Source organism: Hermetia illucens, chromosome 3 (genome assembly GCF_905115235.1).
Source record: "Hermetia illucens chromosome 3, iHerIll2.2.curated.20191125, whole genome shotgun sequence".
NCBI classification, from domain to species: Eukaryota; Metazoa; Arthropoda; class Insecta; order Diptera; family Stratiomyidae; genus Hermetia; species Hermetia illucens.
The window spans coordinates 103,229,276-103,280,012 of NC_051851.1; the positions used below are offsets into that span (position 1 = coordinate 103,229,276).

A 50,737-nucleotide genomic window follows, 5' to 3' on the forward strand; every position below is an offset into this window, starting at 1 on the left:
GTGGATCCAACCTAGGAGGAAAAAGCGAATAGCTTCCACACCTGAAGCGCTAAGTTCCTGTTTCCGACTTGTTTCTGTTCAAGGGAATGAATACTTCCTTAATTCATTCTATAAAAAACACAGATGTTTTGTGGTGTATTCTATTAAGTGAGCTTCCAATATGGTTGAAATTGACAATGGATAACAATGAATAAATATAGCAGGTACAATGAAAATACATCGTTTAGAGTCGTTTCAATAATTTATTCACTGTAAATAGAGTATTTTATGTTTGGTTTTAATGAAATTTAACTTTCGACTTGCATTCAATATACTATATACTGTAATAAATTAAAATCTTTATGATTGTGATAAACATTTTTGTACAATATTTAAAATGAGTTATTTATTCTAGGTTCACGTCACAACAACAGCTTTGAAAATGCATTTGTTTTGTTGAAAAAGTGCTGGCCAAAGAAAGGATCTTATTACATCGGACCGCCAATTGGAAACAGGATGTCGTTCATGCTTTTCGGGCCGTAGGAAACCTGCAAAAATCCCGGAAATATGAATATTAAAAATATAATTGGGTACTATAAATTGCTAGTCTGATGGGGAAAATACACTCAAAATTAGGAAGAATAGAATTTAAACAAAATATTTTCGAGCATATATAAAAAAGAAGCTACAGTTTCCTTATGTCATAGGTAGGCCAACTAGGAAGGGCTCACGGTCATGATTCTTTGCCACAGTAAAGCCATTTGCATGAAAGTGCGATAGTGATAAGTCATAACAAGTTAACATTGTAATTAGTCCAGGCAGACACTTGAACATGGTCTATATAGTCTTTGTTTAAGTGAAACTTCTTGAATATCACGGGTTTAATAATAATAATAATCGTTGGCGCAGCAATCCATATTGGATCAGGGCCTTGAAGTGTGTTAGAGCACTTCATTCAAGACCGTAATGGTACACTACAGTATACTGTAGGAGGCAATGTGGTCAGCATTGCGCGCGCCCGAGATTATTACCCTGATTTGACTCGGTACTCATTCACAGCTGAGTCCACTGGTATCCGACGTCAAATCACGATACAAATCCCACTGTCACCAGGCCTTCCGTACGACAGCCTTGCGCTCTAACCACTCAGCTATCCGGACACATTCGGGTTTAGAAACTTCAAATAATAGATAATTTGAATGAAAATGCAAGTTGCGAAAAGCGTAAGCTTCCTCCTTATTTGCTGCACTATTAAAAAACACTTCATCCTATTATTATTTATGCGAGTTATCACAATCTCGGCAGATGCCGGATTTTACCTAATACTAGCACTAAGTGCCAAGCATTTAGGCTCGGACGATCCTACCTACTGAAAAACTAAAAGGGGCACTGGTGTTGGTGGCCGGTGGTAGGTCAGTGGGAGAATCCGTCGAGTACTCCCCGCAACATCGAGCACGTATGCAGAATGGTGTACTTCTGCATGGTTTGAACCAGACTGTGCGAAAGTCCCAGGACATCAAGGGAAGCCGTCAGGGATTTAGGTACAATACCTGTAGCAGACAATATTATAGGAACTACAACCACCCGCTCGAGACGCCAAATTTCTTTGATTTCCCGAGCCAATGGCTCATAATTCACCTTCTTCTCCACGTATTTCCGTTCAATGTTGCTATTATGGGGGATAGCAACATCAATAATATACGGGGAGCGACCCGTCTTGTCAACTAACAGTACGTCAGGCTTGGTGTGTGCGGTATGGCGATCAGTCAGAACTTGCCGGTCCCAATACATGCTGTAAGCAGAACTATCAAGTACTGCTTGCGGCTCATATCGGTAAACCGGACATGTTCCCGTGATCAGCCCATGCTTATATGCAAGGTTTTGATGGATAACCTTACATACAGCATTATGCCTGGTGATGTATTGCACCGGTGCCATAAGAGTACAGCCAGAAATGAGATGGTCCAACGTCTCTAACGCCGAACCACACATTCTGCACTGGTCGTTCTCCACCCGTTCTTTCATGATGAGCTTTTTATAAGCTCGGGTGGCGACCACGCCATCCTGAATGGCACACATAAACCCCTCCGTCTCAGCAAAGAGCTCCCCAGCACACAGCCATCTGTTCGACAGATGCAAATCGACAAATGGCTGCCAAAGACAATTCACATGTTTACCGTGCATTGCCTTCGACTTCTATTCATCGATCCGCTCTTGGTCCGACTTCACCCCACTCAGAGGATTGAAGGATCGATCCTTCAAGTTAAGTGGAGCCAGTCCACAGTCTGCCTTACAGACAGCCGCATGCAAGGGACTCGCCTGCTCTTTGCTGTAAAAATAAGCGCGCAGCGAGTCGACTTGGCGATGATGTTGTGCCGCCACGTCAACCACGCCCCTACCTCCGATGTCACGAGGCAGGTTCATCCGCTCCACGGCGGACTTTGGGTGATGCATTCGGAATTTGGACATAGTTGTCCGTATCCGCCGCTGGACGTTTTCCAGATCGGTCTTCGTCCACGGCAATATTCCGAATGCATAAACCAGTGAAGGGATGGCGAATACATTCAACGCGCTTATTTTATTCTTTCCCGAGAGATGCGATTTCAGCACCAGCTTTACACGTCGCAGGAATTCGGACAGCAGAGCTTCTTTCAGATCACCAACTCGAGCCTGGGTTGCTTGCAGAATTCCTAGGTACTTGTAGAAGTCTGTCTCGGTCATAGCTTCGATGTGGAGGTCACCAATGCTATGTCCGGCATGTGGCTCGTGATGACCTTTGCGGATGGCTTGGATTCGACACTTGTCTAATCCAAACTCCATCTGAATATCACGGCTGAACATGTCTATTATTCGCAACAGACTTCTAAGATGGTCGTCAGTACCAGCATACAGCTTGATGTCATCTAAGTACATCAAGTGTGTCAGTTCGCACTTAGCACGTAGGCCATACTTTATTGCAAAACCATGCCCTCTAGCATCATTCAGTAGCCATGAAAGGGGGTTCAGTGCCATACAAAACCAAAGAGGACTCAATGAATCCCCATGGAAGATGCCCCTCCGTATACGGATAGGCTCTGAGGTATTAGCACCCTCAGATGTACGGACTGATAAGGTGGTATGCCACCCTTCCATGACTGTCGCCAAAAACTTTATTAGTTTCGGATCAATGCGATGCAGATGTAGGATATCGATTAGCCAGGTATGCGGAACGCTGTCGAAAGCCTTGGCATAATCGATGTAGCAACTGAAGAGGTTTCTCTGGCCTCTAGTTGCTTGTCCTACAACTACCGAGTCGATAATGAGTTGCTCTTTGCAACCCCTTGACCCAACTCGGCAGCCCTTCTGCTCCTCGGACAGAATGTTGTTGGTCTCGAGGTGCGCATTAATCCTTCCACTAATAATGTACGTGATGAATTTGTAGAGGGTTGGTAAGCAAGTGATCGGTCTTGTGTGTGCGGGGTCCTGCATCGTGTCCTTCTTAGGGATAAGGTAGGTAATCCCCGCAGTGAGGAAAGGTGGAAATTCCTCCGGCCGACTCATGACCTCATTTATACTGCGTGCCAACCGACTGTGTACGCTGGTAAATTTCTTATACCAGAAATTCTGCACCCGATCCAGACCTGGGTCCCTCCAGTTCTTCGAGCTGTTTATGGCTCGTCGAACTTCCTCTTCGGTTACATCCGCAAAATTCATGCCAGGTGTATTGGCATGGCGAGTGCCTTCGGCGGTGATCCACTCAGCATGCTCAGCATGCTGGGCAGTCCACCCCAATACTCTTTCGCTTCCGTCACCGAGACCTGTATTGTCTGGGCGCTCTGTTGGGATTCGTTGAGAGATCTGAAAAACTCCGCTGGTTCCTCGCGTATGTTGCATTCTGGGCACGTCTGGAATAACTTTCGCCATACCGTCGTAACCGACTGCATATGACAGAAAGTTTCTGTTTTAGTGTGTCCAGAATTTCAACAACGGGTGTCTCACAGGGGGTGGCATAGTTCCGGTAAACCCTCTGCACTTTATTTCTCACCCTTCGGCTGGCACTGCCAGTGCTGATCTGAATCAGTCTAGCAATGTCCTGCCTTAGTGAGCCCCGCCGACGTTCCAGACGAATTTTCCATGGTGGATCTCTTTTGTCACTCAAACCAATAACGCGAAAGCGAATCTTCTGACCGTGCAATCTAATAGCCGCAACTGCACCACAATACACAAGTGATTGTAGTTGCAGCAGCGACATATCAGCACACAGTCGAGATGCAATCTCATCATTGATTTGAGATAGAATTCCCGGAGTTGCTGGAGATGCAGAGAGCCTGGGAAGACCTGGTCTAAGCAAAGAATCCATATCCGAGAATTCTATACACGCTCTTTGGAATTCGTCCCGAACCTCAGCGGAAACCTCAGCTGGACGGTGGAGAAGAGTGCTTCGGCGAGTACTGCACCTGTTGCCTGCAGTGCGGCGTGGTGTTGTTGATGGCGCCGCCTCTGCCCCCATCGACTCTCGGTCACCAGTTTCCCCGATGACTTCATGTCGAGCACGCTCCCTGATGGTGGCCGGGATTGTGTCGCTGCGAGTAATGAAGCGGTACTGGTCTGCGACTCGCTGCACAGTCACGTGCGCGAATTGCGGGAAACGCTCGACGAATCTCTGGTGCAACAAGGGACGGTAAGATGTTGTACCCGCCCCCGCCGTTATTTTGTAGTAGGAGCGAATGATGAAGAGGTTCATTTCTTCAGTCCATTTCATCCGCTTCCTACGCGAACCTGCTGAAGTGGTCGCCACAGATTGTAGCGAAACAGCTGCAGCAGGCGGAGCTGTGCTCCTGGTCGTCGTGGCGCCTAGACGTCGAACCGCCCCACGACTAGCGGTTTCGACGCCGTGCTGTCCATTACGAGAGCCCGACCTAGTCACCAAGTCAGACGACTCCCGCCAGCTATCCGTACCGGACTTCAAATTTCTCCTTCTTCTCATTGTTGGTGGTGCATTTTATTCCTAGCTGCCAGGTGTTGAGATTGCTTACTTAGTGAGTAATCTGCAAGGCTGCAAAGTTCCTGCACTTTCCTCACCTATTATTATTATTATTCTGTTAAAAATTTGGCTGCCCACGGTGCATCGAATATATGAACAAGTCTGGAAACCGGATGCTCGGCGCTTCAGGTATGAAAGGTTTTGTTTGTTTCTTCTGTGTGTATATTCAAGTGCAGAACTATCCCATTTGTCCGTAGCCCGTTATGTATATGCATTTAGCATGTTAGACTACTCACTTTATTGTGATATTGATATTTAGTTACAGTAAAATTACACGGTAAAGTCAGCTTTAAGCTACTGCAACTTGGTTAGTATTACTATGATTTTGATCAAATTTGGGGATAATATGACTCATTACCACCACTACTTTTATAACTCTGGGATATACTTAAGCAGGGTTTTACTCAATTTCCCTAAACATATTGTAATACACTGTTATTAACTTAATTTGAAAGGATATCGATATGTAGAGTATTTTGAGGCCTGGAGGCAGCTTCATGATTTTTTTTCAGATTTTTCGATTGGGTAGTTTCTGAGAATGGGTCCGTTAAAGAAATCATCACTTTCCACCCTTCCCGCTCCCCGCCTTTCCAACAAATGTCAAAACTAAGATCGGCTTCGAAAAGTACTAATCGAGACCTTTCATTTGATACTCAACATGACTATATTCGGTGAAAAAATTGTTTACACCCCCCTTTTACATGTATGGGAACCCCCCTAAATCTCAACGTAGGAGGATATCACTCACTGCATGTCTGGGCGTTTACAGTTCCCATCTGCTCACCAAATTTCGTTTCAGTCGGTATAACTGTTCCTGAGAAAAGTGTGTGTGACCGACAGACAGACATTGAACCGATTTTAATAAGGTTTTGTTTTGCAGACAAAACCTTAAAAAGGGCTAAGCAGAAGTAGATTCTTCATGAAAAGAATTTTAATATTTCACGCGAATGTCAATTATTCATGTTAACTATGACGTCAGCATCTTATTTGCATGGCTTTAGAAGCAATAAATTTGCGCGAAATTGCTGTTTGAACTACTATAACTTTGGCGTCAATGGCCAGATTGGCATGTGTATGCAAGATATTGTCGTCTATGCTGCTACAAAATTTTGCTATTTCTAGTTTGAACTTAGGGGGTTTTACAGTCAATTTCTAAAAGTTGGTAATATACCATTAGTGAGTTTATTTGAGCAGATATCGAAATGGCACATACTTTGAGGCCTAGATTTCATCATCATTGGGTAGTTTCTGAAATTGAGTCCTGTCTCACTTTAAGTGTGTACATTTTCACTCGTTCAATTCCTGTCAAAGCTAATATCTGTTTCGGAAAGTACTAACCGAGACCTTTTATTTGATACCCCACACAAAACCTTAAAAAATGTATTTTTGCATCTAAAATGGAAAGAAAAAGAATAATACAAATGAAAACCACAAATAATTCGTTATACTTTCTCCACAAGTTTCAAACGAACCTATCAATCAAGATAGTTGTCAATCTTTTCCTTTTCTCTTCCTGATGGGGGGTCAGATGACACGACGGCTCTGCTGCGCTCACACCGAACTATACGTTTGTCCACTGCCGCTTTCACGTTTCTATCGAATGCGCGCTTGGCAAACTTTCCACGTATCTCTGACGCCTACCTCCACAGAGTCGGTGGTTGGCAGCTCTTGAGATTCAGTCAACGATACTTTTGCATGCTGAGATGAGCGCCAGGCGTTCATTTCACCAACGAGACCAAATGCCAGTCAAAATACGAAAATAATTAGCCTCGCAAATGGGAAAGATGCTCGCAACTTTGTGGTTTTCACTGTCGCTGTTGCGTTACCCTCAGCTCTAAACTATTTGCGATTTCCGCCAGTGAGCACGACAACAAACAACACTCAATTTTCTCATTAATTTCAGACTGGACTTATTTTAGCCAATTTACCGATTGGGAAGGGACCGTGGCCAGGACCATCTTATGGCAAAGCGAGCATGAATTAAAACAGAAAAAAAAAGTTTTTCCTCCGTTCGCACGATTCCTCGCACTAATCACGAAAGACGATGCGAAGACGTTCCGTGTCTTTAATGAAAATTATACTCGCGAAAACAACTAGTCAAAACGAGCAGGAGAGTGCTCGTCTCGAATTGCGTCGACACAGTCCCCTTCCTGTGATTTCCCTGAAAACGATAAAATTCCCTAGCTATGTAGCGCGCCAAAACAAAGCCGGACAGTCTCAACGATAAATTTCCCTTCTGTGGCCGAAGCTTGACGACTCAAATTTGAATATTCAAACCCCGATAAGTTGTGCATACTCTTTCCGTGCAATAGCCAGCTTCTGGGGTGGTAGGCGACGCACCTTCGAGAAAATAGGGGAGCCAGTAGTGTTAATGTGATGCTGCACATTGTGCTTCACTGGTTTAGAGAGACTACACTCGGTAGTAACCTGGCAGAGCTTTTCGAGGAGTGCCCGAACACGAGAGTCGGTAATGTTCCCTAAAAGTACGGAAAGATTGTTACTTGGGTGAGATGCTATTTGGCCCGACGAATTAAGGTTAGTCGTGGAATCTAGAAGAGACTTGTTTTGCAAGTCCACCAGCAACCGATAGCGACACAAGAAGTCTGCGCCTAGTATGGGGAAGCTGACATCCACCAGGATGAATCGCCACGAAAACGTCCTACGCAAGCCAGGACTCACGTCCACTTGCCTATAGCGGTATGTGTTAATTCGGGAGGAATTTTTTCTGCCGTCAGTTTTAACGATTGAGGAAATAGTCGATCATGCCGAGGTACGAAAAGAACCGAAACCTCCGCACCCGTATCTACGAGATGACTGCACCTGCTGAGAGGGTCATAAATTGTTAGGCGACCGACGCGACGTGGCGCTGCTTTCTGAGTGACCGTCGGCAGGATCCCCGCGGATTTAGTTTTTTGAGGTAGGCGCGAATTTACACGGTATCGTACATTTGGTGGCTTTCTCGCCGAATCTGCGATGGTACCAACAAATACTTGGGTGCGTAGGTTGTCCTGACGACCTGCTACCCGGTCGCCCTTTTCGAGCAGAAGACCGCGAGCGAAATCGCGACCTAGCGCCCGAACGCTCATTCCAGCCATACTGGCCACTAGCGCTATTTCACGCTTCAACTCACCAACTTCCTCAGCTGAACGGCCGCTATTGTTGGACGTGTGTGCACTTTGTGCACCTTATCAGCCCCAGCCGCCAGCGTCTCCAAAGAACCGGAGACGCACGCGAGGATCGCCTGGGTGCCCTCCGGGAGTTGTCGCAGCCAGAGTGATTTTAACAAGTCGTCGTGGACCTTGCTCCCAACCAATTGCCTCATTTCGTGAAGCAATTGGCTGGGAGTTCGATCGCCCAACGACAAACCTTCCAGGAAGTGATCTAGCTTAGCTGGCTCACTTACCAACAGGCGTTTGATTAACTCGGTCGTCAACAATGTGTAGGAGGCCGATTTCAAAATGTCGGCTACCAGGAGGATGGTTTCCTCATCTAGACTTAAAATCGCGTGGTTAAATTTGGTTGCGTCCGCCGTTATTCCGGACATGTGGATTTGCGCTTCCAAATGGACGAACCACAGTTCCGGATTCCGTCGCCAAAATGGAGGGACGCGGACAGCGAGGGCGATCACATGGGGGTCTGATGGGCCTGCCGTGTCTTGATTGTCAAACGACATAACTAAAGCTAAGTTAACGACGCGAGTGCTGTCGAAGACGCGGCTGTACCGGATTCTAACAAGGCCCTGCACTAACTACGGCAGACCATACCCACAAATGCACACATGAGTGAAACGCAGACACCAACAACGCACTCCGAAGCGAATGCGTAGGCCAAAAAAAAAGAACTCGCCACAAAAGCGAAACTCCACCGACGAACGTGTGTTTAAAATTATTTGTATATACATATAAAAAAAATAATGAAGTACTGATAATAAATAATAGTATAAATACTTAAAACTTAATTTTTTTTCCTTTCGGTGGCTCCTTGCAGCGACATCGTCGAAGTCAGTTGATTGTTGAGTTTGTCTCGCCGAAGTGGCTGCAATCGATTTGCTGTAAAATTATATGATGCCGACGACCGGGCAATCGCTTCTAGTTCGTGTTCTCAACGCCGGTGACGGCACACAAGATTTGAAGCACAAATTGGGTGAAAATATCCAAATATCACCAGTAAGGTAGTCGACTTCTGCCAAAAAAAAAAAAATTGCAGACACACCAGCGTGCAAGGCCGTTAGGTAGGGCCTCGAATTCGAGGAAGGGGCAACGAAAATGTCCGCCGGTGGCACTTTGACAGTTCAGGCCGTGGTCGCAGCTTTTCTTTACTATAATCGGACGAGTTCCTCGGGGTCACCACTTTTGATGAGATTTGAGCTTTATTTTAAGTTAAACGCAACTCGCTTCGCCTTAATGTAACTTTATTTTCATTTAAAAAAAAATATAAATGAATTTGTTATACAACATGAACTAAACTTTTCTCTCTTTTACTTAAAACAACTGACATTAAACCCAATTAATTTTTTTCGTAATCCATCATTTTTAAATCATGGCCTGCTCCGCCACGGAGAACACCGATGGTGGCCACTGACAATCGAACTAACAATATTCGAAATCTCTCGGCTCTTGGCTGCCCTAAATCACAGTAGATCTAATATAGGCAGTACCCTTACAAAAATGACCCCACTTGCAAATGTGTTTGCAGAAGCTTATCTGTAGACATCAGAGACACTAAACAAGGAAAATGCATAATCTTCGTCAAATCGTATTGGTAAGAGAGAGATCGGTGAGCTTTTGCTATTCTGGTACTACGGCGTGCTCACGCATATAGCAAAAAGTTGTTTCACGTATTCACTTATACATAAGCAAAAACTTGCCAATCTCACCAATACATTGGCAAGTCCGGGCGGTATGTCAGACACAGCTGATCGGGTTTTCGGTACCTCTCGCTCATGCTCAAGATCAAAACAATTTGAAATCGCGTGTACTCGCACTGATTTCCCCCCTTGAGGGGCAAGGGGGAGTGAGGTAGCTGTCTAGTGTCTAACTGTGCCCTAAATAACCCGAATACTCTCTCGGCTCTTGGCTGCCTTAAATACCCAGAACTCAAATAGACTAACATCAAGCCAAAGACGTGCAGAAGACAATGCAAAAAGAGCACCTACCGACTCTTTTACGGCGTTTGGGAAGTATAGTATCCAGGAATTAAAAACCTACATAGTGTGTCTGCCAACGGCCATGTTATTTAGCAGGACATGAGCATGATTTTGTAGGGGTTAATGCCGATGTTTTCTACATTTACGGTTCGTTATGCAAGACCATCTATCTTTGCGCAACTATGAAAACGGTAAGGCTAGGGTACGAACAACGCGCAAACGAATGTAGTATTCCCAGCTGCACATTACAAGGAAAAGTTTAAGGGAAACGAATTAAAGGAGTACCACGCAAAAGATGACAGGGCTCAATTGATGTAGATAATTTTTACAGGTTTTTTCATTCATACAAAGCTAAAAATTTTAAATATTCCTTGATATATCCAAATACGCCGTTCATATGAGTTCACTTTATATACTGATGACGTACGAGTAATATACGTCTCAGATTTCAATAAATTCAGGTGAGATACAAAATTCTCTATCTTCTATAACTTTGTTAATAATAGTTGGATTTTCTTCAAACTAATGGTATCAAATTTTGTATTTAAAGGATCAACTTAAGGGGGGTTTCGTTTAAATTTATAAAATATGGCAATATGTTATTATTAACTTTGTTTGGGCAGATATCGGAATGGGATGTATTTTGAGGCATATATTTTGTATAGGTCCTCCATTGTGATTTTCTTCAGATTTTCCCTTTGGATAGGAACTGAAAACGAGACTTATTATACTTTTCGGCATATTTTGAGCTATTTCAGTTTCAAAACCTACTAATCACTCTTTCATTGGATACCACATCACCATATTCTATGAAAAAATGTTATATCCCCCTTTCGCATAGAATGGTGTTACTTGCTATATGTGAAGGGATTCACAGACAACATGTTCTCACCCAATTTTGTGACAATAGCTTTATCCATTTCCGAATAAATCGGGTGTATCAGACAGACAGACGGACAAACAGATATTGAATCGATTCCAGCAAGGTTTTGTTTCACACTAAAAATCAAGAGACTGTGTGAATGCTCTCCACTAAGAAGTGACCAGGGATTATTAAACTTTTAAAGAAAAGAGGTGGTTTTAAGGAAATGTTCCCTTTACCTAGGTATTAAATTTTCGTTTTTAGTTAATTTTTTTCATTTTTCAGAGTTGAAAATCCATTTTCCGGCGATCAACTTTTGAAAGTCTATACACAACTGCGCTAGAGTATCGTGGTACCGCTCCGATCTTTATGAAATTTGATGAGAATATTCTTGAGATAATGTATTTAAAGAACATCCAATAAAAAAAACGATCGATTTTCTCGCCCATCAGAGCGGTGCAGAACTCCTTAATATGCGACCTATCCAATGTTGTCGGAAGCGGGAAGATCATGGTACTAAAAGGTACATTTATATGATCATATCTACGTTCAAGCAAAAAGAAAATAAGTTCCCTTCTCTTGTTGTATTTCGTGTCATTGCCATGTATATGTATCCTGAAATGTAACCACCAAAAAAGTTGGTAAATTAGTTTAGAGGAGAGGAGGTTGAAGAGCGCACATCTAAACATATTTGAGACAATACAATGGAAATACCAAAGCATTCGTTCCCACGTGATACAGATAACACAAGGAAGGCAAAACAAGTTCGGAAACCGGAAGCTGGACGCTTCAGGTATCAAAGTTTTTGTGTATTTCTTTTATAAAAACATTTGAGTGTGAATTTGTCCCATTAATACGTAGCAGGTAATACATGCATCTATTATGTGAGAATATCCACTTTCTGGTGACATTGACATACAAAGAAATGACAACTTGGACCTATTATAACTTTGTTAGTAATAGTGCGATTTCCACCAAACTTGTTAGCCTCATGCTCTGCTGTACCCTACATTGCTATAAAATTGGATGAACTGGATGAATTGGAGGTCTGCAGCCAATTACTGAAAATTATATTAATATACCATTATTAACTTTATTTGAATAGATATCTGTATGGAAGGTATTTCGGAGCCTAGGTACCATATAGTGGCAGCCTCTCGATTTTTTCAGATTTTTCGATTGAGTAGTTTCTGAGAATGGGTTCATTATAGAAATGATTTCGAAACCCCGCTTGCAATGAATGGGGACCCCTCTAAAGTCCCCATAAAAGGATGTAATTCACTGTATGCACGAGCGTTCACAGTTCCCACCTTTTCACCAAATTTGGTGTCAATCGCTATAACCGTCTCCGAGAAAAATGCGTGGGACAAATAGACGGACAGACAGACAGACAGCAAACCAATTTTAATAAGGTTTTGTTTTACACAAAACCTTAAAAATTAACATAATCGAGTGTAACAAAGGTATTGGCACAGCAAGAAAAATGAGCTGGTCTTAACTGAAAACCAACTGAATTCGAACTTCCATATCAATTTTAATGCATGGGTATGTATGGAATTACGGCTGTAACACAACAACACATCGGGTTGAAAAGGTATTGAATCACATCGGGAGAAATTTCGTTTCTAGCTTCCTAGAATACCTTCTTGAAATCATTTGTGGAGATGATGGACCTAGAATTCGAGTAAATGTTGAAAATGTTCAACCAGGTTAAGGTTTACCGAAAGGGGAGACATACATATAGAGCTGGCGTGGGACATTAAACAATAACTATTTTCGTGTCGAAAAGGAAGTGTACTTGGGGTTGTTGCCCTACTGGAAGAAAAAGGGTTGTTCTATTCCTAAGGTGGCGTTCTGTAATAAATTAAAACACTTCACATTAGAGTGTGGCGGAGCGGGCAATTTGATATGGAAAAAATTTTTTTACAACAAAAATTATTTTTCGGCATCAGTGCAGGATGGACCGTTGGAGTTGGAGAGAAGTCGTAGACGTAAAAACAGGATCGTTCTTTCCGACCAAAACAATAGTTTAGTCTTCCTAGTTTTCATGATTACATAATTTACTTCTAGCAGACTGCGTCGTGATTATTAGATCTTGTGTTGCTGGTGCCGCAGTCTAAAGCACAATTTGTGTAATCTTAATTTACGGTATAATTATGTTAGTCAAAATCAGAGAGCAAATGTTTTAACTAAATTGGTGATTTCGGTAAAGAACTTGTGTTCGAATTGTAAAGTTTATTCCAACAAAAAAGTTAGAAGAATATTAATAATAAATATATAATAAAAGTAAATAAAATAGGTTTTGAAGATAATGGTGCAGTTGTTACGATAAAGGAATAGTTTCCGACTCAAGTATCAAATCTTTTTCGGGGAACCAGCCTTCCGGTGCCAGAACGTTAAGTTTTGTAAAAGAGAAGATTTTGCGGATTGGGAAATCGTCTGGACTAGGAAACGGGTTTAGAGGGAATTATTTATTATTTTTATCTAGATTTATCGTGCACTGCACGTGAAAAGAGGTTTAATCATTGGGCATATTTGGGAGGCAGCACCCGACAATTCTTCTACTCAATCCAATCTAATCGGTGGTATCAGCACTATTGGATATGCCGCTGCCTCGAACGAGTATACAGCAAATATTAGCCCCAAACAAAATCCTCAAAGCGTGCCCCCACGACCAGATGCTGAAACAATCGACCAGAGGCGGAACATTCTTAGCAATAGAGAAAATTTGAATACAGTTCAATCTACAATTTTCAAAAGACAGGAGGTAGTATTTCCTGGTTATTCAGCTAGAGCTGGCTTAAGTAAAACACGTCAGGCCGCAAGGGTCGGAACTGCCTCTTCTTTCTCTTCTGCATAATAAATATTAAAATAAGTCGGGAAACCGGAAGCTAGAGGCTTCAGGTATGAAAGGTTTTGTGCATTTATTTTATAAAGAGGTTTGAGTGTACATTTGTCCCATTAGTATGTAGCACCCCCGCCCCCCAAAAATTCGAACATGAAAATATTGGGACAAATCCAAAAAATAATAATAAAACAAGCAAATCAAGAAACTGAAGAAAATCTATTGCAGAAGTAAATAATGTGAATAACCAGGTCTTTTTCCCAGCTTCATTATCATTTAGTAGACAATGGAATCAATTATTTCAATGAAATCTAAATTAAAATTTCTTTCTACTCTACTATCGCTGATAAAAATATGATTGAGTATAAAACACATACTCCCGCCCCTGTAAAAATTGGTCCGCCACTATCAAAATACTACAGAACAAGCAGAATCAATTTATAATTGGAATGGATTTGCTCGATAATCTCGATGCACTTCTTGACCTAGAAGAGAAAACTACTACTCTCAACGGGCAAACCATTAAATGCATAAATAACCCCCACTCCTTTAGCCAAATAAGCGATTTAGAAAAAATTAACAGCGACTATATTAATAGGTTGGATCACCTCAACGCGGAGGAGCACAGGGAAGTAACAAAATCAACAAAACGGTTTGAAGACATTTTTTTAAGGAAGCACCTCTAGTATCCAACCACAACAAAAAGTCAAATCAACTCAAAGACATCTATGTATCTCCCTCCTAAGCATGAAGTCGAAGTGAGGAGACAAATAGGTGAGATGGAAGAACAGGGCATTATCCGCAAAAGTAATTCTAGATACTCAATTCCCCATGCCTAAGAAGTGTTACAATTCTGGGGAGAAAAAATTTCAGTTAATATTAGACTACCGAAAATTAAATGCAGCAACAGTAGACGATAAATTCCCAATGCCCAATATTGACTCTATTTTCAATAAACTGGGAAAAGCTTAATATTTTTTACAATCGATCTGGCTGGCATCACGAGATCCTAGTAAGAGAAGAAGACCAACCCAAAACGGCTTTTGTAACGCCCCTTGGGCTATATGAGTTCGTGAGAATGCCGTACGGTTCGGAACACATGAGATCCTTCACAGCAGTGCTCAAAACACTACAAACTCATAAGGTAAAGATGCAAATTGATAAGTATAACTTCATGCGGAACGAAAGACGGTCTAAAACCTGTCGAAAAAATAGAAGGTATCGAATCATTAGCACTACCGAAAACTGAAAAACAGCTCAAAAGTTTCCTTGGTTTAACTGGCTATTATCGCAAATCCATCAAAATAAATATACATGATCCGAATTATATTGAAGCATTCAAAAAGTTGAAAAAGCTCATTACTTGCCTCCCTGTTCTAAAATTTCTCAATTTTGGTAACCCTTTTCAATTGACAGCCGATGCCTCTCAGTATGCAATAGGTGCCGTTTTATCACAAAACGGACATCCTGTTAGCTTTATATTTTGTATTCTTAACTGCCATGAACCAAATTACTCGGCGACAGATAAGGAATTTTTAACTATTATGTGGTCTGTAAATCTCCACACCAACATACATCGATTTTCAAAATCTGGATCCGCATTATCTACCAGATAAAACCCTAGACTAAAATAGAAATTTGGCGGAACATTTTGCTAAGATGGAAAAAAAAACAAAATAATCGGTGAAGATGAAATTAATACGATTCATGTAAAGAAATTTTTAAGAACGGAAGGAGTTACAATGCATGTTACAAAGCCAAATAGCCACACTGGCAATGCAGGTGTAAAACGTTTCCGTACCACACTAGTGGAAAAATTTAGGACATTATGGTTGGAAAATTGTAATATATCATCGAAACAAGTTATGGTATGAAAGGTTTTGTTTGTTTCTTCTGGAGTATATTTAAATGCAGAACTATCCCATTTGTACGTAGCCCGTTATGTATATGTGTTTAGCATGTCAGGCTACTCACTTTAGTGTATTATTGATATCTAGTACTTTGGGTTGCAATAAACTTACATGGTAGAGACAACTTGAGCTACAGTAACTTTGTTAGTATATATGCTGGTATGATTTTGATCAAACTGCTTGATAACATGCTTCATACTACAATTTCTATTGCTACAAATCCTTATAACTCTATAATATAATATTAAGGCGGGATTCTAGCGAATTTCCCCAAAAATATAGTAATATACTATTATTAACTTAATTTGAGTCGATGTCGATATAGAGAGTATTTTAAGGCCTAGACACCGTATAGAGGCAGCTTCATGAATTTTTTCAGATTTTTCGGTAGTTTCTGAGAATGGGTCGCCCTTCCAACAAATGTTAAAACTAAGAGTAGCATCGAAAAGTACTAATCAAGACCTTTCATTTGATACACAATATGACTAGGTGGATCATCCTCATTCATATGGATTATGTTATCCGCCCACCGCAACCTATTGAGTCGGATTTTATCCACAACCTGACGGCCACGGTATCGTTCATAGATTTCATCGTTATGTAGGCTGCGGAATTGTTCATTCTCATGTAGGGGGCCAAAAATTCTTCGGAGGATTCTTCTCTCGAACGCGGCCAAGAGTTCGCATCTTTTTTTGCGAAAAACCCAAGTTTCCAAAGAATACATAAGGACTGGCAAGATTGGATGTGACAGAATTTATATCCGTCTTTTGCATGTATGATATAATTTCAACGTACTCACCGAGAACGAATACAGAATTATTAACATGGGTACTTCCGGAATAATATAGGATATAAAGTTAATATTACATTTAATCAACACAAAGGAACCCAGACAATTGATGCAAAAGAAGAAAATGTTAATAAACGGGATATTAAAAACGGCCCATCCCATGCAAAAGAATTCGAAAATATCCATGCAAAACTGAAAGCAATAGAACCGAATTCTAGACATAAAAGAGGATTAATTAATATCATTGGTACAACTAACAAATGGCTGTTTGGAACAATGGACGATGACGACAGAAAAGAAATCTCAGATCACATTGACATCCTGCAGAAAAATCAGGAAAAAGCGATCAATAATAAACAACAATAATTAATAAACAAAAGGAAATAAATTACTGAAACTATTAACAATCTTAAAACAAGTCGGGAAACTGGAAGCTGGGTGCTTCAAGTATGAAAGGTTTTGTTTGCTTCTTCTGTGAGTATATTTAAATGAAGAACTATCCCATTTGTACGTAGCCCGTTATGTATATGCATTTAGCATGTCTGACTACCCACTTTAGTGTGATATTGATATTTAGTTGCAGTAAATTTACATGGTAAAGTCAACTTTGAGCTACTGTAACTTTGTTACTAATAGTGTGATTTTGATCAAATTTGGGGATAATATGCTCCATGTTATATTTTATACTACTACCACTTACATCTATAACTCTGGGATATATTTAAGCAGGGTTTTACTCAATTTTCCCAAAAATATGGTAAAATACTATTATTAACTTAATTTGAACGGATATCGATATGGAGAGTATTTTGAGGTCTGGGCACTATATAGAGGCAGCTTCATGATTTTTTTCAGATTAGTTGGGTAGTCTTTGAGAATGGGTCCGTCAAAGAAATCATCACTTTCGACCCCTCCCACTCCCCGCCTTTCTAATAAATCTCAAAACTAAGACTGGCTTGGAAAAGTACTAATCGAGACCTTTCATTTGATACCCCACATGACTATATTCGATGAAAAAGATTTTTACACCCCCCTTTTACATGTATGTGGACCAACCGTGAATCTCAACGTAGAAGGATATCACTCACTGCATGTCCGGGGGTCTACAGTTCCCACCTTCTCATCAAATTTCGTGCTAATCGGTATAGCCGTTTCTGAGAAAAGTGCCTGTGACAGACAGACAGACAGACAGCTTGACCAGTCCAACAAACGGAACTAAAATTTCAGAAGGGCCCAAAGTGCCCAAAGTAGGAACGTCGGCTAGCGAAGCGAAATCGAGAGAAAATAAGAGCGGTGGTTGGACTAAGGTCGTGAACAAGAAAAGAGACAAGAAACCAAAGATGCGAATTCGCCCGGAGGCAATTGTAATCTCCAGCAGAGGACATCTAATGTATGCGGAGATACTGAAGAAGGTGAAATCTGACCCCGACCTAAAAGACCTAGGCGGAAATGTCACCAAAATCCAGAGGACCGAGAAAGGGGATCTTGTGTTTGTGCTGAGAAAATCCAGCGTGGGGAAAACTGACGGCTTTCGTAACCAAATTTTAAACTCACTTGGGGAGAATGTCGCGGTTCGTTCCCAAAAACATGAGATCTATATACAGTGCAAGGATCTCCATGAGGTAACATCAAGAGAAGAGATCTGCACTGCCTTGAAGGAACAATTCAAGTTGGAGGATTTCAGGGAAGAATCTATCGTGAGCCTAAGAAAAGCTTATGGCGGTACTCAAACGGCCACAATGCGACTGCCAGTGGAGTCAGCGCAGAAGTTGTTGGCCGCGGGGATAGTTCGGATTGGGTGAAGGGAACAGATCTCTTTAAAAAGGTGCTTCAAATGGCTAATGTTTGGACACTTCGCGAAGGCATGCACTATCGGCATGTCGAAGGTGTGGAGAAAAAGGACATATTGGCAAGGAGTGCAATAGAGACCCCAAATGCATTTTGTGCGAAGAAAAGGAGGGAAGGAATAACTGGCATATTGCCGGAAGTCGTAAATGCCCAGAATTTAGGAAGGCGTTAACTGCAGTGAAAAAATGAGGCTAATGCAAATAAACCTTAATCATTGCAGGGTCGCACAAGATTTGCTTGCGCAGACCACTTACGAATCCGCGATGGAGATTGCTATCATTAGTGAACCGTACAGAAATTTTGACAGTGGTGTATGGGTAACAGATTGGACTGGTGGGGCGGCGATATGGGTGTGCGGCCGTCAAGCCATACAATATAGCACGGGTCAGGTGGCTAGTGGCTTTGTGTGGGCGAAAATAAGCGGTATATTCGTATACAGCTGCTACGCTCCACCGAGCCTCACACTTCCTGAGTTTGAAGAATTGTTAGATGATCTTGTTCACGACACAAGGGGAAGAGGTCCGAAGGTGATAGCCGGTGACTTTAATGCGTGGGCTATCGAGTGGGGCAGCAAATAGATTAACGCAAGGAGACGGTTCTTATTAGAAGCTTTTGCCCAGTTGGATGTAGTTCTGGTCAACGAAGGCGATATAAACACTTATTGGAAAGGGGGAACTGGTTCAATTGTAGATCTAACTTTTGTCAGCCCTGCGCTGGCACGTGGCATGTCCTGGCAAGTTAGCAAGCACTTCACGTACAGCGACCACCAGGTAATCACCTTTGAACTAAGGACGGAGCCACAAGGCAGGAAACCCGCACCCCGGAAGCGGAAATCCAGAAGAACACCAGGATGGTCTGCCAAAGCGATGGATGAGGAAACATTCATGGAGATGTGGCTAGACTCACGGATAGAGCTCTCCATGTTACACAAAGCATCTCTAAGGCATGTGACGCGTCGATGCCTAGGAGATGCTCATTTTCCACTAGAAGGCCCAATTATTGGTGGTATAGTGAACTTGCCAGTCTTCGATCGATTTGCCACTGAGCCAGAGACAAACGGCTCAGAGAGCAATAGGTAGAATCGATCAAGGACAAAAGGAGCATGCCTATAGGCAAGCCCGCAAGAACCTCAAGCTCACCATCCAGCGGAGTAAGAGGGAATATTTCAAGGAGCTCTGCTTGGAAGCGGACATAAATCTGTGGGGTAGCGCCTATAAAATCGTGACAAGGCGATTCAGAGGCCGATCATGTCCGCAGATCACGTGCCCCATACTCTTGTTGAAAATAATCCACGGCTTATTTCCTCAGCAAGAGCGGGGTACTAACACTACCCAGTGTCCCTTGAATGTGACGCCGATTCCACCAGTCACCAGGGACGAGTTGCTGGAGATCTGCAGTCGAATAGGCGACAGTAAAGCCTCGGATCTTGACGGTACACCTAATAAGGCCTTCAAACTTGCCGTCAAATGTAGACCGGATATGTTCGCGGAGCTGTTTGAAACGTGCATGTCGGAGGGTATTTTTCCAGCACCGTGGAAGCGACAGAAGCTGGTGCTGCTGTCTAAGGCAGGCAAACCGCCAGGGGAACCGTCCTCCTATAGACCCATATGTCTTCTATACACTATGGGGAAAATGTTGGAGCGGGTTATTTATAATAGACTGCTCCCTGTCATCGAGAGCCAAGGGAACTTTTCGGATAGGCAGTATGGGTTGCGTAGAGCCAGTTCAACCATTGATGCCATCAAAATGGTTACTGGCTTGACCGAAAATGCAATTCACGGAAGGGGTTGTACCAGCAAATATTGTGTGGTGGTCACCCTGGATGTGAGGAATGCATTCAACTCGGCCAATTGGAACCTTATACGAAAGTCTCTGGCGACGATTGGTGTTCCCACCTACCTCGCCGCTATTATAGATAGCTATTTGCATGAGCGAACATTGTGGTATGATACCGATGATGGACCCAAAGAGTACGTTGTCTCCACGGGTGTCCCACAGGGCTCTGTACTGGGCCCACTACTGTGGAACATCATGTATAATGATGTACTCAACCTTCCGGTTCCGGAGGAGACCACGGTGGTGGGTTACGCCGATGATATAGCACTGGTTGTGGTCGCAAAGCATCTCTAGGATGCGGAGTTGTACTCAAGCGAAGCAATCAGTGCTATTAAGGCTTGGTTAGGAAGTGCTGGACTGGCACTCGCTGAGGAAAAGAGATCACTTCCAAGCCTGCCATCAAATACTTGGGGGTGATGATAGACGGAAAACTCAATTTGAAGCAGCACATAGAGCATGCTTGTAAAAAAGCATCCACCACGAGTGTGGCTTTGGTAAGGATGATGCCGAACTTAAGAGGACCGCGGCATACTTGCAAGTTGCTCATAGCCAGGGTGGTGAGTTCTATCATGCTGTATGCAGTCCCAGTTTGGGGAAACGCGCTGCAGGTTTTAGGCAATGCACATAAGCTGAGTATGGTTTACAGAAGAACAGCCTTAAGGGTGTGTTTTACCTCCAGGACAGTCTCAGACAATGCAGCGTTCGTCATCTCGGGAATGATGCTAATTGACATCCTGGCAACCGAAATAATGAACATTTATAACATCAGGTCCATCTCTCCCTTATCGCAGGTGAAAATAGCTGAAAGAGAGAGAGAGAGATCTATAAGCAGATGGCAACAGCGATGGGACCAGTCAGAAAAGGGTCGTTGGACTTACAGGTTGATCCCTTCCATCAGGGAGTGGCTGGAGAGAAAGCATGGGGAGATCAATTATAATCTCACCCAGTTTCTCACCGGCCATACAGGTTTAGATTGGACACAGGAAATAATTGTCCAAACTGCGACGGGGTCCCAGAGGAGCCAGCGCACGTATTCTTCCAATGTCCTAGGTACGTGGAAGAAAGAAAGAACCTAGAGGAAACACTTGGTGTAGCTTGCCAGGAAGACTGGGATGCGATCAATTCCATGATCGCTGTAATCCAGGAGAAACTGCGAAAAGCAGAAGAAGTGAGGAAGGTGCGGTTGCGAACCCTGCGGGAAGACGGAAGGAGACATAGCTAAAGTAAGCTCCGCCCCGTGATAATACCTAAAGGTGGTTCGACGGGCTAGGGGGAGTTGGGGGTGGTTTTAGTGGGTAAAAATCCCACACTTTGGCGTGCCCAGGCTAAAGTCTTTTGAAGATTTCCACCTCCTTAAAAACAAAACCTTAATATAAAAACGATATTTCAAAAGGTATTAGAATTTGGCAGAATTATTCCTCTAAGGAAGGGGAAGTTATGTGTAATCAAACATCCGGTCCCATAGATTCACACAATATTAAAATGCTTTTGGATCAGATAAACCTGTTCATGTCGAAAATGCGAGCGCAGCAAAATAGACAGGTGTAAAGTGCAGACGCTACCGTCAGCACTTTACACTTATAAATAAGTCACGCATACCGAGTCAGTCGGTTGAATTTATACTTTGTAATCGTCATTATGTCGGATCGTGGAAATGAAATCTATAATATAATTAAAATTAAAGTCGAATTTTTCCTTAATGAATCCTATAGTTCAACATTTCCTGGGACTACTGACAACAAAACTCACGCGACGCGTCCATTTTGGTTTCAGTGGAGTGTTGTAGCGGAGCGAGAAACTTACGTGTCAGACGAAACGCAAGTGCGGATCGCAGTGGGCATGACATCGAAAAGTGAGAACACAACTTGTTTTTCGGCAAATTTTGTGTAATTTTAATTTACGATATAATTATGTTGACATAATCAGAGAATAGTTTATGCTAATGGAATACTTATAATTCTAATAAAGTGTTTTAACTAAAAGAGTATTATTCTTTTTCAAACACCAAACTATTCACTTTGGTCACTTTGAAGTACCAACTGACTCCCACCACTTTGCTTACGGGCTGTATGTACATACATCGTGAGTTTTAAGCTCCTTATTGGCTTACCTACGAAACCCAAATAGGTTATGTTTACTTCCGCCAGACCACAGAACTTAATATTAAAATTCAACGATTTTGATAGCCCGCTGTTTCACAAAGGCAGGCTGTTTATGTGGTTATTATCAGAAAGGAGATAAATGGTTATCTTCTGGCGGAGCGACTGTGAAACCTCGCTACCCACAATACTCTGTGTGTGCTCTAAAAGCAAACCTATCCACCAGTGTATGTCGCGATATCTTTCAATGTTATGGTGTTTTGAATGGACACTTCTGTGAATTTCGAAGCACGAATTACGTTGTTTTCGAATTGCTTGCTTCCGCAGTGGGTCGTTTCACTTTATGTCCAACCTAGTAGGTTATTTTATACGTTTTGTTATATGGTGGATTGCGTTTACTGAAACCGCTATTGTGTTTTGCGATTTCATGAAAATTTTAACAGGCAGGGAAACTTTAGCAGTTCAACTTCTCGCGCCTTTTATCACTCAGCAAAACGTGATATTGCCAAATATTAACTTCGTTTTGATTTCTGTTAAAAAGTACTTATTTAATTAAAAAAGTATTGAAAACGATCAGAAACAGTAATGTGAGAAGATAATTGTGTGATAGTTACTCGGCGGGTTTCCTATAGTGTGCTTGGAAATTTGAAGATTCAGGTGAAACAAGGATGTATTATAAAAGAATTTGTTCCAAAAATATTGGTTTGAGAATAAAAGAAAAGGTCTTGATTCGTACTTTTCAAATGTTTGTCTTTTCGGAGAAGAAAAGAATTGGTTTTCAGTTTCGTTGTTGGGTTTGAAGAAGGGAGGTGGAGCGATCAGATAGCAGATAGAGAGTTTACTCTCATTCTGGGCCTAAACATGGTTATATCGAGTTCAGAGGCATCATAAGTTGACAGTCTCATCACTTGGTGATAAGCAACAACGCTACCATATTATATATATTTGAGGAAGCAGGTGAGATATTGAGCACTTCAGATACACTCCCTCTTCGCGATGTTAAAAGCTTTCCCGAAGTTAATGATAAACAAGTGAAATGGAGATCTAAACTCTGCATACTCGTTCCCAATGGTTGCGAACTGTTGAGGTAGTCGCACTTAAGACAGGTGCCTTCTTCGGTATATTATCATCGTCCTCTTCTTCTTCTCTTTGTGGAACATCTTTCCTCCCCAAGATTTTTGGATAAGTGGAGCAGGTGAACGCATGGAGATCTGAACGCATTGGTGTATAATTACGGTTCATCCACACAGTTTTTTTTTGTTTCCACAATTAGACATATATGAGTTGACTTGGAAAATTTCGGAAAATTATCTCAAGACTTTTGACGAGCGTTGGGGGTTAAGAATACACTGCCCTGCTTGTCGTAAAAGGGATAGACAGTTGTGAGTTGGCAGCTTTTCACCATTTCGAGCGAGAATTCCAACGATATGAGGTGGATATTCTGATCCTAACCGAAGTAATATATTGGGACTGTGGGAAGTACTCCTCTTCTTCTTGCTGCAATATGTTTTTATACTCTGACCAGCCAAGTGATAGCAGACATGAATCCGGTGTCGGATAGTTTCTGGCGCGTTCTCTAAATGTGGGAGCCGGTTTTTGACAGGATTTTGACTTCAAGATTCCGGTCGAGGTTAAAGAGCATTACAATTGTACAGTGCTATGCATCAACGTAGATTTCCGATAAAGTGAACAAGTATCCTTTCTACGTTCAGGAGAGGTTTAGCAAATGTGACATTGTGAACGCGATAGGTGCGTCCGCCGTTTTTTACAAGGTTAGGTTCAACATCGGCGGCCTGTATGACCCAGCAGCCACTCGACAGTAGGACAGTTATCTTGCTGATCAGACGGCAGATACACTGAGAAACTCGATAACCTGAAATTTGATCGACAGAGAGTAGGATGATTTCCGCTCCGGATCCTCCTGCATTGACCACACCAACATCTTACGGATTATTTTGGAAGAGTACGCAGAGTTTAGATTTTCGCTTCACCTGCTCTTCATCGATTTCGAGAAAGTTTTTGAAATAATAATATCATAGCGACATATGATGAAGCAAAATGTTACGTGCTACATCGAGGTGAAATCTTAGAGGAATTTAAGGTCCAAAGCGGAGCCTGCCAGGACTACATCTTGTCACCGATATTATTTCTTCTAGTTATCGGTAACGTTCTCCGTGTTGACTTGTCCGGGAGACGTGGACGAATTAAGTGGACTATGACATCTTTCTTCAAACACCTTGACTACGCTGATGATATCTGTTTGCTACCACCGAGTCGTGAGTGAACCTTGATCAAACGGCGCTGGGTTTGGCAAGAGAGGAAACTAGATTCAGACTGAAGATAAACAACAACAAAACTAAGGCTCTGAGTCTGATAGATCATCGCACTCTGCCTATATGCATTAACGGGCAGAGCATCGAAGCCGTCGACCAATTTGTATATTTATAAACCGGAGTTTTTGCCAATGGTGACACCGAACTGGATGCGCTTGACACATTAACAGCATTAGATCCGCTTTCGCGGAAATGCAGTTATGTCAATATCAAGATCAAGTTGAGACTGTTCTGTGCTGCTGTCTTTTCTGTGTTATTATATGGGAGTAAGACTTGGAAAGTGAGCACTAGAGCACTAGGAAGCTTCAAGCTTTCGTGAACAAATGTTTGTGTCATATCATCGAAGTACGCCGGTCTGATTCCATTTCAAGCAAAAAATGAAAAGTTGAAGTTTGTTGAATAGTGGGGGGATAAGTGTTACAAAACTTATTATATAGAAGATGATGAAAATGCAACTGGGCACGAATAATGCGTTGAATGTATGCAAAATGATGAACATTATTGAAAAAAAAGTGGAAAACGATCACTATTTCTTGCAGCAATGGTTTTATACTTATTCCTATCCAAATTCCATAAGCATTGATATATTTTATAGCAATTAAACAATTTAATATGTTCCTCTCGCGCGTTTTCCAGTTGGTGTTGGTTTGATACAACTTCTATACAATATTTGGAAAATAAGATACTTAATAATAATAACGAGGCATTATCTGTTTCTCTTGACAACCGTATTCGCGAAATCGTTGAAATAACCGTGAATCAAGCCGGATTTGTCAAGAACTGCGGAACTACTGACGCAATACACGCTGCGCGGTTACTCATGGAGAAACACCGTGAGAAGCATCGCCCTCTTTACATTGCCTTTCTGGATTTAGAGAAAGCATTTGACCGTGTACCACACGAACTCATCTGGTATGCTTTACGACAACACTTCGTGCCAGAAGAGCTCGTGCGCTGGGTTCAATTGCTCTACCACGATCCGAAAAGTAAAGTTCGAAGTATGGCGGGTGTATCAAAACCACTTCGTGTCTCTGTTGGAGTTCATCAAGGAAGTGCCCTCTCACCACTCCTCTTTGTCCTTGTTATGGACACCGTCACACGGGATATCCAACGTCCAGCGCCCTACACACTGCTTTATGCAGATGATGTTTTCCTAGCATCTGATAGCAAAAATGATCTCGAGCAACTTGTTCAAAAATGGAATGATCGCCTTATGCAACACGGTCTCAGATTGAATTTTACCAAAACTGAATTTTTGACGACCGATCCCCATGAAACAGGCACAATCACTGTCAGCGGCAGTGATCTGCCCATAACTGAGCGATTTAAATACCTCGGGTCAACGCTATCAGTCAATGGAGAGCTGCGTTATGAAATTGTTTCACGCATTGACGCAACCTGGATGAAGTGGCGTTCCACAACTGGTGTCCTTTGTGATCGACGTATCAATGAACGTCTCAAATCTAAAATTTACCGCAATGTCGTCCGTCCAGTCGCTCTCTATGGTTTTAAGTGTTGGCCGACCATAAAAGACAATGAACGGCGTCTCGCGGTAATGGAGACGAAGATGCTACGTTGGGCTAGTGGCGTCACACGTTTAGATCACATCCGAAATAAGGATATCCGCGATCGTTATGGAGTTGCACCGATCGTGGAAAAGTTGCGAGAGAGGCGTCTTCGATGGTATGGTCACGCAATTTGTGCAAACGAGAATTCACTTGCAAAGATTGGTCTGAACATCGAAGTCGATGGTAAACGACCAAAAGGCAGAACTAAGCAACGGTGGCTTGATACGCTGGATGGGGATTTGAAAGCCTCGAGATTGCACCCAGATCAGGCATTCGATAGAGTCAAATGACGAAGCCGATCACGACGAGCCGACCCCGCTTGTGAACGGGACAAAGGCTGAAGAAAAAGAAGAAGAAGATCTGTCTCATGCATAAAAGGGAGATATCACACAGTGCAGCAATTATAGAGGTATCACGTTGCTGAGTAGCATCTATAAGATATTCTCCGCTATCTTGCTAGGCCGGATAGCCCCATACGCCCAGAACATCATTGGCCCATTCCAAAGAGGCTTTACTCCAGGCAAATCAGATTTTCTCTTTGCGGCAAGCGATGGAAAAACTGTGAGAATATGGACAACAGTTGCACCATACCGATACACGGTATCCCGACGAAATTAATAAGACTAACTAGGCTGACCCTGACCAATGTGCGAGGCCAGATAAAAGCAACAGGATCACTCTCAAGACCATGCGACATAAACAACGGTCTAAGACAAGGCGATGCCCTATCATGCGTCCTCTTTAACCTGGCCCTCGAGAAAGTGATCCGTGATGCTGAGGTAAATGCAAGAGGTACGATCCTCTTTAGGTCCACCCAACTACTGGCCTATGCTGACGAAATCGACATCATGGGAAGAACCACCCGAGACGCACAAACTGCCTTCAAATCAATGAAGGCAAGACAAAATATATGGTGGCAACGTCAACACCGAAAACCAACCAACCAACAACATCAAACCGCACTGGTCAAACGGGAAGAATGAAGATAGGAGAATACAACTTTGAGACCGTTGATAATTTCTCCTATCTAGGGTAGAAAATCATTACCGATAACAGCTACGATGATGAAATCCGTGCACGGTTGTTGTCAACCAATGGAGCTTATTTCAGCTTACAAAAACTGTTCCTCTCGAAACGTCTCACCATAGGGTCAAAGCTCAACACTGTCATCTTGCCAGTCCTTATGTATTCCTCGGAAACTTGGGTTCTAAACAAGAAAAATTGCGAACTCTAGTTCGAGAGAAGAATCCTCCGAAGAATTTTTGGCCCCCTACATGAGGATGGACCGTAGCTTACACAATGGCGAAATCTATGAGCGATACCATGACCGTCAGGTTGTGGAAAAAATTCGGCTCAAAAGGTTACGGTGGGCGGGTCACTTAATCCGTATGGATGAGGATGATTCCACCCGGAAAGTCTATAATGGCAGTATCTATTGTAGAAAAAGAAGACGAGGCAGACCCTGCCTAAGATGGAGCGATGACGTAGGCTAGGACGCCAGACAGCTTTTCGGGATATCGAATTGGTGATCTTCGGCGCAAAACCGGGATGTCTGGAGTTCCTTATTAAGGCAGGCCTAGACCGGATACCGGTTGTTGTGCGGTTGATGATGAATAATAATAAAATCTACACACCATAAGCTTATTATCAAAATATGAATTCGCAGTACGATTGTTCAAGTAAAATGTACTATAGCAATGCTCAATGATCCGTGCATTTGCAGCTTATGACACCGACCATATATTTTGTAAATTAGGAATAATAATTTAGGCAGGTAACAACTCAGTCACGTAAGCATTTCACATAAGGCCGAGGATTTACAAATAAAATTCATTCCTTATCCAACTGAGCGACAGCAGTTTTTTTGCTGCTCAAAAAGGAGCATAGCTTTTCAGCTTCTCCAGGATAGGAATAAGGAGGATAGCTTCTCCAGCGTACCCACGGGTCAGGCCAGTGCTATAGCGCCCACGCTGCACTGGAAGTTAAGTTAAAGCTATTTAGCTCGCCCCTGATCCCGTGTTTACCACCGCACCTGGCTAGAGCTACAGCGCCTCACGCTGCTCTAACCCGTAAATCGGGATTATCCATTTGCGGCTAGGAATCCATAACAATATCGTTTCACAGGTTAACCATTAATGAAGGGAAGTTATTGTTCACTAGAGTTTCAATATTTGATTATTAAGTTTATAAAATCGTGAAATTTATCTTACCTAAGGAAAAATCATTGTCCAAATGACATAGTGTGTTCTTGTTAACCATCTTCCAAGATAATCGCACACAGGCACCAATAAAGTGTAGTAAGGGGGTGCAGGTTTCAAGTTGCGGATACTCGTGTAATGTTGACAGCACCTGAAATTAGCATTCTCATTTGAAAAGTGGAGATATGTGCATATGGTATGAAAATAACTTTTACTCAATCTTAAGCCGATATTACCTGATTCGCCACCTGCTTCTCAACGTCGTCGAGCTGGAATACGTCCGCGGTTTCATTGAGGTGCTGGCGAACCGCGTGGTTAAGAGTCAGTGCGGAGTTCCGATCACTTTCCAGGGAACAGCCGAGCACCCGCTGCACTTCATTCAGCTTGCGTTCAAGTAGTCCATGGCATGCTCGAAACGAAAGCTGGAATATTGGGACAGAAGATAAATTCGGTGCGTTCGTTCTCTCATTCACGATCCATAAGGAAAGGCATAGCTGACGGCTATTAGCGGGCAGCTGTGCCAAGCGCTACTGAAAGTCTACCTCTAGAGGAAAGTGAGTAAGATAAAGCAAGTATGCGAGGTAAAAGTAAATTTTGAACTTGTAATCAAAGATTCTTTGACCTAATCCGCCGACTCGTCCGTAATTTCGTGGTGGCAATTCCTGTGCAGTGTGAATATGCACAAACTGGTTTATCTTTCCCCGTGCAATAACAAACGTTATGCCATGATACTATATCTGTGTGCAATGTAAAATTAACTACTTACCACTATAATTGAAAATAAAATTTTCTCTTTCAGGTTGTGAACATGTTTCAGCTGTGGTAAAGCGTTTAATGCCTCTAACGTGTCGGATCTCTTTCGATTGTAAAGATCACGATATAGGCGGGCAATTTCATTGCTAGGAATATGAGACGAAAATTAGTGTGAAAGTGAATAGGGAATTTGAGATTTTGTGCGTAGTTTAAATATCATTTCGCGGGAAATATTGACATATGGTAACTGTATACGGATCCCATGACCAAGTTTTTGTTTGAATTGGCATTAGCTTTGCAGCAGCCTAGAGATTTGTAGTTGACTTGATTTTGGGCCATATTTACTCCACGAAATCCGTCCGGAGAGGAACAATAAGAACTCACCTTACGTCTTCCACTGGTGCCTCGGAATCTGAATGGTACCCATCACTAGAGAAACTAACACTGCTTGGACTTGAAGGTGTACTCGGCCCCATTAATTTCATGACGATATCGCAACCTCTTGAAAAATTCATAAGTAATCCAGCCGCCGGACGCTTTTCGATATTCGAAAGGGGGTCCAGCCGTTTAATTTGGCCCACATTCTGTAAAACCGTCTTATCATTTTGCACTCTTTCTGCCAAGTTGTCTATGAGGGTACGAAGCTGTTGCATTGAAGGCTTATCGAGGATAGTCAGCAGTGATTTGTTGTCAATTAGGCGTTGTTGAATGTCGTCGTAAGTAATTGCCAGAAGTCTCTGATGTGATGATTGAGCTGGGTCTTGATTCACTGTGATCGTGCTAAGTTCGTCCAGCTTTTGAAGAGCAGTCTTGTAAGTGTCAATATGGATTTGGATTTCATTTTTCAGAGCGATATGAAGAGAAATGAGTGCCCCGGTGTGATCGGCAGCTAATCCATGTATACCAAGTCCTTGAACGGCGATATCTAGGGCTTTTCTACGTTCGACAATTGCATTTCGAAGTTCTGGCTGCCACTGAGCAATTGCTTGAATCAGCTTCGTACATCTTTGTCGTAAGCCACATTCATGAGGACTGCTGAACAGACGGATCAGATGCCAAATTATCAGGTCAGCGGAAATTAAAGATCGAGGATTAACATTAACCGTATTCAATCTGAAATTAATCAAATTATAGATGAAATACATGCACAAATTTAGCAGTTATAGGCGTCACAAACGGCAACCTGGTTGCCAACCAACTTGCAATCCATTTCCCATAGGCCATATAATTTATTGAGTTCTAAGATCTGTTGAGATCTAAGATGTCGTGTGATCGGCGCTGTTCTTGCTTCCCCATACTAAGTTGCAAACCATGCCACAGACAGTGTTACTTCATTGTCAACCTGAGGCTCCGAAAAGAAGTATAAACGTTTTTTGATCTTGTCACAATCGTTGATGCACCTTGAGCGCGCAACTGTCACATGCCATGGGCGTGCAATTTCAGTGCACCTTGGTTGGCAATCAGCTTGCTCGTGTTCATGTGACGTTATTACGCCTCTCTCATTGCACATCTTACCGTGAGAACAATGATTCCAACAAATAAGCACTATGTGGCAAAGCTTCAACTAATAAGTCAACTGGTAGTTCAGATACTACAGACTTTAGGAGAGATGGTCCGAGACGACCGATGATTCCAGCAGCTTCTCGATATTGTCGGCCTTCACACAGTAGCATCAAACGTCTTAAAACTTGGCGAGGACTACTGAAGCCTTCCCGTCCATCACGGGAAGGTGCACGGATGCGTTCGCGGCTATCAACCATTGCCGTTCATAACATACTATTTATCCTAGAAAATAAAAATGATATTGGACGATTTAATAAGAAATTCCATGAGATTGCGTCCTGAGAGAAATGTTTAGGGTTTAGTTTTGTTTACTGGGGGGAGCCGCAGTCGGAGCACTCAGGCCATTGTTAGGCCCATTGTACTATCCCCATAAATCGCCTATTCAATGTCTTCCCGCCTACGACGTTCGTAGGCTTTAACATATCTAAGAACATTCTTTAGAGGCAGAGAGAGTGCAGATTCTTCATTGAAGGAAACTTTAGCAAGGTGTTTTCGTATGAGATGTTAGAAGGCCGGGCAGCTGCACATAGCCGAAACCACTACACTATCTTTTTCATATGGTAGTTTAAGGAGCAGTATCCCGTTAAAAGTTCTACTAGGGTTTTTATGTCCCACTTCTTAAAGGGCAACAAAAATGCTACTCTTGCCACCTCAGTCTGCTAGCTTCTTCGTTACCAGTGATGTTTGAGTGCCCCGGTACCTACATCAGGAATGTTTCGTTCAGTCGGCCAAGTTTCAGCAGCACCTGATAACAACTCCACACCAACTGGCTATGTCGTTGTTGTTTAGTGCTGCCCGACAGTAGGAACAGATTAGAATGGTACGACCCCTCCATTTCTGTCGCAGACATTCTTCTGCTGCCAATAAAATGGCGTATATCTTCGCTTGGAATATGGTCGTCATTTTTCCGTGTTCCATAATCTGATTCCCCGAGAATACCCCCGCGCCCGATCCGCCTTCCATGACTGACTTGTCGGTGAAGATTATTAAGTCTGTAATATGAAAACACTCATAGCCATTTATCGACCATTCCTCTCTTTTGGTGATTACGACAGTGTATGTCTTTTCAAAGACGCATCTGGAAACCATATGATCGGCCGGCAACAGAGCTACCGGGTGTTTGCTAAGGAATTTCCAGATAGACGCATGACCGCATGATTGGCCGCCTTTCCACGCTCCAATGGTATCGGGTCTATCTGGGTCGTTGGCTGTCATTGATTGCAAAGCCGTTTCCTATGATACCATCGCACCTCAACATTGCTCAACATTGGTTGCAGTCCTGTGAATTAAGCCACCGATAAAACAGCGTGAGGAACGCACTAGCCCGCGGCGCATTAAATGGTGGCGATTTGGTGAGAAGAAAGAAGAAACGATCTCACTCATACGATTCCCGACCATTACGAACGTGGACGAATCGTGGAACTAAATGAAAGACACGATCCACAAAGCGGCCTCTGCAACCCTCGGGGTCACCAAACCGTGTAAGCGGTACATCAACCGAGATACTTGGTTTTTTTATAAGAAAGCCAACCGGGAAGCAAAGAAAGCAGTCGCTGTCACCCGAGCGAACCAGTACAAAAATCTTTACGATAAACTGGACACTCGGGATGGCGGGAGAGATCTGCATCGACTTGCTAAAAGCCGTAGCGAACATACATAAGATATTGAACACTTCTGTTGCGTTAATGCCAAGAACGGTACTTTGCTTACCAACCGTCGCAACGGATAGATGGCGAGAATACTTCGAGCAGATTATCGATCATCATTCACTTCCCCAATCATTGCCGGCATTTGGACCAGTTCCACCTGTCAACGAAACTGGTGTTCAGAAGTGGCGGTGAGGAGGACGGGGCGGCAACCCTGTCGGCCAAACCAAAACCAAGTGGCCGAGCAGGACTTCCATAGTGGTGGCGCCGGGAGACGTTGTGCTCACTTTGGTTTGCCGGATGTGATGCAGTAGGCGAATGCTCCAAAGGCATAATCAAGGGCGATCAGACCCCAGTTTGCACGGGGACTGATCTGAAGTAGTAATTGGCTACGAAACCTTACCAGGGGTATACTGGTACCATGGGAACCGGGATAGCCCCTGGGCTCTCATACTTCGGGTGAACTCGCGTTGTATGTGAGTCTGCTGGTTGTTTGCGGTCGGCCCCTAGTGGGAGTTTCATGGCGGTTGTGGTTATGTTCAAGCGGGAAGAGACCTTCGGGCCTCGGCGTGATGTTGCGCTTTAACACGGGTGCCGTACTACTTAGTTCGGTAGAGATTTAGGTAATTCTTGCATCCTCCAGTATGACTGCTAAGCCATGCACTTGGTATAGACTGGTACCGTTCTGGGGGGGCTCTGATTGTGGTCACAAAATCAATCCGTGTCTGAGGAGGACCTTAGGATGAAGTCTCCACGACAGGTACCTACGTTAAACACACATGAACTGACGACATCGCACCTGAGCTTTGGAAAGCGAAGAGCTGGGATCCAACCCTGTGGCTCAGTGAATTCTTTAATCGGTTTATTCAGGAAGGGGGGACACCATCTGACTGGCAAGAGAGTACCACTCTTCCAATATGGAAAAAGACAGGGAGTCCAGTAGAATGTTCAAATTATCATCCGATCCGATTACTTTCCCATACCATGAAGATTTTTGAACGCATTCTTGACAACCGTATTCGTGAAATCGTTGAAATAACCGTGAATCAAGCCGGATTTGTCAAAAACTGCGGAACTGCTGACACAATACACGCTGCGCGGTTACTCATGGAAAAACACCGGGAGAAGCATCACTCTTCACATTGCACTTCTGGATCTAGAGAAAGCGTTTGACCATGTGCTACATGAACTCATCTGGTATGCTTTATGACAACACTTAGTGCCAGAAGAACTCGCGTTACACGTATTAACGCAACCTTGATGAAGTGGCATTCCACAACTGGTGTTCATTGTGATCGACGTAACAGTGAACGTCTCAGATCTAAAATTCACCGCAATGTCGTCCGTCCTGTTGCCCTCTATGGTTCTGAGTGTTGGCCAAATATAAAAGGCAATGAACGGCGTTTTGCGGTAATGGAGACGAAGATGTTGCGTTGGACTCGTGGCGTGACACGTTTTGATCACATCCGAAATGAGGCTATCCACTATCGATATAGGGTTGCACCGATTCCGTATCAGCGAACGTCTCAGATCTAAAATTTACCGCAATGTCGTCCGTCCTGTTGCCCTCTATGGTTCTGAGTGTTGGCCAAATATAAAAGGCAATGAACGGCGTTTTGCGGTAATGGAGACGAAGATGTTGCGTTGGACTCCTGGCGTGACACGTTTTGATCACATCCGAAATGAGGATATCCACTATCGGTGCAACCCCATACCGAAAAATTGCGAGAGAGGCATTTTCAATGGTATGGTCACGGAATTCGTGCTAATGAGAATTAATTTGCCAAGATTGGTCGGAACATCAAAATCGATGGTAAACGACCAAAAGGTAGATCGAAAGAACGGTGGCTTGATACGCTGGATGGGGATTTAAATCAGGATCAGGCATTCAATAGAGCCAAATAGCGAAACCGACCACGACGAGTCGACCCCGCTTGTCAACGGGATAAAGGCTGAAGGAGAAGAAGAAAAAGAAGATGCGTCGTTGGCTGCTTTCCGTTTCACCTCAAAGTGAATGGGGAGTAGATCTAGGATAGCTTTAAGTGCCGCAGTCGGCATAGTAGTCATTGCTCCAGTAATACTTAGGCAACCAGTCTTCGGAATATGCGTTAGCAGCTACCCGCTGTTAGCAAAGTGCAGCCTCGGCTACCAGACGATACATCCATTCCCTTTATTACTAGCGCAGGGATGATGTTATCCGGACCTGTAGACGAGTTAAATGCTGCTACTCACTCCAGTGATACTACTTTGCATGACAAATTCCAGTCTTTCGGTTGAGGGCTGTATGCACCTGTCGGCCACGAGATTAAATTTTGAATGCTGCCTGGGAACTGCACTTCAAACAAATGGTTTGCCGTTTCTTCATCGCTTTCTGTGTACCTCCCGTTCTGTAAACGTAAATAACCCAGCTTCTGGATACATTCTTTAACAAGAATCTGCTTCAGCTTTGAGGCTGCCTCAAGAGAGTTAGTCCATGATGATCGTTCAGCCGATCTTATGCTCTTTATTAGAGCCTTATGTGCCTCTTTATAGCAATTCTAGCCAGCGGCTGAATCATCGCAGGATTGAGGAGCATTCTCTACTCTGTTTTGCCAAATCTGAGTTCCACCATGCTGTTTTACCCTTCGTTGACGTCTTGAGTGGACAGCTTTCTACGAAAGCTTCTCTCATGTTAGTTGTGATTATCTGGGTTGTCTTCCCAATTCCAGCAGTGGATTTGATGCGCTTCCCAGGGACCGTGACTCAGGCGTTCAGTTCTATTTTATACGTCGCCCAATCTATCTTCCACGAATTCTGAAATGGAGTGGGTGGAGATGGATCCATGCGTCTGTGATCTGAGAGTGTGATATCGTTTGATATTCTGCTCTCTCCGACTAGAGCCGCAATGTCAGGAGATGCTACCGTGATGTCGATGACCTCTCGCCTGACCACGTTGAAGAAAGTGGGTTCATTACCCAAATTAAGGATCGGTCCCTAGTAAACACTCCAGTAGTCTCGATCATCGTGCATTGATGTTGAAGCTTCCCCAGCAGACGAGTGAGCGTTGGCATCACATCCTGCTATTACCCCCATGCCTTTACTTTTGGCATATTGGATAGCTTTGATGAATGTTCTTCTGGGAACTTCTTCTGTGTCATAGGGGAAATATGCAGAGCACCATAGTACCTCTTTACCTCCCTGTTGACTTTTTATGTTTAGTTTAGCGGATGTGGTGTTGCCATCACATAGGTCGTTAACCAAATTAACCCGGAAGTCTTTTGAGACTACCATGCAGGAGCGTGTCCGGATAGCTGAGTGGTTAGAGCACAAGGCTGTGATAAGGAAGGTCTGGGTTCGAATCTCACTGATGGCAGTGGGATTTATATCGTGATTTGACGTCGGATACCAATCGACTCAGCTGTGAATGAGTATCTGAGTCAAATCGGGGTAACAATCTCGGGCGAGCGCAATGCTGACCACATTGTCTCCTAAAGTATACTGTAGTGTACCGTTACGGTCTTGAATGAAGTGCTCTAACACACTTCAAGGCCCTGATCCAATATGGATTGTTGCGCCAACGATTATTATTATTATGCAGGAGCGGGGTCGATCACTTCTATTGGCATACAGTAGGTCAGCATCTAGGAAGTTTAGGCCCCCGACTAGCCCACGAACGACCCACGGTTCTTGTATGTGGATATAAATGTCTTGCAGCTATTGATCCGATGACTGATAAGTGCAGTCGCCGCTTTAAAATGCTGTAAATTTATTTGGGAAATATAGCACCTCATTTACGCTTCAAATGAAAATGCGGAGGGCTGCACGTCCTCTTCAATGGTTTTAGGAGCCAACACTTTTACCCTTCTTAACATCGGGTTCGGGAAGGAAAGTTCCCGGCTTATCGGCTCTCTCTTGTTTTTCTTTAAAATGAGGTACGATAGAAGCCAGTGGGATAGATAATAAAGCAGTTATGATCAAAATAATGTGGTTAGCTGATTTTTTTTTATATAAAAATCAATAAAAACGAAGCCGGGTTTTCACATAAAAGTTCAAAATAAGTCAAATCCTTTAAGACTCTACTGTATTTAACCTTTTGCAATAAATTCTAAAAATTTGCTGAATATAGAGTGCGTTGGTTTGAAAAAAAAATGTGATTTCCCCGATTTTTTTATTTTGTGGCGCGGCAGAATTCGCGGCATTCCAAATTTATTTCGAATGTCGCGAATACCAGCGGACAGATGACGTCACCGGCGCTCCACTCAGTTCAGACCTCGCTACAAGAGTGCAGAACAGAGTAGGTGACGAGAAACGTCAGATGAAAAAAATAATAATAATAAGTAAAAAAAGACAGTTGGCGGTCATTGTGAAAAGAACGAGTTTTGTGCAGAAAGAAAATAGTTACGGACGGAAATCAGTATAATTTCTAATATCCCGGATTTATAATAGGAGTACTTTTTTGAAATTGTGTATTGAACTTTCTTAAATACGAGAACTTTGCAAAATACAAAAAACATGCCCGAAAACTATTTCAAACGTACCTGGTTTGTTAATTTTACCTGGAATTCCGGACGAATTGCCTAGATATTATTAAGTTTTCATTAAAGTGAAGGGATAAACATCGGTTCAACTTGGGAAAGAATACAAGCTCCTAAAATTTTTCCAAAAAAGAAATAATTTTTTCAAATATATCTCAAAAAATAACTAGTCGGGAAACCGGAATCTCGACGCTTCAGTTATGAAAGGCTTGTTTGTTTCTTGTGTGAGTATATTTGAGTGCAGAACTATCCCATTTGCACGTAGACACTTTAGTGTTATATTGATATTTATTACTTTCGGATGAAGTAAATTTGCACGCTAAAGAAAACTTTGAGTTACTGTAATTTTGTTAGTAATAGTACATACTAAAATCTATAGTACTGCAAATTTTTATAATCCTAGGATAAACTTAAGGGGGGTTTCCAGTCAATTTCTCCAAAAATATAGTAATATACTATTATTAACTTAATTCGAGAAGATATCGATATAGACAGTGTTTTGAAGCCTAGACACTGTATAGAGGCTATTTCACGATGTTTTTTTTCAGAATTTTCGGTAGTTTCTGAGAATGGGTTCGTTAAAGAAATCATCACGTTCGACCGCTTGCACGACCCGCCTTTTCAACAAATATCAAAACTAAGACTGGCAGCATCTAAAAGTACTAATCCAGACCTTTCATTTGATACCCAACATGACTTTATTCGATGGAAAAAAAATGCACACACTTGTTTTGCATGTATGAAGACCCTCCTCTCCTTAATTTCAACGCAGAAAGATGTAACTCAGTGCATGTGTGGGCGTTCACACTTTCCACCTTTTCACCAAATTTCGTGTCAATCGGTATAGCCGTTTCTGAGAAAAGTGTGTGTGACAAACTAACTGATAGACACACAGACAGACGGACAGATAGACATACAATATACAATTGGAATGCACGGAGTGACCATAATGCCGAAATCGACGACGAGAAGAGAGAGCGCACACAATCAGGGTGTGCTGGAACATTGGGATAATTCTCATAAGGGGAGGTGGACGTAGCGGCCAGGAATGTCTCCTCGTCGAAAGCTCCGATAGACCAGCCAACCGCCTTAGCCTTTCCACCTCCAGAGCGTCGTTGACTTCCCCGGTTCCCAATGTGGAGGAAGATGGCCTGGTGGTCACTGTGGGTGTAGTGCTCACTCACTTGCCAAGCCATCCCCCTCACCAGTGGAGTGCTAACAAATGTCAGGTCAACAATCGAACCCGACCCTCTTCCTCGAAAGGTGGGCACGCATCCAACGTTGGCCAGCACGATGTCCAGCTCCGCAAATGACTCCAACAGAATTTGACCTCTGGTGTTCGTCGATCGGCTTCCCCACTCCAGGGCCCACGCGTTGAAATCGCCCGCAATGATTTTAGGGCTGCGGTCTCTAGCATCCAACACCAGACTGTCTAACATCTCCTCATATTGTGCTAAGGTTGCACTAGGAGGAGCGTAGCAGCTGTAAATATGGACACCGTTGACCTTCGTCCTTATAAAACCGGCTGCCGGGGGGGCCATGACTTCCTGAATGGCCTGTCTTCCGCACGCCCAGATTGCCGCGTTACCAGACGCATCCACCGCCCAAGTCGCACCGCCGTAGTTTCTGTACGGCTCGCAAATAACCGCGACATCGACATTCGACTCTCGAATGGTTTGCGAGAGCAGGTCTTGAGCTGCCTCACAGTGATTGAGATTGATTTGTATCAATCTCATTTTCCTGTGCGGTTCAGCTCCCTCCTATATACGGGACATCTGCTGCTTCCCGCAATATGCCGGCCGTCCACGCCCTCTTTCTCACTACATAACATACACCGTGGATCTCTGGTGCAATCTTTGATGAGATGGGCCTCTTCCCCACACTTCCTGCAACTCCTCGACCTATCATGCTGGCTAGTGCATGCCGCCGCAAAATGGCCGAAATCGAGGCATCTGAAGCATCTCTTTAGAGAGATTTGTTCCCTGAGCCTGCACACGACCCAACCTACTCTTACCTTGCCCGTGGTAATCAACTTAATAGCTAATTCCGCCGGCAAACTAATAATAGCGGTCTGTGTGCCACCATATGCCTTCTTCATCCTTTTTATGGCACTCTGGTCTATATCGCCAAGGTTGAACTGCTGCTTTAGCGCAGCACAGATGTCCTCCCGTGAGGTGACTTCATCTAGGTCCTTGCACTCAACCACTATCTCCTGTTTCCGAGCTCTTACCTCAGCTTCCTCTCCAAGTACACTTTCCACCTTCCCGCGGAAGTTATCGGCCGACTTGTCGGCGGATTTACTTAACTCCAGCATCAGATCCCCTTTCTGTGTTCGCCTAATACGGCTCACATTATCCCCCAAATCCTTCAATTGCGGGTCTGACTTCACCTTTCGGAGGATGTCGGCATAGGACATATTTCCCGTCTTGGAAATAATTATTATTTCCGGGCGGAGCTTCTTTTTGTCCTTTTGCCTCTTGTTGCTCACCTTAGTCCATTGTTCGGGCCTCGGGGGGTTGGTTTTTTCCACTTTTGTAGGTGTTGTGGCTGCAATCGTGAGATTACCGACTTTCGCGGGTACTCTCGCCGGCTCCGCCTTCTTTGGTGAAGAGGATTTTTTCTTCTTCGGGACTTGCTGTGGTCCAAGAGGCTCGCTGGTACCGTCTCTAGCCCGTTTTCCTGTCTTCCCGCCTGCTTTATCACGGGGAGGCGTCACCTGCGTTTCCCTTGTGACCTTGCCAACTGACGTTTGGGAATTCTTTTCTTCGAGTACCCTGATATAAGACAATTTAATGCCTCTTATCAAGGCTCGAATATTTTGGTGGATATTCCGCCTCTTCTTGATGAACTCGCACAGTTCATTTATTCGTTCCCCGAGTGTAACGAACGCCATTCCGGTATGTTCCCGTTTGCTTTCGCGCCTTGCGCCACAAGGAATTATCTCGATTAAGGGACTATTCGTATTTCTTTCAGAGTCCCGCGACGAATCTCGACTACCGAAAAGAACCATTGTTCTCGGTGGTGATCTCCCAAGCTTCGAACTCCTCCTAAAGGGATCCGGTGTGGACCTAATTTCCACTCCACCATTATCTCTTGTAGCATTAGATGCCACAGTAGCCAAGTTTCCCACTACTGAGGCACTGCGGTCGTTGGATATCGACGGCCGGGAGCCCGCTTGCTCACTCCCAAAAACCGCCGGCACTGGGTTTCCGAAGCCCTGCACCGTAAAAAAACTACTTTTCTCCTCTTCCATATTTGGTTTAATTTCTGGGTGTCCTTCCCATAGCCAATTTTTTCCCCCGGGTGGGCATTTACTTCCCACCTACCCGGCCTGCGCATAAGCATGCCCATACACGCACATCTCCGGATGCGTGCATGTACATGCCCATGACACATTCGCCGAGCATTCCCTTATCCGCACGAAGGGACGCGCCTGATGGGAGATTTGGCAACTCCACACACTCCACACTCCACTATCTATCTATCTATCTATCTAGTCGGTTAAAGTCCCACATTGTGGCTTTCAATGCTTTCTGCCTCTATAACCAAAAAAAAAAAACAGACATTGAACCGATTCTAATAAGGTTTTGTTTTGCAAAATGTTAGTGAAAAACTGCATGAATAATAAGTGAGAGAAGGCCACATTTTTGTACTTTATTATTTTTCCACTGCCTTTTTTATTTTTTGAGATTAAAAAAAATATTTTTTCTGTTAAAAATAAAAAAAAATCTGGGGTAAATCACAATTTTCTCTGAAACTAGGTACTTTATATCCACCAAATTTTCAGAATTTATTTCAAGGGATAAAATATAGTAGATTCTTAAAGCTTCGGCTTACTTTCAACTTATATGAGAAAACCAGGTTTTGTTTTTATTGATTTTTATATAAAAAATTCAGGTAATTACATTATTTTGATCATAGCTGCGTTATTATCTATCCCACTGACTTCTATTATATCTCATTTTAAAGGGCTTTTGAAGCACTTCAATAGAACTTTAGATAAATTTCCACTAAAAGTTACTGATTTTGGGTTATTTGAACTTGAAAGTAATAATTTTTTTTAGACTTTTCGAATGTACGTTTGACGACCCATAACTCTATCCATATTGTACTTACAAAAAACTCCATTCTTATTGTTATCTGTTTTGTTTCTGCTTGATATCATTTCTACATGAAATGTATGGTTTTTGAGTTATTTGCGAAAAATCCTTGAAAAACATGCATTCAAACGGAGTGATGCCGCTCGTCTTGACGGTTTCCCTACAGAACTCTTCCGGTCCACTCATTTATAAAATTTTTCTAGTGAGTGGAAGAAGGGGATGATCGTTAAGATTCCGAAAAAGTGCCCCGTCTTAAGTGCGACAACTCCAGGGGTATTTACGTACTTCCTGCTGTCGCGCAGATATTAGCTAAGCAGCTTGCTCGATAGAGGGCAGGCAAAATTTCGCTCTGGATTCTCCTGTACCGGCCACTTTACGGATCATTGTGGGGAAGCGTGCGGAGTTTAGATCATCACACCACCTGCTCATCATTGATCTTGAGAAACTTTTCGATAGCGTGAACAGGGAGTGAATTTTGAAATTTCTAAGCAGGAGGGGCGTTCTGGAGAATGGGTGCTTCGTCGAGGTAAAATCTCTGAGTCAGACAGGGATGCGCGACTTTCCTTCTCGTTATCGACGACGTTCTTTATGCTACCTTGGCTGGAGGAAGTGGAGGGGTTCAACGAACTGTATTCTTTTTCCTCAAATGTTTCCACTAAGCTAAAACATCTGTTTGTTCTCTCACAGAGTCATGGACCTTGGTCACATGACTCTAGATTTGCAAAAGAAGGCAAGTAGAATTAGACAAAAGATAAATACCAATAAACCAAGGTACCCATTCTGATTCATCGTCACACTCTTCCCATTTGCATTAAACGGCGGAATATTGTAGGACGGATGGCGCCACTTGCGGGGTATTCCATACAATGAAATCCACTGTTCCAGTTGGTCACACTGATTGTGCCAACCAAATAAAAGCGAAGAGAGTAACTTTCATGACTTTGCAGAATTGACTGCTGCAAGAATTTGACGATAATAAGGGCGAGACGAGATATGTTTAAAAGTGAACTGGTAGATTGTCATCTACACAAGTTACGGCAATATGCAGAAGGGCTCCAAATGAAAACTAGTGAAACTAGGGCCTGGTGGGATTGAAAATACCAAAGAAATTCGTTTCACAGCAATTAATATAGGAAACCGTGGGGAAAACCAATAATAGCATTGGCAGAGTATTATGTTATTCCAACGAATGGACCTAGTATAGAAAACAAAGGACCAATGAATTTGGGTGATTTTCCAGACGTTATTCTAATGGAAGTTACGTAAAAGAATTAAAATTTGGCGCAGTTAATTCTTCCATAAATAAATATGTATTTTCCATGAAACTTTATCATTGACCTTGTAGAAAGGATGGTAATTCTCACGAAAATATCTTTTCTTTGCACAATGAAACAACCTCTTATTGAGCAGGAGTTGGAGGCTTTCATTGGTCTTCAAATTTTGACAAGTCTTCAGTACCTGATAGTAAGGTTGTATAGTGTTGTAGTTGGCTAGAAATCTCTATTTAAAAAGAATATTATTTGGAAGCAGTTAGAGGAGGTCGTTTGACCTCAAGGAGAAAGTATACGTTAATGAAGAGATGGAATAAAAGTTATGCAATAGTTGAACGGTAGATTTAACAATAATACCGCAAAATGGTTATGGTAGTAACAGATAATGGAAGTAATCTAGTAAAAATCTGAAACAAGTCGGGAAACCAGAAGCTAGACGCTTCAGGTATGAAAGGTTTTGTGTATTTCTTTTATAAAGAGATTTGGGTGTGCATTTGTCCCATTAGCATGTCGCACGTAAAATATGCATATATTATGTGAAAATAGCCACTTTCAAATGATATTGACATTCATAGTCTTGAATTTGCAGAGGAGCGACAGATTTGACCTAGTATAACTTTGTTAGTAATAGTGCGATTTTCACCAAATTTGGCAGGATTATGCTCTATACCATAGCCAACATTGCTTTTTTTTTGTGATTCTAGGGTGAACTTAAGGGGGGTTTTCCTGTCAATTACTAAAAATTATAGTAATATACTATTATTAAGTTTATTTGAACAGGTATCGATATGGAAGGTATTTCGGAGCCTAGGCACCACATAGTGGCAGCCTCCTGATTTTTTCCAGATTTTTGGGTTTGGTAGTTCCTGAGAATGGGTTCGTTAAATAAATGACCACTTTCAACCCCCCGCACTCCCCACCTTTCCAAGACAGGTCAAAATTAAGTCCGGCTTCGAAAAGTACTAACAGAGAGCTTTAATTTGATACCTCACATGACTATATTTGATGAAAAAAAAATTTACACCCCCCTCTTGCATGTATGGGGACCCCCCCCCCTTAAATTCATCGTAAAAGGATGTAACTCATTATATGCATGAGCGTTCATAGTTTCCATCTTTCTACCAAATTTGGTGTCAATCGCTATACCCGTCTCCGAGAAAAATGCGTGTGACGGACAGACAGTGTGTTTACACAAAACCTTAAAAAGTAGGATAACGTGCTAGGTGCCATCTTTTTCTTCTTTAGCTTTAGTTCCGCTCGGTAGAGGGGTTGTCTCGACTAGATTGAATTCGCCAGATGTGAGAGGTTTTCAAATGTCTGTTAGATTTGAGACGTTTGTTGTTGCGCCGATGGCAAAAGATGCCAATTGTGAAGCCGCCCTTTATCGAGGTTGCGCTGATGTGTAAATTTTCTTCAAAGTACAGTTCACTGTTGGCTGAGAGCATTGATCCAAAATGTCATGTGAGAGATCGTTGTCACTGACAGTGGTAGGGACAGTTTGGTTCACAATAATTAGAAGGATGTGACCATTGCTGTTGAATCGGCCGTAATTTGGGCTTTCCACTCTGCTCAATTTGTTTTTAATCTTATTTTTTGTGTAAACACAAAATCTTCATAAAATTGATTCAATGTCTGTATGTCGGTCACACTTGATTTACTCGAAAATGGCTAAACCAATTGTCCCGAAATTTGGTAAGATGGTGTGGTCTGTGAATCCCTTTACATATAGCGAGTGGGCTCCCCATACAAGTGAAAGGGGGTGTACATTTTGTTTTCACAACATATAGTCATGTGGACTATCAAATGAAAGGGCTCCATTAGTACTTTTCGATAATGATATTAGGTGAAACATAGTGGAGTAAGGCGCAAAATGTGTGCCTCAAAAAATGCAGCAGATCTCGAAAAATATCACGGTGGTGAATCTCTACGAAATCTAGGCATCAAAATACATCCGGTTCCGATATCTGCACAAACAAGGTTAATGATAGTATTTTTACTTATTTTAGAAATTTACCCGAAAATCCCCCTTAAGTTCATTCTATGAGTACGGCTGTGGTACAAGAGATACCATAAGGCACAGTTTGGTAAGTTTGAAGAAAATCTAACCATTATTAACAAAGTTACAGAGGGTGAAACTTTGCATTTTTTTGTAAATTTTATGCTTTCTAGGGTATGACGTCATCATAACACATCAATTCATCAACACCAGCGGTATTCAATATACGTACGATATATGTACGTATGTATGCTTTTGTGCACGAAGGAAATCGGAAATATGGATATGATCAATTTATATACGTGCATGTATATGCAGAGTACTCGGTAAAAGGCAGTTTGTTTATTTAGGGTGAGGATAATATCTATGTCTGTCTGGAAAAATATGAAGGGATATGTTTCATTTGTAGCTATTTTCGGATAGAATGTGCGTAGATGTTTGTCATACCTCAAGCGCGAGCTTCTGGTATTTCGACTTGTTCTATATTGGAACGCTTATGCTTTCTTGCCGATTAGATGGTGGTCAATAATGTGACTGGAAAATTCACTGAGCCAGCATGATAAGTCTAAGCTTCCTGCGTTTCAGAGCTCTGCTTCGACATTGTCAACTCCTGTTTTTTCTACTGATTTGATACTTTTGGCTGCCTTTTCAAGCTTCTGTAATGCCAACAGTCAAATTGCTCCAAATGTCGAGAGGGCTTGTGGAAATGTTGGATGAGCAAATCCTTCTATTGGAATCTATTCATACACTGAATGAGACTATTTCGGCGATGAATGATGTAAAGGGATAAAACCCTTTCATATTCCACTCTATTATCTTATAGCACGTGGATTTCTAGAGGTATCACGAATTGCTGAGGAGTCATTTTCTGCCGTACCTGAGGGTTTTTACTCCTAACGTAAGTGAAAGTACGAAAGAGTGATTGGAAAACCAAACGATAATTCGTTTGAGATAATTGTAAAAACAGTATGACAGTGTTAATACGGCATGATCGGAATTTTGTGTCGTGCGAGTGTTTACTTATCTGTAATATTTTTATTAGAAATAGTGGAAAACTTATTATGTATTTGATGTTTTTGCCAAATTATCAAATTTTCATTTTAAAGATAGATTTTGTCTTCATAGAGATAAAAAAACTGGTTTGCTCTTTATTTATTACACTTATATTTATAATGTACCAACGTTTCTTTGAGTCTACTCGAGTTAGATGCTCTTGATATATTTCTGAAAATGCAACTTCCTCATCCATGCCTATGCGAGGAGCATAACGTAGTTCTTCATTGGCTGATAGCATTGACCCGAGAGATTTAAATCGCTCAGTTCTGAGCAGGTTACTGCCATTGAAAGAACTGAGCGATTCAAATATCTCAAGGGGCAGATTACTGCCATTGCCAGAACTCATCGATTTAAATATCTCGAGTCAATGCTATCAGCCAATTAAATTGCTTCACGCATGAACGCAACCGGGATGAAGTGGCATTCCGCAACTGGTGTTTTTTGTGATTGACGTATCAGCGCACGTCCCAAATCTAAAATTTACTGCAATGTCGTCCGTCTGCCGCTCTCTATAGTTCTGAGTGTTGGCCGAATATAAAAGACAATGAACGGCGTCTTGCGGTAATGGGGACGAAAATGTTGCATTGGTGGCGTGACACGTTTTGATCACATCTGAAATGAGAATATCCGCGATCGATATGGGTTTGCACCGATCGTGGAAAAACTGCCAGAGAGGTGTTTTCGATGGTGTGGTCACGTAATTCACGCTAACGAGTGTTCACTTGCCAATATTGATCTGAACATCGAAGTCAATGGTAAGCAACCAAAAAGCCGGCCGAAACAACGGTGGCTTGATACGCTGGATGAGGATTTAAAATCCTCGCGATTACATTCTGATCAGGCATTTGATAAAATAAAATGCCGAAACCGATCACGACGAGCCGACCCCGCTTGTGAATGGGACAAAGCCTGAAGAAAAAGAAAACGATGTGAGGAGCGACGAGTGCACGACAGCTCCGTGTCACATAGCTAAAAATTTCATTGCCCTCTATTTTTTGGAAAGCGATTTAAATAAATCATTTGATGGAAAGCTCTGTATTGATAATAGTCAACCTCATACGCTTCACACTCTGAGTTTAATATTATTAGCATATGCGAAGAATTTAACCTACATCAAATATAAAACAAGTCGGGAAACCGGAAGCTGGACGCTTCAGGTACGAAAGGTTTTGTGTATTTCTTAGTACGTAGCACGTAATATATCCATATATTATGTGAGAGCATCCACTTTCGGGTGATATTGACATTCATAGTCTTCAATTTTCAAAGAAGCAACAAATTTGAGGTATTATAACTTTGTTAGTAATAGTGCAATTTCCACCAAACTTGGTAAGATCATGCTCTATATTATAGCCTATATCACTACAAAATTTCATGGTACTAGGATGAACTTAAGGGGGGTATCTAACCAATTACAAAAAATTGTAGGAATATACTATTATTAACTTTATTTAAACAGATATCGGCATGGAAGGTATTTCGGAGCCGAGGCACCATATAGTGGCAGCCTCCTGATTTTTTTCAGATTTTTCGGTTTGGTAGTTTCTGAGAATGGCCCCCTTAAAGAAGTGATCAATTTCAACCCCCCGCGCTCCCCACCCTTCCAACGAATGTCAAAACTAAGATCGGCTTTGAAAAGTACTAATCGAGACCTTTAATTTGATACCCCACATGACTATATTTGATGAAAAAAAAATTTACACCCCCCTTTTGCATGTATGGGGACCCCCCCCCCCCCCCCCCCCTTAAATTCGACGTAAAAGGCTGTAATTCACTGTATGCGTGAGCGTTCAGAGTTCCCACCTTTCTACCAAATTTGGTGTCAATCGCTATAACCGTCTCCGAGAAAAATGCGTGTGACGGACAGACAGACAGACAGACAGACAGACAGACGGACAGACAGACAGACAGACAGACAGACGGTAAACCGATTTTAATAAGGTTTTGTGTTTACACAAAACCTTAAAAAAGGCTGGGGAGAAATAGATTCTTCTTGAATGGAATTTTAATATTTCACTCGAATGTCAATTATTCTCGTTAATCATGACATCACCAGCTTATTTGGTTGGCTTAGGATGCTGTTAATTCGCATGCAATTGATAAGTTTGAACTTTGACACTAACAGTTGGATTTTCATGAAACACGTGTATTGCACGAGGCTGTCCTCTATGTCGGTGCAAAATTTATCACACCTAGGATGAACTTAAGGGGAGTTTTTTTAGTCAATCTTTAAAAGTTGATAATATACTATTAGTAAATTTATTTCAGCAGATACTGGAATGGGACAGATTAGATTCACATAAATGTTTTACATAAAACTTTAAAAAGGGCTGCAGATAAGTAGATTCTTCATAAATGCGACTTAAATATTTCACGCGAATGTCAATTATTTTCGTTAATTATGACGTCAGCATCTTATTTACATGGTTTTGGAAGCAGTTAATTCGCGCGAAATTGATAAGTTTGAACTGCTATAATTTTGGCGTTAATGGTTAGATTTCCATGAAATTTAGCACGTAGATACGAAATATTGTCCCCTATGCCGGTACAAAATTCGGAAGTCCTAGGATGAATTTAAGGGGTTTTTTCAGTAAATTTCTAAAAGTTAGTAATATATTATTAGTAAGTTTAGTTGAGCAAATATCGGAATGGAATATATTTTAAGTCCTAGAATTCATCTAAGCGCACCACCCTGATTTTTTTCGGATTTGTAGATTGGGTAGTTTCCGAAAATGAGTCCTGTCTCACTTTAAGTGCGTACATTTTGACTCCCTACTCATGCACTTTGCAATTCGCGCCAAAACTAATGTCACTTCGGAAAGTATGAGGTGAAAAAATTTTTTGAATCCCTCCTTTGCATGTATGGGGAGCCCCCTTTAAACTTTACCTAACTTTATGCTACTCGCTGTATGCGTGGTATTTCATAGTTCCCATCTATTCACCAAATTTCGTTCGGATCGGTTTAGCTGTTTTGGAGAAAAGTGCGGGTGACAGACAGACAGACAGACATTGAATCGATTTTAATAAGCAGGGGATGCAAGCGGTCAAGATTCTACGTGGTTGTAACGTTATTGGAGAAAAAAGGGCTCTCCAAATAGATGCGAAGCACATCATCATCAATAGCGCGACAACCGGTCTGGGCCTGCCCCAATTGATTGTCCAAGGAGCCCCAGTCTCGTATTTGTGCTATGATAGCAGAATCGATGAACTTTTCCACCGAGATTGTGACACAGTAATATAAATATACTCTTATATTGGCTCTGATTTCCGAACTCATATTTACATATAATTACAGATGCTTCTTTCCAAGCAGTTTTGAATAATTTGTAGCTCAGCGAGTAAATTCGATTGAACTATTTCATTTTGATGATATGAATCTATAGGGTTTAAAGCAGCATTCGGAAAGCAGTTAACAGTGTTAGAATAGAAGCGATGGAAGGAGAAACGCCGTTTTTATAGTGATTACATTCATTGGACGTCTTCTCCACACTTTCCTAAAAAAACATGGAAATTACTAAATGTCACCATTATGAAAATCGTATACAGAAATAGCGGTATTTGCCAACGAGATGTTAATTACTGGAAAGATAATTGAAACTTTGGGTCTGGGTCTATACAGAACCGCAGATAAAATATGATAATGCATTCACAATCTAAACCAATTCTGGAATAAACTTTTTGTAACTATAAATTTGTAAGTAGTCGCAGATGCTTTATGCATATGTATTTGACTCAAGTTCACAAAAAGCATTTAGAAGAAGTTTGTTTACTGCTTGTCAAGAATTACAACGCTGAATTCGAATGTGGGTAATCATGAACACCATGCCTAATTCCTACTTTTTCTATCTGCATCTTTCATAAATTATAATTCAGTATGAATGCATGAAATGATGAATGTATGAAAGCCGTTTCCCATGATTTGACTGCGCAAGGTTCTCTTCGAGATTGAAATAACTGGTTATTAAAGTGTAAACAGTTATGTTCATTACAATTTAGTAATTACTTACAGTATTTCCAACTTTGGAGTGTTCCCCGCTCCTGTAAGTGATTGTCACTGGGTAATATCCGCACTTCAGACTTCACCCTTCACCAGAATGATATTCTAACTTTTCTTCCGAAAACCGAGCGTAAATGCAACACACTAGCGACAACTTGGAATTAATTCTTCGTCCACGAACTCGAAAGATTAATTAACCTTATTAACAAACATTCGCATCGGTCACCACGTACTTAGCGAGCACGAACCCGAACGCTGCGGAATACAACCACACAATAAGACCGTCTTCGAACAACTGTTAAGCCATGAACTAAGGTAAGTAGTTACCTTGTCAGCCATTTCTTCCAAGTGAAAGAAAGCAAGAAAGCTCTGCAGCTTGGGGCATTAGAAGATTTGTCCGACGCCGAAAGAAGATACCTTCCACGTCTTGGCCAGCAAAGCGAGAATTTGCCCGGAGTTGCTGTTATGAAAATATGAATGTTTACTGATGTGCTGAATGAGACGTCGAAATCCGGTATCTTATGAATGAATGAAAAATTGCCGCACTGTTCATGCATCTTTGTACTTTCCCGGCTTTCGTTGCTCAAGACAATCAAGATAATCTTATTATCATCTGGAAAATGCTAGCGGATTACAAAATTGGGAGTATTTTCTGAACATGTTGACTAGGAAAGAGCTTTGCCCTTACCATAGAATTTTTTGTAGTTTTCTTATGCACCGTAATCAAAGTGTGAATATTTTAACGGGAAGGTTGCAGTGGCGCTAGGCCCTGTCGGAAATATTACTTGGATCTTTTGTGCATCGATTCTGCCCATCTTGTAGCTAAATTAAACAAAATTTTTACGTTACGTGTTGAATCCTTAGTTTAGTTGAGGAATGCGTAAGCTATTGGCTTACATTCACAATTAATTATCGATTATGAATAATAGAAGATGGAAGAATAATTATAACAAATTCATCTTACATCAATGTCTTAGGTATAATGATTTAACTCTTTTTGGGTGACACGATAGTTAATTCTAATCATGTAAACAAAATACCTCCAAAAAAGATAATCCACCCGTATTGCAAAAATGTTCCGTTTGAATAATTTGAAATCATAAAGGGGCAATGATTTACGATCAGTAAAGAAGTGGATATCGTCCCCATTCGCTTCCAAAAAAAAGAACAAATGGCAGACGGTTGAAGGAAGAAATAGAGGGAGAAAATCATCTTATTTTTTTAAACATTTTATTGTACAGAAGTGGTGAAATTGGTTGTGGTAGGGGCCATACATATTGAATATAGCCTCATTCATATAGAATATGTGTTTAAAATTCTAAGCAAATCGGTTGACTAACTTGGGCCCAACTACTTTCAGAAGGAGTATTGGAAGTTTAAAAAGGATTTTCAAAAAACTTCCAA

At 42.1% G+C, this 50,737-nt stretch overlaps 1 protein-coding gene across 2 annotated transcripts; it reads right to left on the minus strand.

The window, feature by feature from the left end:
• Positions 1–222: 222 nt before the first annotated feature.
• On the minus strand, positions 223–49,665 carry LOC119652954. 2 transcript variants are annotated; one of them, XM_038057347.1, is made up of 7 exons: positions 49,344–49,665; positions 30,706–30,975; positions 29,575–30,303; positions 29,204–29,336; positions 28,674–28,859; positions 28,450–28,588; positions 397–527 (listed from the first exon to the last, which is right to left on the minus strand). In XM_038057347.1, exons 2-7 carry the CDS (start codon positions 30,948–30,950, stop codon positions 397–399), a joined length of 1,563 nt encoding a protein of 520 aa, XP_037913275.1. In that variant the 5' UTR covers positions 30,951–30,975; positions 49,344–49,665. The 2 variants fall into 2 exon arrangements, with proteins under 2 accessions (XP_037913276.1, XP_037913275.1); XM_038057348.1 differs by lacking the exon at positions 49,344–49,665 and having other exon boundaries at positions 223–527; positions 30,706–30,950.
• Positions 49,666–50,737: the final 1,072 nt, after the last annotated feature.

Coding starts and splice junctions, on each gene's coding strand:
- LOC119652954 (XM_038057348.1), bottom strand. CDS start 30,950: ATGGTTGATAGCCGCGAACGCATCCGTGCACCTTCCCGTGATGGACGG. Junction 30,304..30,705: donor TTGGAATCATTGTTCTCACG/GTAAGATGTGCA, acceptor GATTAATTTCAG/ATTGAATACGGTTAATGTTA. Junction 528..28,449: donor GGACAATGATTTTTCCTTAG/GTAAGATAAATT, acceptor GGATTTTTGCAG/GTTTCCTACGGCCCGAAAAG.